Source organism: Schistocerca serialis, chromosome 6, assembly GCF_023864345.2.
Source record: "Schistocerca serialis cubense isolate TAMUIC-IGC-003099 chromosome 6, iqSchSeri2.2, whole genome shotgun sequence".
NCBI lineage: Eukaryota > Metazoa > Arthropoda > Insecta > Orthoptera > Acrididae > Schistocerca > Schistocerca serialis.
In genome coordinates, this window is record NC_064643.1 from 64,496,795 (window position 1) to 64,568,883 (window position 72,089).

Below are 72,089 nucleotides of genomic sequence, written 5' to 3' on the forward strand. Positions count from 1 at the left end.
TCAACATGTATTAATACCGTGCAGCCCTAGTAATAAACCCCAAGTTGGCAGCGTGTGATAAAACAATGAATGACATGAAATACGTCACAAACAAAACCAGAATTCCTAAATGAATAAGGAATCCTCTGTATTGAAATGAGAAAGGTTATTCACTGAAACAACCGATTTGTTGCAATATAGACGTCCATGGATTATGATGTTCCAACATAATTTGAAAAGGAACACAGATTCAGTAAAATGCCTGTAAATCGCATTTATGTCAGTAGAAGTGGTTGGTTGACAATGTTGATAAGAAGGATTGGAATCCTCTATTCGACGCCTCCCTCTGTGACTAAGAACATTAACACTATCTGAGTGACTTTGTCTTATGTGAGAGTGAGTGTGAATTGGCAAAGTGCTAGGCCGTGCTCCGTGTTTTATGTGAGCACCTGCTGCTACAAGTGGAAAGGACGCGCTGCTGGGAGTGTAAAGTGACGCGTAAACACACCTCTCTGTGGCAGAGCCGCAAGCACAGGTGCCATCGCTGCGAGTTCACGACCAGGCCTAACACCGTCACACTTGAAGACTGGGCTCCGCCTCAATCTTTACTCCTGGGCCAACTCACATAAAAAAGAAGAAAAAAAAACCACTCCACGTGGGACACCTCGAAGAAACGCAATCTGCCAGTTACATACGGCAGTATTATCTCCACGCCAGTTGCATAATCAAAAATTCGTGGGAAGCAAGCAAAACTCACGTTGCCATCTGATTTCTAATAACGGTGCTTAGTTTCAGTGCACGCGGGATATGACTTAACTTGGGATGTAAAACACCTCAAAAATACAGCGGGTGCACTGACTGCAAACTATTGGACACCGAACAGTGAGGGACTGCCTTTGACTCTGGGGATTAACGTTTTTCAACGGCAGCAATTATTGTTCGCTTGAAAGAGGTCCTCAGCCATCGGGCCCGCAAACACCTGCAGGTCCCCAAAAAGTCTTCTCTCACGCCAGGGAACCACTCGGAGGGCACCGGCCCATCATGAGAGAGCACCTGATTTTGTAAATAGCACTGTGGCTAGCACTGGGAACAATGTGCCACGCTGTGTTACACCGCTGGTCACCTGGTGGGCTCGCTCGCTGCCCCCTTGGCGCGGTCACCGGCCCCCGCACGCCGGCTGCTCCCGCCTTCCCACAGTTCTGGGCCATTCAGCCAGCCCTGCGGTAACACTCAGCGGCGTGTCTCTCCTCGCATACCGGCTGCACAAATAGATCACAACAACAGAAGGAGACACCCATCATCTCTAATCACCGAGTGCAAGTAGATGCCGAGGCACACATTACACAATTACTGTCAGTATATGTCATTGAACGTCATAACATAAATAATAATGAAAGGGCGGAACATCTTCAGCATTTAATGTTTTTTATTACCCTCCACTCACATTAAATTTTTGGACAGGGGATGCCCCACTTCTCCACATGTTATTGAAAATTTCGCTTAAAGCGGCACAAAATGTACGTTTATTAAAAATAAAAGCGTACTAGCTTCATTCATGAGAGCTGCATCAAACCAGTCTCATGACTGAAGACCACAACAACAACAACAGTTCCATAATAATTTTTTCGGGTTATTGGCAACAGGTGAATCTTACCCATCTTCCGAATCTCTACAGGAGGGTCAGTAGAAATGTGGAAGAAATACTGTTTTCATTTCTCTACAGAGATTCTCCTATTTATTTGCCAGTTACTGTAACAGAAAAACTTTTAAAACGAACAAAGGAATTTTGACCAAATTGCAGTCTGCCAGTTCTGAAGGTGCTGAAACAGAATGCCCACGAACATATGGTGCTTTCAGTCATACAGACGCTGATGTTTAGTGAGTGTTACTTCATGCGAGTGTATCATTGTAGTTTTTTTTTCAGTTAGACACAATGCAACAGCAACATGCAGTGGGCCTGCATAGCACCGCTTCCGTCGCAGCACTGCTCACCAGTGGCGCCAACCTATGAAGCTCAACTGTCCCTCCTGGGTACTCAAAACGTCCCTCTTCTGTAGAAAGTGATAAAAGTAAAGAAAAGCATGTGATGCCCAGCAAAAAGGAGAGAAAGAAAGAGAGAGAGAGAGAGAGAGAGAGAGAGAAGAATGGACTATGATTCCACGTGCACGACGATGAACTAGCTGTAGGGCTCACGGTCCACAACTACAGTATTTACTAGCGCCCCTGCCATACTGTATAATAGACACTTTTCTTTCATTTCAGATGAAAACAATCGCTTGTGTTTAAGCATAAATTAAAGAAATGTTGTATCGCAATGGGGAAGGGAAAGATTCTCTGAGTACACGCACTGCTTAAAGATTCTACACTCAATAATCACCACTGAGGTGAGGTCGGCACAAGAATGTACAGAAAATAAATAACAACTGTCGATATTTAAATAAAGAAATAAAGCATGTGGTTAAATTTAAATATTCGATAAACAATAGTTTTACTTCTCACGTAAGTCATGCATTGTTACAATTAAATACTAACATGGTTTAGTGTAATCGAGACATAGGAGGCACGTAAGGAGTAGAAGTAGGGGATGCGATAGTTGACCATGGTAGTGTACTTCAACATAAAAAAAAAATAAAAAAAAAAAAGTTGTAACACGAAAAGTAAGGCAATTTTAGCAAGTATTTTCAAACTTACAGATACAAGGATTTCAAACAACTATACGTAACTGAAATATAAATCAGCATTATTAATTTATGTCATAAAATGTATTTGCGAAATTTTAATATACGGGACATTTGTGCGTCCAGACGTGAATTACGGGAAACTCGCACGTCTGTGTTAGAAAAGCGGACTGTGTCGTTTTTTTGGGGGACGTATGATAGGCTTATTAGTACCTATAGGATAACAGTGCCTGCGTGTTACTGTTGTACAAGCACACCTATTGTACCCATGGTGAGAATGGTTCAAATGATTCAAATGGCTCTGAGCACTATGGGACTTAACTTCAGAGGTCATCAGTCCCCCAGAACTTAGAACTACTCAAACCTAAATAACCTAAGGACATCACACACATCCATGCCCGAGGCAGGATTCGAACCTGCGACCGTAGCGGTCGCGCAGTTCCAGACTGAAGCGACGAGAACCGCTCGGCTGGTGAGAATGCTGGCAGCTGGTTGTACAAATGACCGGTGGCGGGTGTCATCTCTTTAACCTCCGCGAAATGTTTAATTTCGCTGGTAGTGGTGCATGTACCATAACCATTACTACGCTATGATAGAGGCAGCAATTAAATGTCCTACACTCATCTCACTTTTTTACACATAAAAAGTCTTTGTACGTTCCTGAAAAATATTTGTCAAAATGTTCCACAATATGGAACAAATCCCACGCAGGGCTGACAACACTGCTGCTCATTGATGATTCGGCGTTAAATCCTGAGCTTTCTGTGGTCGCGTCTAGTCACGTCAGACCACCAAGTACCTTGCGCTGCCACTAGATGTCACTGCACGATTCGTGTAACTGTGACAGCACGCACGAAAGGACGATAACCGAGTGCAAACTCCGTTATTTTACCTCTGGCAGTGAGGCAAAAACGCGAGATCAAATTGCGGAAAATACACTAGTAAATGTGTTTTGAACCATTGTATATTTACTGGACCAATAATACATCTTCCTAGCGTTATTTACACTTAACAGTATATGCAGTTAAATATATAAAATGTAAAAGATGTTTATACGGGTAAACCCACATATTTCTCGTTTAAAGCTTCTTTAGGTGCAAATCAATGATCTAATAAAGATATTTAGATATTTTTTGTTTTTGAAATCAAGTAAATGTCGGGGGGGGGGGGGGGAGGTAGGGGTAAACAGTTCGCCGGGTGCAAGTCTTTCGATTTGACGCCGCTTCGGCTACTTGGGCGTCGGTGGGGATGAAATGATGATGATTAGGACAACATAACACCCAGTCCCTGAGCGGAGAAAATCTCCAACGCAGCCGGGAATCGAACCCGGGCTCTTAGAATATACATTCTCTCGTGCGGACCACTTTTTTTTTATTTCATGTTGTTCGCTTTTTTTCGTTGCATCTGCTCGGGGCGGACGTCGTAAGACATCCGTTTAAGTTCGTGACCACTCAGCCACCGGGCACGGACGACATCAAGTGCAGGAAGTTAAACACGAAACACACATGTTTGGAGATTAGCTAAAAGCGCACAATAAATGTTGTTCTAGCATTTATGCTATGTCATGACTCTACAAACTTCACAGTCTAATGTATTGTTTGGAAGATTTGTTCAGCAACATTTCTTCAAGGGAACCCTTATTTTCAGCTGCTGCAGCAGCCAAGTACAAATCAGAGAAAAAGAGAGTACGTTCTCTGCAGCGAAACCGAAGCCAAGCTTGGTAGTCTGGATCATGAAAAAACTGAGACTCTAACTTTTCGTCATCGGCAGCGACTGGGAGATACAGCCTTCACAAAGTCTGGTAGTCGTATGGACGAAATTTTATAAGAGCTGCACCCATCAAACAATCAGTATGTTCCCATAGTTGATGGAATAAATGATGTTTACACAAAAAAAACTAATGTAGTCACGTAAAACTTTGAGGAACACTGTCAGCAAAGTGTTAAAGCAAACAAACATCATGTCAGGCTTTCCTCACGTAAGTCATCTAGCAGAATCTAGTACTGTACGTAAAAATCCAAAAGGCTGGACTCTACCCAGAGAAAGAGCTGCCGGGCGACTACAAAAACATTTTTTCCTGAGTATTCTATATCTCCTCTATTTACTGCTAATGGCCACTAATTTCTTCGTTGCATGGACAAAGGAGGATACGAAACGCACCAGTATTATTGATGAAAGGTGCTGGTAGATCAATCTGGTTTTAATCTGTGAGGAAGTTTCATTTCAGAGCACACTCGCTGCAGAGTGAAAATTCATTCTGGATTAATATTCATGCATATAAGTCAATTCACATTTGTTTCACGTGAATCATAACTGAAAATAAAGTGGTGTTATTTCCATTAGAAAATTATGATTTAATATTTCTTTATTATAATTTCACATGACAAAAAATATACAATTTAAACAGAAGTAAAAAAAAAAAAAATGGTGTGAAGGGAGATTTGAACCCAAAACCAGTATAATATGAAGTTTCAACGCTATTCATTTTTACCACTTTTTTCGTTTTTTTTTTTTTTAGTTGGTTCTCAGTTAGTTTAGTTAGTTCTCAGTTAGTGCTCAGAGCCATTTGAACCATTTTTTTTTTTCGTAACTATGTGTACATACAAACTGGAATCCACTATTATGGAGTCTTACTGTTATTAGTCCTAGAATGATCGGAAGTTAATAGGCCTACTTGCAATATGTTACGCGTGTAATGGGGAATAATAAAATTAAAATCATGCCAAAATTATTATCGGTTGCATATGGCACCACTACTTGTATGAAATGAGAACTGTTAAGGAGAAGAGACTAAATGCTACACACATCAAAAAAGTTTTGCATCACCTCGGTTCCGAGAGTTCTGGAACCTGGACAGAAAATTGGAATAGAGATCAATATAAACATCATTTCCGCCCTTTTTATTGCTCATGAAAACAGCACATTGCGTATTGTACCAACACACAGCGAGACTTTCAGGGTGGTGGTCTAGATTGCTCTACACACCGCTAGCTCTAATACCCAGTAGAACGTCTTATTGCATTGATGCACGACTGTATTCGTCGTGGCATACTATCCACAAATTCATCAAAGCACTATTGGTTCAGATTGCCCCACTCATCAATGGCGATTCAGCGTAGACCCCTCAGAGTGTTTGGTGGGTCATAAACAGCCCTTTTCAATCTATCCCATGCACGTTCGACAGGGTTCATGTTTGGAGAACATGCTGGTCACTCTAGTCGATTGATATCGTTATCCTGAAGGAATTCATTCACAATATGTGCACGATGGGGGCGCGAATTGTCGTCCATGAAGACGAATGCCTCGCCAATATGCTGCCGATATGGTTGCACTATCGGTCGGAGGGTGGCATTCACGTATCGTACAGCCGTTACGGCGCCTCCCATGACCACCAGCAGCGTACGTCGGCCCTTCATAACGGCCCCCCAAAACAGCAGGGAACCTCCACCTCGCTGGAGTCGCTGGGATGTGCGTCTAAGGCGTTCAGCCTCACCGGGTTGCCTCCGAACAAGTCTCCGACGATTGTCAGGTTGAAGGCATATGCGACACTGATCAGTCAAGAGTACGTGATGCCAACACTGAGTGGTCCATTCAGCACGTTGTTGGGCCCATCTGTACCGCGCTGCATGGTGTCGTGGTTGCAAAGATGGACCTCGCCATGGACGTCGGGAGTGAAGTTGCGCATCATGCTGCCTATTGCGCACAGTTTGAGTCGTTACACGACGTCCTGTGACTGCACGAAAATCATTATTCAATATGGTGGCGTTGCTGTCAGGGTTCCTCCGAGCCATAATCCGTAGGTTGCGTTCATCCACTGAGGTAGTAGCCCTTGGGCGGCCTGAGCAATGCATGTCATCGACAGTTTCTGTCTCTCTGTATCTCCTTCATGTCCGAATAACATCGCTTCGTTTCACTCCGAGACGCCTGGACACTTACCTTGTTGAGAGCCCTTCCTATCACAAAGTAACAATTGGGACGCGAGCGAACGACGGTATTGACCGTCTAGGGACGGCTGAACTACAGAAAACACGAGCCGTGTACATCCTTGCTGGTGGAATGACTAGAACTGATCGGCTGCCGGATCTCCTTCGTCTAATAGGAGTTGCTCTTACATGGTTGTATACATCTTTTGGCGGCTTCAGTGGCATCTCTGAACAGTGAAAGGTGCTGTGCCCGTGATACAATATCCACAGTCATCTTCAGGAGTTCTGGGAACCGGGGTGATGCAAAACTTTTTTTGATGTGTGTATAAACAAGCCGTTATACCACTTAATCGAGTATTCGTCTTAAATAAAATTTTGTTGTAGTACTGTTAATCAGTAAGACTTCGTAATAGCAGATTGCAGTAGGAGATGCAATTCTCAGTAGTAAGTACACTCCCAGCTGCGAGTTAACAGGTTTAGAAACGCATTTTGCCTGCTGAACTGAACGAGCGAGCGAGTTGAGGCCTGCCTTCGGAAGGTTCGCACCGCAGTAGGTCTCCCCCGTGGGCCCCGCCGCCATCCCAGGAGGCTCCGGGCTCAGAGCCGTCGGCACACGGACCGTTCATCCGAGCGCTGAGCGTCGAGCGTGCCGAGTTTCTGACGTCGTAACGTGGAACAGCACTTGCCGGTGTCTTTCCGAACGTGCAGAGAAACAACATCTAGCATGTCAGGTATTCTGAGTGTGTGTCTAAGCGTTGACCAATGAGTTGCCGCAACGCCAACTACGTCACATGCATGTCATCTCACTTCCCCGCAGAGTTGTGAGGCGCCATATTGGAATTCATTTCAAGGCGACACCTATATATATCGTTTCTGAGCACCAGAAAATTGAGAATCAGTCGAAAACGGGTTGTTAACTGTGTGATTCGTTGCAGCAAAATAATGAGAAACATCACATTCGCGGCAAAATATTTATTGAAACACGCGTATCATGAGAGTATGCCACCTGAAGACAGCGACACACTGTGAATCCACGCATTGTTCTCGGTACAATATGCTATAATTAAATTTCAATTAGCAACATAGCTACGATTAAAGCTTTTAGCAAGTGACAACATGCTAGGAATGGCTGGCAAAATCGTGTCATCGGTTTAGCGTTGTGAGTAGCCTTACTGTTTGTCTACGAGATGCTTGATATAGCTGGTGCTTTCGCGTCTGGCCACGTCTAAATTTTATTTCCTAACATTCGCGTTTTTAATCGGTTCTGATGCTTTATTATTAGTTTAATGTAAGTATGTACTGTAGTATTTGATGTTATGTGAATATAAGTTGACCTTTTCTTGACGAGTGAATTTGTTCGAATGGCTTAATGTACAAGACAGCTTGCGCTACTTGTATAAAAATATTTTGATCCTTTTTCTTCTTCGTTTCGTAATTCACATGTTACAAAGATTCTGCTACTGTGTAGGAACAGAGATCAAGTAAGAATGACCGTGGGGTTTCACTAAAATGTGGGAATGATGAAATAATGTTTATCTTATGTGGAGAACAGTTGCAAATTTTTGTGGCACTTATAAAGGCACATTTGCATGCCGAGCGTGAGTTTCCTCGGAAACGCGAGATATTAATTAAATAAATAATCAGTGACAAATAAATAAAGCCTATGGCACACAACTGCAGCGCTGTGTCGCTGATAAAACAAAAGCACAATTACGTTACTCGTATGTTTGATTAAGAAAGGAGAGCTCTGGTTGAAGTGGTGCGAGAAGCACGTATTTTAGTTTATTGTCTGGCACACCGCCATATTTCATGTTATAGAAAATTACTGCGAGTTGCAACCATACTAGGCACTCGATTCTGAAAAGAATTTATATTTATAAAAGTAAGTAGGATTGTGAACTGTAGGCTTATTCATTGAATATATCTGATTTAACTAACTGTGTAATTTTTTTGTTTAGTAGACAATCACCTCTGTACGACGTTTTGGCATGGCTGGCAAATTATTGTAATATTGAGATTTAGTTTATGAGTCCGCACCTACCGCAGCAGTCTTTGGAAACGATTTAATTACGAAGTCCGATTATTTCAGTTTTATTTCACGGTCAACTACGAGTAACATTGCCTTTACGAAAAAGCCATTGTCAAGCGTCTGATACCGAATAATTAAAACCTGACGACTCATAGGAGAGACAATCATACACATAAAATAATTAATATTTTATTTTATTTATTTTATTTTATTTATTTTATATTGGCGACTGCGTGTCGGACTTGTTATTTTGTCATTTGTTACATTGTTCTCTTTGTTTCATGTGAAAAATCAACTTTCTGGACCTGGACTTGACTATATGAGAAATAACAAAAATCAGAAGATATTTGCCAATTATAAAATTTTTGCGGGAAGACGCAAAGAAGCTTCCAGCAAAATAAGGTAAGACGCAGCATCTTTGCATTAGCAGGCTTGACCAGACGTATAATTCAGTGTATTAGCTTTTCAGTAAAATTCTGTAGTGTTTCTTTTCCGCATAACAGTTTCAGTGATAAATTCCATTCTCAGTATTTTTCCTTAAACAATAACGTATACAACAATACCAATACACGAGTGTACAATATGGCCGACTTCTGTACGATATCATGTAACATGGCCAGCAGCCATTACCAATAATCTCAAATTCAGTTTATATTTTTAAATTAACAGACAGCCATTGTTGCTACGAGCGATTCATGCTCAACTGCATTTTATTTTAAAATCAGTGTCAAATATTTTCTTGAAACATATATCACGTGTGGCATGGTAATAACTAGAAAACAATACGCAAAAATGGAACAGCAAAGACGTACTATTCAGACGCAATCCGACTCGGACGAGAGACAAATGTTAGAAAATGACTTTACGACAGCAACCGGTAGTGACGATTCATCAAACATTGACGCAAGTGTTGACGAAAATTTTGACAATAGGCCTTCCACCACAAAAATTTCAAAGTCTCAATCAGAGCCCATGTTAATGCATGACGTCACGTCTAATGACGCGGCGGGGGCAGAGACCTTGCAAACGGCAAACATTGCCGACATGTTACAAATGCTAATGAAACAAAACGTAGAAAATATGGCAACCTTACAGACGCAAAATGAACAGTTAAAGACACAAAATGACGGAATCAAATCTGATCTCATAGCATTCAAGACAGGTAATGACACTTTATGTAAGCGTGTGGAACTTATAGACGCCACACTGACCAAACAGATGACTGAACTCAGTGCTAAATTTTCCCAGCTTAATACGAGACAAGAAAAGACTACAACTGACGTAGCACTTTTACAGACACAAGTAAAAAACCTTAATGTCACGTGTGAAGTTCTTACTGAACAAATTCAAACATATCCTTCAGTACATGACAACCTTGAAAAACGAATTACTGACGTACAGAATAAATTTGACAATGTTGAACAACACCTGACTGGCATCTTACAATCTGATGCCACAGATCATTTTCAAAATATTAATAAAGAATTTCATGATTGGGTAGTCAACAAAGACAAACATTTTGATAGATGCTTACGTGAAAATTTACCAACAGTTGTGCATGACTCCGTAGCGCAATACATTACTAATAACAAACAGCTGATCAGTGACGCAGTACAATCCGTCACTGCACCCATGAGACAATTCACCGATCGACCACAGTCTGAATGTAACGAAAATATCAGTCAAAATGCACAGTTCAGGAACCAATATACATTCGAGTATGACACACACATACCGCACACGACAAACACACAAGAACAAAACACACCACGACTACAACACATACCACGATGTGCAAACACAAACACAAGCTATTATCATGGTAAACCACAGCAACATTATCGTAATTACTCGCCAGCTGGACATAGCAGTAATTACAGTGGGACAAATCCATATCATAATGCAAAGGAAGACGAAAGCTTAATGAAACACAGGCAATTTCAGATTTTTATCCCAGAAAAACGAACCATTCATCCGGTGATTTTTCTCAAATCTTTTAGTAACGCATTTCCACGCACTTGGAGTGACCGGAAAAAGATTTCATATATTGTCGGTTACATCCAAGGCGATGCAGCTGTCTGGGCAGTATAGTCAAGCTGACGTATGTACCACGTACAGTGAGTTTGAGCGTGCTTTTCTGAACAAATTCTGGTCGCAATCCGTTCAGGAGCGACTCAGAAGACAAATTTTGGAACCTGAAACTTTTAACAGTAAAAATGGTAACTTACGCAGATATTTTGAAAAATACTTGAACATGGGACACTTTTTAGACGAACCAGTCGCAACGGGAGATATACTCCGTGCGTTGAAGGCCAAATTGCCTTTCAACATTAAAGAAAAACTCCTACATATCCCGGATGACGATTCAGATTATTTTTTAACAGCTTTAGATTCGGTTGACATGTTACTTGAAGATCAGCGCTTCGCGCGGCAAAACAGCAGCCACAATGTTTACACTAGTGGTATGCAAAACATGCAGGCTTGCCAACACAATTCTGGCGCGCCCACAGTTGGATACGCGGTACAACAAAAACAGCAAACTCACATGCCGTCTCAGTGCGGAAATCAAACTCAACACGCGTATTCCAATACAAACAATAGTTACAACAGTAATAACATTTCCTGCGGCAATCCATACAAAAGGCACCGCGGTAATAACTACAACGGTAACAACGGATACAAAGGTAATAACAAAAACACAAACAGAAATAGAAATAATAATAACTACGAGCCAAGACAGCATCAAGGTTGGACTCGTAACGATCAGTACTTTCATTCAAACTCTGCTTTACCACAGCAGCCACCAGGTCAAAATTGGAGCATACCTTACGACCGACAGGTAAGTTATAATGCGCAACAGCAACAACAACCGCAAAAGTTTGGAGATCATAATAGGCAATATCCGAATGTGAATATAATAGAAATGACACCTGATGCACAACCTCAATCTGTGTCAGTACCTAGTACAAATGCTAATCCAACAAACTAGAAACAGTCACTACTTTGCCCCAGGTCGTGGCTGAAGAATCCTTGGGGGGCGGCTTCAATGTTAATCAGTTATTTGACACCACACTTGAACAACAGAATAATGATATGCCGAGTAATTCTAAACAAAAACTACCTGTTTTATTTATAAGATACAACCACAATAACAATAGATCAGATGAACTTTTACAAGACAGTACACAATGTCGTTTAAACACAAATGAAATTGTTTTAGCATCCACTACTGGTGTAGTAGGTGGGATTCCAACTACTATTATCCTAGATACAGGTGCAGCTGTGAGCGTTTTATCTTTTAATTTTTATAAAAAGATGTGTGAATTGGAACCTGTGCCTGAGTTTCCTGCCCAAAACTGTAAATAACTACTGCACTAGGTAATAAGTCATGTAGGGTTACGAAGCAAGTTTTTGTAAACGTTAAAATAGGTAATGGAACCGTACAATGGCCATTCCTGGTTGTACAAAACCTTGTGACTAATTGCATATTAGGAATAGATATTATGAGCGAGAAGGACTGCATTATAGACTTCTCCAAAGGTAAATGTATTTTAAATGATAAAAGCAGGGTAATTATTATTGATTTGGACAGGAGAACTCTAAAGCATGACAAACACTGTACAGGGTACAAGGTTCAGTTAGTACTTGACAAAGACATTCAAGACATGCAAACACGCTCATCTGACGCAGAGCTAATGGACTTGAAAACATTGCTTGATCATAAGATAAGTGAAGCTACAGCTCTCAGTGTACATGAACGTATAAAACTACAGGAAGTGTTATCCAAATATTTACAAGTTTTTACCAAACGATTAGGTGTTATCAACACGTATGTGTACAAGATTGAAGTTAAGCCTCACAAGATCTTCTACCATAAGACATATAACGTACCGTTATCTCAACGACCTGCTGTGTGGCAAGAATTAAAACAAATGTTAGACTGGAAGGTCATTGAACCATTCACCTCACCTTACTGTAGTCCTCTACTTGTTGTCAAAAAATCAAATGGAAGCATTAGGTTAGTGTTAGACGCACGAGCTATTAATGAAATAATTTTACCGGTTCACACAAAACCTGAAAATTTAGAAGAGCAATTACAGAAATTTCTAGATGCAAAATATTTTTCCACAATAGATCTCGCTAATTCGTTTTGGCAGGTGGGTATCACTCCTGATTCTCGGAAATATACTGCATTTATGTTCGGGGGGCGAACCTATCAGTTTTGTGTTCTACCCTTCGGACTGAATGTCAGCTCTGGGGTATTCATTACAGCCCTGGATACCGTGCTTGGCGACGATTTAGTTGAGACAGTCACACACTATGTAGATGATATACTGATAGCTACACAATCTTGGAATGAACACGTTGACACACTTCAAGGAATTTTAGAAAAATGTGCACAAGCTGGAGTCACAGCCAATCTTAGAAAATCAAAGTTTGGTTGCAGTGAGATAAAGTATTTAGGACATATCATTAATTCACAGGGCATACGTCCGGATCCCAGTAAATTAGATGCTATCAGAAACTTTCCTAGCCCTCGAACTAAAAAGCAGTTAAAATCATTCCTTGGGCTATGTTCATTTTTCAGACGTTTTTTGCCACAACCACTTTTGAACAGTAAACATCTGCTAAATCTACTCAGAAAGAATCAAGTTTGGATCTGGTCGGAACAGTGCCAGAATGACTTTAATACAATTAAACATGCTTTAGTGAATGCTAACATATTGAGCCATCCAGATTTCAATTTAGATTTTTGTATGACTTGTGACGCTTCACGTACTGGCTTGGGCTGTTGCTTATTTCAAGTTGTAAAGAATAAAGAGGAGGAACAGATAAGAATTATTGGGTTTGCGAGTCGCACTCTAACTGAATGTGAGCGTACATACTCCACTACTGAGTTAGAAACACTTTCCATAGTATGGGCATTCAAGAAATTCAATTATTATTTATTTGGAAAACATACAGTAATTTACACCGATCACCAGGCCCTGACATTTTTGTTAACTTGTAAACTTGTACATCCTAGACTATCACGATGGGCAGTTACACTTCAGAACTACTCTTTTGAAATTAAGTACATAAGAGGTAAGGACAACACCATTGCAGACACTTTGTCTAGACTTCCACAAGGTATGAATGATACCAACAGTGACTTAGAAAATATAAATGACTACAGGATTCTCTTAATGCAAGACAAGCAGTATCACCAATATTATATGGATATGTGCAGAAACATGGCTGAATTACAAAAATCTGATCCTCACTGGTATAAAATAATAACATTACTGGTAGAAAAACACAATCATCCTATGACTAAGTATTACAAGTTACACAAAGATGTGTTATTTTACCGCCGACATCCAAATGCTACTAACTGGTGTGTATGCATTCCCAAAGAGTCTGAACGTAATTTAATTTGGCACACACACTTAGTATGGGGTCATTATGGGACAAAAAAGTGTTTAGCGAAGCTCAGTACATACTGTTATTTTAGCAATATGAGAAGAAAAATTTACAGGGAACTGAAAACATGTGTCATATGTCAAAAATCAAAACCCCAGAATTTATCCACAAAAACAGATTTACATTCTATTTTACCTAGTAAACCCCTGCAAATTCTGTGTACTGACATCAGTGGACCGCATCCAGCAAGCTCTGGAGGCGTCAAATATATCTTAGCTTTTTACGATATATTTTCTAAACATGTTAAACTTTATGCTTTAAAATCCGCCACTGCAAGTGCTATAATACGAAGATTCTCAAGTGATTACCTGACGCACGTGGGAAAACCTAAAGTAATTCTATCAGATAATGCAGCATACTATTCTGGGTACAAATGGAGAAATTTCTTGAAGGACAATAACATTAAAAGTATATTTATTTCGAGGTTTAGTCCACAATGTAACGCGACCGAGAGACTTTTCCGAGAATTAAACCGTTTCATGAGGACCTAAGTCTTTTCGAAGACGTACACAATAACTTAAATATTTACGATACAAATTACACACCTAACGAGATCATGTTCAATTGCAAACAGAACGATCAGTGGATAGAACCATTACCTAAGTTGTCAGACAAGGAAATCACACCTGAACAGAAAATAAAAGAAGTATTGACTACGCTGACACATCACGCACAGATACGAAACAAACATCACAGAAACATAATAAAAAGAAAACAAAAATTCGAGGTAGGAATGCTTGTACTACTTTGTACTCATCATAAATCTGTTGCACTCAAACGACGCAACGCTAAGTGGCGTCTGCTATATGAAGGACCTTATATAATTGTTAACATACCGCACCCTGGTGCGTATCTGTTACAACATCGTAGAACTAACAAAATTATTGGGCTATACGCACACCGAGATCTTAGAGCATTTCATGCTGAATAATGTCAAAGACATACCCATCAAAATATTGCTAAGCAACTCGAAAAACTCTGTTGCTACAACACAGATAATAAATAGTATAGAAATTTTCATTTCAGCGTTCCAGAGTCGCAGTTGAAGACAGAAGAACTTTTCTTTCAACGCCGCGGCTCCACCGAGAAGACTGAATATTAAAGTAAAATTTATGATTACGTAGCAGTGAATGACATGTTAATTTTTCACGGAACATTTGTTATTGTAGGTACCACTGACTTGGTATGACACCTGACGAACTGACAGACGTCATCTGTGAAGCGATCTTTTACTTTGAGAAATAGATTAGACGCACATCTCTCAACACGAAAAGCATCTATCAGTAGTCAAGGCCACACAGACACTCTACACACACGCACAAAACGCGAGGAATCGAACATTTTCTCTCTCTTACTATTTTGAATATTTATTGAGTAGTGAAAACGCCTGGTCTTGCCTACTGATGTAATGAATGTTGTGTCTAACCTATCTTAATTTCAGATGACATCAAAAAAAAAACATCGATAATATCCCAGCAAAACCGCTAAAGAGGATGTAAATATCTGCAATTCATGTAATCAAATGTGACACAATGTAATAACCTATAGCGATGTAAAGATGATGTAAACATGTTTATGTGCAACTGTATTATGTTTATACTAAGAAAATATGTGACGTGTGTATGTATAATTACTTTTTTTTTTAACTGATGTATCATGTAAAAATTTGAACAAAACGAGTGCCAAAAAGACATTGCATAGTGAACCTCTGTTCACGGACATTAACGAACATTACTAACTCTGCAACTACGCAGAAACCTATGTGAAGGAAACGGTTAATGCCATTCATTATGCATCGTACCTATGTAAACGCGATGAACGATTTCCTCGATTAATAACTACGAACATTTAGGTGAGCTATATTCAGCAAAAAACTGAAAATGTGACGTCCATAATTCGTGCATCGTCTAGTGACATTACTACAGTACCTAACTTCAAGATGTTAACTGGATTAAATGGACACAAAGTGCCTGACCAGAAAACAACACGACGGGTGGAAGAATTTTGGTTGGAACTTCAGGGAATGAAATGTTCTCGAAATGTGACGGACACTCTTACCTGGACTGTCCAAGGATCGACGCCAGCTATGTGCCGTCCGAGGTTCTGCAACCAAGCTTCCACGGAATGTAAAAAACGAACTGCACGTGGACCAATTACTCGACGGGTCACGTCTGATCTGTAATAAGCAATGCTTTTACTTACAACGAACTGCATCACAACGACTATAATGGAAATGGGAAATGGACACGCTTATGTATTAATCACGTTGTTATACAACGATGTTACTGTGATCAAAAAACTTTACCACGACGATACTAACCCGTAAAAAAAAATTATTGTGCAGCAGATGTATATGAACTGTAATAACGACACGATGTGTATAGGTCAACGCACCTGAAAAATACGGACATTTTTCTTTGAAGTATTTCAAAACAATACTATGTAACTAAGAACATTCAACAATCTAAGTTGCATTGTGTTATAACGAATATTGTAAATTTAAAACTAAGTTACCTGTCATAGAATGTAGTCTTCATATGTAATCTTGGTTGAATATTTTCTTTGTGCAACGACTGAGAAACGCGCGCACACGAACAATATGAACTGCAATACTGTGCCGCGTGATCTAACTGTACGACATAACGGCAGTCACACAGACGCTTCTGCGCATGCGCGCACTCTATCTGCCAACATAGGAACTTTTACGGCGCACCCGCGTCATTCAAAGTTTGTATATAATGTGTATAATGTGTATAATGTAGGTCATGTAAATAGTTGTAGATAACTTAGATTTTCTTGTGCCTTTAGGTGAATTGCTCGCCTGCAGGTGTGTCCTTTCGCCTCGCAATTCAGGGGGCAATATAAAGGCACATTTGCATGCCGAGCGTGAGTTTCCTCGGAAACGCGAGATATTAATTAAATAAATAATCAGTGACAAATAAATAAAGCCTATGGCACACAACTGCAGCGCTGTGTCGCTGATAAAACAAAAGCACAATTACGTTACTCGTATGTTTGATTAAGAAAGGAGAGCTCTGGTTGAAGTGGTGCGAGAAGCACGTATTTTAGTTTATTGTCTGGCACACCGCCATATTTCATGTTATAGAAAATTACTGCGAGTTGCAACCATACTAGGCACTCGATTCTGAAAAGAATTTATATTTATAAAAGTAAGTAGGATTGTGAACTGTAGGCTTATTCATTGAATATATCTGATTTAACTAACTGTGTAATTTTTTTGTTTAGTAGACAATCACCTCTGTACGACGTTTTGGCATGGCTGGCAAATTATTGTAATATTGAGATTTAGTTTATGAGTCCGCACCTACCGCAGCAGTCTTTGGAAACGATTTAATTACGAAGTCCGATTATTTCAGTTTTATTTCACGGTCAACTACGAGTAACATAGCCTTTACGAAAAAGCCATTGTCAAGCGTCTGATACCGAATAATTAAAACCTGACGACTCATAGGAGAGACAATCATACAGATAAAATAATTAATATTTTATTTATTTTATTTTATTTATTTTATACACTGTTTGCAATGGAACTTTTATAAGCCCGTGTCCTTACTAATTTGACACGGTACTTTCCTTTTCGTCTTAAAACATGTACAGGGATATTGAAGTTTTTATTTATATATATTATGTATAGAACAACGTGACTAGCATATGGACAGTGGGGGAAAAGTGCCTTTTAATAGAGTCAACGAGGGGATTTTACACGCGCCCCTTTAGTAAACAGTGTGATTTTCGAACCAGAAACATCCCGCAACTGCCGCTGGATTCCGTTGTGCTCGCGAATACCGCTCCGGGGCCCACGCACCGTACGCACAAGTCGCATCGTGCCTGAGTGTTCAGCAGCACGTTGAACTCGGCACGTTGAACGTTGACATTCAGCGGTACGGTCCGCGGGCCGACGGCTTGACGGCGAGTGGCGGCGCAGCGCAGCGGCCGCGGCCACAGCCGGAGCGACGGCGCAGGCAGGCACAGACGGGCCGCCGCTGCAGGAGCTCGCCTCGCCTCCGGAGTGGGCTCTCTCACTGCGCCACAGGCCTGAAGAGTGACTCCAGCTTCAGAAGGCAGCTACAGACACGAAGCAAACATAACGTCCATGAGCCGTGGTAAAAGTCGCTGTTTTGAAGAGCGCGCGCCGCAGCGCGTAGTGTGAAGCGGTCGCCCTCCGTTTCTGGCGGTGGCGCCGCTGTGGCAATCGCAGCTTTGGTGTCTCCCTCTGATGGGAAAGGGGAAAGGTTGCCTGTCACGTGTATTTAAGGGGCGCTATGAGTTCGCCAGTCGCTCAGTCTGGGTCAGTCTCTCGTCCTCAGCTTCCTAGTCTGTCTCTCGTCCGCATTTGTTAGGCAGTTAGTGTCTGTCTGTCGTTCGGGTCAACCTTTAAAAGCCGGCAAAATGAGAGTCTTTCCACTCCGCCAGTAAGAGAACTCAGCGAGTGGTCGCCCGGTCGGGGCTTAGTTCCTGCATCTGAGTCTGCGCGTTAGGCCGCCAGTCTGCTCGAGTTTGCTCAGCCAACGGTCATTGGCGGTTGGATCTATCGGTTGGTCGCTCGCGGACTGAGACACGAGATAACTTGTCCGTCTTGAGCGTCGGCGCATGTGAGTCCAGTAGGCCACGGCGTATAGCGAGTGGTAGCGACTTCGCGGTCGACACGAGAGCAACAGGAGTCAACCCACGACATCAGTCTGGCCGGTGCGAGCTGCGACGCCGTGAGACGGGAGATCGGCACGCCTCCCTGCGTCCGTTGAAGCAGCTGGCAGCGGACGGTTCGGGAGAGCGATTTGGGGGTACTGCGCCAGGTCTTCTCGAGAAATCGCACTTTATTAGAAGTTAAGTGATTGGTGACATCTTGTTTGATTTACTCTTGTTAAATTCTACTTGTTTTCTTGGTGAGGTCACCAGCCGTTTTGCTTTGGCGTCGTCCCACCATCCTTCTCCGTTTGCCCACCCGCAGGAAGGTGGTTGTTTATAAATTGGTTCATTCGTTTTTCCCTTGTGGAGTTGGGGCGGGTTAGAGCAACCTGCGGTTCTGGTTGTTCGTTAATCTCCCTGTCAATCTACCGTACGTTAGTAGCTGCCTGTGTCATATTTGTCAGATTTAGTGTGTTAACGAATTTATTGGTTGGACTGTAACGGCCTAATACCTGAAATATGTTTTCATCTTTGGAAACTCTGATGTTATTGCCTATGATCTTGAGAGGTTGTAGCTGTGTACTGTAGAGCATCTCAACTATTGTTTGGCCAACCTTGTAGAATTTTATATAAGACTGCATTTGATGGGCTTTTATTTAAATGATCATTTTAGTATATAAAGTTGCCACCCTTTGAATGTAAGACTTTTCCTAGAAGTAAAAATCAAGTTGCACCTTGGCAAGGTTAATACTTTAATTGTTAGTGTTTTGTACCATTTGCATCTGTCCTAACGTCGGTGCATAGTTCGAGTGCTTGTGTAAATTGTTAAAACTCTTACTTTAAAGTTGTCTGGTGTGTTGCAGATTTGCACCAGTGTAGTCTTTCAGACGCTGTTGTGAGCGGTCGTGACCACGGCCGTGTCAAAAAAGTGCGGCAAGGTTCTCTGCCCGAAAGCTCATACAGTCAAAACTTGTTTCTTTCTGCCTCTGAGTAAAATGTAACTTTGATATTTAGAGTGTGCTTTCTGATTATAATTTTAAATCTGTTTCTTTTAAAACATGCTTTTACGGGCTATTAAAGTGAATAAAATTCCCATTTGTTATAAGGAATTTGGTTATTATTTCATCAGTTACTCCCTGGCAACTACTTCCATGCTTACATAATGTGATTAAATGTCTTAACGTTCTTGATGAATCGCTAGTAAATAAAATAAATTCTTAAATTGTTTATGGACCACTTATCGCATCACAACTAAGTACGCTTCATCCACATTAGAACGTGCCCACTGCCCAAAGCCGCAGATTATCGTAGCTTCTCACCCTCAGACCTCGTTATGTCACAAAATCTTAGTTTTGTGTACGCATAACTGTATCACCGTCTGTAACTGTTATTGTTATTATTATTAGTAGTAGTAGTAGTATTAGTGGCGGCAGTAGTGCCGCTACAGCTACTGTTACTGACAGTCGTTGTTAGTCGATAATATTGTTCCAAAATGTGTCAACAGATTCTACATCTATTTTAATCTATGCAAGACACAGTGTATGGTGGATTATTAAAGTGCATCCTCCACCGTCGCCTGTTCCATTAGCGAATAGTGGACGGGGAGAATCATTGTCAGTAAATGTCGACTTGCCCGCCCGGCTAGCCGCGCCGTCTAACGAGCTGCCTGCACAGTGGGAAGGCGTTCCGGTGCCCGGCGCGATTCCGCCCGGCGGATTGGTGTGGAGGTCCGGTGTGCCGGCCAGCCTGTGGAAATATTTTAAGGCGGTTTTCCACCTGCCTCGGCGAATTCGGGCTGATTGCCCTTATTCCGCCTCAGTTACACTACACTGTTTCCACGTGCGCGTACACCATAATTACTCTACCACGCAAACATTTGGGGTTACACTCGTCTGGTATGAGACGTCGCCACGGGAGGAGGGGGTTTGGTGGGGGGGAAGGAGCTCCATTGGGAGCCGAACCGGTTAGGTGGGGGGTGGCGGTGGCGGTGAGGTGGGTGTACTGATGTGGCCTGTTGTGGGGTTGTGAACCACTCACAGCTACAGCGGGACGAAGCCTCTCTGTCGTTTCTAGGTTCCCAGTTCAATACACACTAATACGCACAAGAGCTCTAATTCTTGTTTTCATTTTCTTGTCACACTGAGTCGTATGTTGGAGGAGCAGTTCGAGGCGAGACGGAATGTGCTGCCCAACACTTCTCGGAAGGTACTCTCTCTAAATTTCAGAAGTTATTGCCCGCCTGCTACACTCTGCGTCACCCGTAACGTCTTCCACTCGTGTTTGTTGAATATCTCAATAACGTTCTTACAGTGACTCCGTGAACCTATGAAGAAACAGGTCACTCGCTGCGAGATCTTCTTCATCTTCTTTTCAAACCATTCCTGATTCTGTTATTACCATTCCATTACCACATATCATACTGAAACTGTTGTCATTCTCCTAGGAACTGTGGTGAATAAGTACTAAGTAATAAATGTGTGAAACTCTTTTGCGATATAACAGAGGGTAAACATGTTCTGACCTGACGAAGTATAAAAAGGGTGCTTAGTGCAGGGACGGAGTCCTCTTCCTCTGCTGCTCTGTATCGGGAAAGCAAAAGAAAGGTTCAGAAGTGGGATTAGAATAAACTGAGGAAGAAAACCGATGAGGAATTTCATCGGCTACATTGCATTCCTTTGTGAAAGTGAGTAGTAAGTACAAGTCCTGTCGAATGTGACGGACAGTTTATCGAGCGCAGAGTAAGGATTAAGAACAGATATGAGAGAGTCGTGTGGTGTAATTTAGCCGAAGGGTTACACTGAGAGTCCCTACTACGTCAGCAGTTGACGGCAGGGGTGGCGGTGTGACGCCTCCGCGGCAGAGCACTCTCCAAAATATCCGAGCAGAGCGTCACAGTGGGAGACAGCTGAAGGGCGTCTAGCGTGCGACGTCAGAGCGGCGACAACTCCGAGCCGGCGCTACGACCACGGCGTGACGGCGCTGGGGGAGCGATGTCAGGTCGCCGGAGGGCGCGCAGTCTCCGTCGCGGAGTGGCGGGCGGCGCTGACTCGGAATGTGGTTGGCGGTCAGCCAGCTGGGCATACGAGGAGCGTGGCCCGGCCGCTGTCAGCTGGCAGCGGAGCCGCGGAGTCTGGCAGAAGGCGAGTGGCGGCAGCCGGCGAGGGGGCACGGGGCAGCCGGCGCGCCGTCCAGTCGCTGGCGGCGGCTCGTCACCGATTCGCAGACGTCAGGCGAGTAGTCCCCGGTGTCGCGCCTCCCGTGAGGGCCGTGTGGGCTGTACACGAGTGTCGCCGAGCCCCACGGTGACGTCGCAGGACGCCACGCTGCTGCTTCACTGCCAGAGGAGGCTCGTACGCACCTTTCAACCAATTTTCAAACTTACTCATCGCAATGTCATACAGTTACGAATTTTCGAGGCAGTGATACTTTAATTTTGCTGCGCAGTGTACCTGAAGGGTTGTTGCTTTAGACGGTTCTCTCTTTTTGCTGTGGAAGCCAGATTTAACTATCAGTGTTTTTTTTATCGAGTTGATCTCAGTGCAAGATACACTCGTTGGTGTTTGTTTGTTGCCTGCCGGTGTGGTCGTGCGGTTCTAGGCGCTTCAGTCTGGAACCGCGTGATCGCTACGGTCGCAGGTTCGAATTCTGCTTCGGGCGTGGATGTGTGTGATGTCCTTAGGTTAGTTAGGTTTAAGTAGTTCTAAGTTCTAGGGGACTGATGACCTCAGAAGTTAAGTCCCATAGTGCTCAGACCCATTTGTTTGTTGCAGCTGAGTGTAAGTAATATTTACGTATTGTGTTATTTCAGATGATTAGCTGGGCTGTATCAAAAATAAATATATTGAAGTTGACAAGTATTTATACCCCAACAGCCTTCAGTCAGTTAACGCTCCCAGTGTGTCAAGTGCCACAGAAAAAAGTGTTGAAGAGAAGGGCAAATCAAATTAGAGATGTCTTTCACATCAAAATTTGCGACCACGTATTAGATGAAAGTAATGGCTGACGAACGAAAGAAGAATCGTATCAGACCCAGACTGGAACTTGTGAAAGGAGAGTTCTTCGTGAAAAAAAAAATCTAGTAGTATTAACCAAACACCGCAACTTGAGGAAGAAATTTGTGAGGGTGCATATGTCGAACATAGCACAGCATGGGAGTGAATCGTGAAGGCGCGCGGAGTGACTGAGTAGGCGAAACGAAGACGCGTTTGGATGTTAGCGAACAATTTCTTTGGTCCAGACGTAACCGCAAGGGCAGAAAATTTTAGGTGAAGCCAGATGTTGGAATATATACAAGAAGTAACAGTGGTAGCGCTATTTAGACATTCTCAGGAGACGCAGCGCTGGTGGGCCACACGAAACGATTCAGAAGAGGGATATGTAATAAAGCATCGTTAGCAGTGGAGTAATGGCAAAGTTTACCGGATGTGGACGTTTTAGACAGCACATATTGGCCCCTTAGCGCCTGAGGTGAGATTAGCCACGTGTGGGCAGAGTTGGCGCTCCGATGTGAGTGCTGGCCAACAGCGCGTTGTGGCGTAGAAAGCGCGGCCCCGCAGATAGCACGGGTGAAAGCGGGCCGGCCCTGTCTGATAGGGGGATGCAGGGAGGCCAGGCCAGGCGAGGGCAAGGCAGGGGCGGCGCCCTATCTACCTGCGCCCTATCTGCCTGCCTGGAGGCGCGGCCGCGTCGCGTGCCCAGCATACGAGGCAGCCCGGGGCGCCACCGCCGCGACCGCGTGGGGCCCGCACTGGCCATCTCCGTAGGGCCTCCGATTGAAGTTCTGCATCAACACCAGCACAAAAAAAAAAAAAAAAAAAAAAAAAAAAAAAAAAAAAAAAAAAGTGCTTACGGAATGTAGAAACTGGTCTGGTTTCGGAAACGTCCTTCTCGGTTGGGAGACGTCACCATGTTTGTGTGTGTGCGTGCAGACGATCTAGTAGAAGTTGTTTTCAAGTGTCTGTGGCTGTTCGGAGATAAAGTACATGTGTGCCAGGAGGGCGTTAATACATAAATTCTACATGTGAGTGGTCAACGCAAAGTGAAACGAGTCTTAGCCACCTCTAAACATTTTGTTATTACGACTGTTATTAGTATTACTATATTTTTCTTTTTTTTTTACTGCGAATAGGGCATCTGAGGACCACGTTCCAATTTCAGCCTTCATCTGTTTACTACATTTCTTCAAAAATGGTTTAAATGGCTCTGAGCATTATGGGACTTAACATCTGAGGTCATCAGTCCTCTAGAACTTAGAACTCCTTAAAACTAAGTAACCTAAGGACATCACACACATCCATGCCCGAGGCAATATTCGAAACTGTGACCGTAGCGGTCGCGCGGTTCCAGACTGAAACGCCTATAACCGCTCGGCCACAGCGGCCGTCTACATTTCTCCTTTCTGTCTTCATATCATTCCCAACCAGTCTTTTTGGCTACCCTCTCTTGAAAGCCTTCCATTTTCAATACTTTTTCTCGAAATTCTTCGCTCTTGTTTATATCAACGATTCTACATTGTTTCTTTCTAAATCCTGTTTTACTTCATGACCCAACTTGTTGCGGAATTCTTCCTCCACAAATATTGGAAAATGTTATTAGTTAATCCAGTGTCCTGCATTCCGATTAGATGTCAAAAAAAAAAAAAAAAAACGAATCTCCTTTTTCTCATTACGTTTGTAATGTTTTCTACATTTTCATATATTTCAGCATTACTTCGTAATTTCCAACCTTCTGCTGTGTTTTGTGTACCTAATATTTTCCTTATAATTCGCCTTTGTAGTACTACTAATTCATCCAAATTATAATTTAATGCCAGGCATTCGCTTGCATATAGGCATTCTGACTTCACTACTGTGTTGTAATGCCTTATTTTTGCGTTTTTGCATAGGCACTTTTAATTGTAGACATCTTTGGTGATATCATATGCTCTTCCCATTTTATGCAACCTTTCCTCCACCGCAGATTTTTCCAAAGCATTTTCTTGGGCTATCTCCCCTACAAATTTGAATTTTCTTAACCTCTCTATTTGATCTATATATGTTTTCGGACGTTTTGGAGCATCCTTAACGCTTGTTACAATTTATTTTCTTTTTTTCTGCAGAAATTCTAAAGCCAGCTCTGCTGGCTATTTCTTCCAAGAGATTTATTTGTGTTATAGCAGATGCCACATTTTCGGGAAGTACAGCAAAATCATCTGCAAATGCAAGACAGTTGATCTCTATCTTTTTGTTTCCTCTTCCTAACCTTATAGGTGAGACGTTGAGTTCAATAAGTTTTTCAGTCTAAATTCTTGCTATTTTCTTTAACACACTATTAAAAAGAATTGGGAATAAGACGTCACCTTATTTTATTTTAAAAATTATGAAATTTCTTCCATAAATTTTAGTGTATCTGTACGCGTTTCACGGATTAGCTTTCCCAGTTTGGACTTTACGCCAAATTCTTGAATTATTTTATCTTTAGTTTCTCTATAAATAAAATCAAAAACCGTTTGGAAATCCAAAAACTACAATATCCTTTGAATTAAGTAATCTGTGGTGGATTACTGACTTGAGATTAAATATTTGTCCTGAGCATGACCTCCCTTTCCTAAAACTACCTTGATATTCACCGTGTGGGAACTTGGGAGTAGCCAGTGATGCGTGCTTCGTTTGCAGTGGATATTAGATATAAATTTTTACTCTTTGACTGTTAGTTCAGTTAGTTTTCTTTTCCGAGTTTGAAAAATAAAGTATTTTCTGCAATGCTGTGTGCGGGTTTAATTTGTTGCCTACATAATTCGTGACCCCGGGAAAAATAATAGCAGATCTCGCAATATAATACTGTACAGCAGTTTCGCCAAAGATAGAAGACGCTAACAAAATTCTACAAGCTACAAACGACGATATACGACGGCTAAAGCAAGAGATCGGGCTTTTGGAGCTTACAACGCCGAAGAATGATAGCAAAACGGAATCCATGAATTTTCAAACACCGGCAGTAGCAGCCACACCACGAGCATGCCCACATGCCGGAGATCTCTCACGCGCGAACCCGCCGTTATCAAGCGCGCCACGGCTGCAGTTACGAGCGCCTCCATTCACGCCTACACAAACCAAACGTATGGTTTGCGATAGTAGAGAATATTTTCGAGTAACAACGCATAACCGAAGACCACAAAAAATTCGCTCTCGCAATCAGCAACCTGGACCAGAGGGCAACATCGATAGTCTCCGATATGATCATATATCCGCCGCTCCAACAATCATACACCCCACTTAAAACGGCGTTGATCGCTCGCCGCGTGGAATTACCTGAACAGCGACTTGATCAGGTGATGTATCAGGAGAAACGCGGGGACAGAAGTCCATCTGAATTTTGGAGACATTTACGCACTATGGTGGACGCAAGCATGATGTCCTGAGAGCTGTTACTGCACTTCTGGCGGCAGCAGCTTCCACATCAAGTTCAGGTGACGCTGACTGCGTACGAAGGACAGTCTCTCGAAAAGCAACTGCAAATACCTGACAGAGCTTTCGCTACTTTACAATCGACGCTCGTAGCGTCTGTAGCAACGTCATCTGCCACCTCTGCAACGGGAGCCAAGAGAATCTAAGTTAAGCTCTGCAGCCAGAGGTTATAGACAAAAACCAGACATCGCTGTAGGCATCAGGAAACTGCAAGACGCGATGAAAAATATGACTACTCAGCTACATAACTGGGAGCTGCAGACGTCCACCAAGTGCACCAGTAACAGGAAGATGTCACACTCCAAACTCAAGCTCACACCTACAATTTTTGCTGGTATCACAGACGATTCACGTCACAAGCTATGAGATGAACAAAACGTTGTGGATGCCCAAATGGCGACGGCAGCTCGATAGTAATGGGATAAAGAGAGAGCGAGCACAGTTGTTAGTGTGGGTCGCCTACATCAGGGGCGGGTATGCAACCACGGGCAAACCTATTGTTCTCCTTCGATTGACAGTTCCCTAACCTATTGTTCTCCTAAAAGAATCCTCTCTTTTGATTTATAGGTCCTTAACCTATTGTTCCCCAGCCCCCTCCCCTCCCCCCAACAATCAGGAAACCTTGTAATGTTGTTGCATTAATTCATTCTCAAAGCGTGTAATGTCCCCACAGAAAATACCCTCTACCACGCACCAATTAATCATTGTCAATCAAACCATCCACATTCGTTCACTTTGGAAAAGTATGTGATCTGATTTTCTCGTAACATATGCGGCGACAGCTAGACGACGCCAAAGTATTTTCTAGTGCGTTTGTTCTTTGAAATAACAGAGATGCATATATGCATTCTCCATGGTTGTTAGAGTGGTAACTAGGACAGCTTCTGGAGTAGGGATTGAGGGATTGACGTATTTCTGAGAATTACATATTCTGATTTTCTTCTCGCTAAATTGAGCGAATTAACTTTTGTGCCACTAGCGGTTTGTTTGAATAGAAAGAGAGTGTAAACGGAAAATAATTAAGACGTGGAATCACCGGAGATCTGGACATGTAACGGAGATGGATTAAATACACAATTTACTTCATAAATAAGGTTTGTGACTTTTTGTTCCGGAGTGAATGAACGAATGAGTTTTTTTCTGAACCATTTGATGATCACGTTGGCCCTGTAATTAGTGGGGAAGTTTCAGCTGTGTCGAAGAGAGCCTGCAATCACTGAGTCTGTGTTAAATCGTCCAAAAAGGCTTCGTACACATCTGGAATTCGCAATCTTTCGTAAAAGGAACAAATTGTCCACACGATTGATTCTCCCGACTGAATACAGTGTTTAACAGTAATAAAAAATGTAAAGATCTCTTACAGCAAACCAGCCGCTGATTACCAAGACGAAGGACTCCACCAGAGATCCTATTTGGCTGATTTCACGTAATGAAATATTATATTAAAAACTGTACATAGATAAAGGAGAGAAAGAGAGAGAGCGAATGAAAATAGAGATAATACTAATAATCCTCCATTAGTCTAACCTTTCGCCTGTCTTATCACGGATCAGCCAAGACACGGGAGGCCCTTACATTACTGTATAGATTTATGTGTGAAGGTGAAAGGGTCTTAAAGGCAACAGATACACGTCTATACAGACAAGACATTACACAAAGTTAGCGGCTAGCTGCATTCATCATCTATTCATAGAGAAAGAGACGACAACTTATTATTATTTTGTTAAAAGCGGTGCTGATATTCAAGACCATAAAAGTGGGTTAAAAGCTGTGAGCTATGTGAGGAAGTTAACCTTGCATTACTGCGCAACTGTTTAACCAGGTATCCAGTCTACCTTACCAAATTTCCAACCAGACTAACATTAATTATAATCTTTTAGTACTCGTCTTACGATAACCGGTGATATATATATATATATATATATATATATATATATATATATATATATATATATATATATAGAAATAAATCAGTTTATATTTGGACCTTCATTTTAACATTGATCATTGTTCTGTTAAAATTTCAGCATATCAAACTTGATTCATAACTAAAGTGGTGCCTTATTTAGGATTGTGTAAATGTGAGTTTGTAATCTTACAGAACACATCAAATAGGGAGCCAAGATTGGGAGACTGCATACAACACTGCATTCATAAAATAACACATGGAGAACGTTGAAACATATGCAAGAGGAAATTAACCACAACCAACCGATTCAATTTTCACCCAAAGAAGTTACGTTCGTAGCGCAATCCTGTCCATCACGAAATTACCACACACTGGTATACTAAATTCATACTAACTCTCTGTGAAATCTTCCCGAAAAGAATAGCTGAGGACTACTTTGTTGTTTACACCACATGCTTCACGTGGTCAACTTGGTTTACACAGAGAGTGTAACTCCACAATAATTTTGATAATTAAAATAAATTACATCGAAACGCAATTTACAAAAGAAAAACTTCGAACTGGTTACTATCGTCTTACTGTTAACCTGATGGGTCAAACAATTGCATAAGCACGTGGTACAGGTCTCACAAAGTACACCCCACGTGGGTTGAACATAAAGAAAAGTTGCTATATTGAAAAATATTGTCAAGACGAGACATTATAATCTCAAGCACATTCGCATTTAAGATTGATGATCTTAGAGCTACTGATCAACACGTGGTTCCACTTTACTCACAAAGTAGTGACAAAGCAACTACCGGAAGATATTCTGATCTTCACACTCGAATTACACTGCGTTGCAGTTTAAGATAACATTAGATATTTTAGAGCTAAACCTGAAATAAAGGTGATTAAATTTTTAGTTAGGCTGAACTTAAGAAATCCATCGTCCTACGGACTTAGCAGACACACACTTAGCTGGAGATCTTACCACTTCAGACGCTCACCGCAGACACACTGACCTGGGCCCCCGCCGAGCGTGCTTAACAGATACAAACGGAAGTGACCAGAGAGGCAGCTGCCTATACCAACATGACAAGGGACGGACAGGACCATACTAAGAATAGAAACCTCTCTGCTTTTAGAAACCGTAGCTACCTGTTCCGTCGTTGGTCCTACTGTTCTCTAGCAGACAGACTTGTCTGTTACCATCAAGCATGCAACTAGAAATACATTTGCTCATTCATCCTCACACACAGAAGGGAAGGGGGATGACGGTATCTTATCATATACAGTATATAAAAAAAGTGGATGTAGGTTCCGTATGAGACTGTGTGACATGAATTACATAAAAACTGCGTTTTAAAGTGTAGTAGTGTGACAGATCGTTCTTGTTTATGTTTAAAAGTAACACATTCCACAGCTCAGTCTCCTCCCAGATAGTCAGAAACACCATAGTAAATTTAGAAGAGGAATTTATGCCGTAAATGACAACATATTTTATAAATTAACATGAAAGGAATCCACCAGAGACCTTTCAGCCTCCCCCCTCACTGCTACAGGTACATTTTCATGTCTGAGTTACTACAATAGCTCTTCTCACTCTTGTAATTTGATTGACTGCTTAATTAAATTGATCAATTAATGAAGCTCTCCCCCTCTGCTAAATCCTTCCCTTCCCTCCCCCCCTCCTTGAAGTTGATGGGAAAAAGACTTACTTGATAGGTCATTTGGAGAGAATTCGATTGTGGTGTACGAAATTTAGCTTAAACAATTTAGTTAATGCATGGAATATTGTTTATTTAAACAATTTAGGGGATTCAACGTACTGTATGGAATATAGTTTATTTATTTATTTGCAGAATTTTTCAGGAAATCGATCACCAGCCCCACCACCCCATCTTCAACCCCCTGCCCACCTCTACCTGGAAATTGGCGGCTCTGCAGTGGAAAGGAAGGACCTCTCGAAGGAAAATTCAAGGACAAATTGTATTTTTATAAAAAAAAGAATCAGTGTGTGGGGGTTGGATTTATCTTGCTGCCGGCCGTTGTGGCCGAGCGGTTCTAGGCGCTCCAGTCTGGAACTGTGCGACCGCTAGGGTCGCAGGTTCGAATCCTGCCTCGGGCATGGATGTGTGTGTGATGTCCTCAGGTTAGTTAGGTTTAAGTAGTTCTAAGTTCTACGGGACTGATGACCACAGAAGTTATGTCCCATAGTATCAGAGCCATTTTTTTCTCTTGCTCATCATCTCTGTTGTTTGGAAAGATGCAGATCTTGTGAGAAATAATTACATCAATCGCATTTCTTTTCTTTTTCCGACTGCACAAGGAACACGCTCATGTACGCACATCACACGTAATTACACATAGTTAAAAATCTTTAGATCGTGAAGCACGCACCACCTGCCATCCCCTGTCCACTGGATCGCACAGGACCCTACTGCACACACTCCCACTAGATAGGGTGCATCGGTGGCCCCCGCTAAGTGACGACACGGCCTTCAGCTGCCAAAGTATGTGCAGGTGTTAGCTCGGGTCCCGCAAGGATGAGGCAGTGGCATCCCTTTGATACATGACATCTGAGAAATACCTGTCGAAATACGTGTTCACCTAGGCACCACTTCTGGCGTGATACCTCTCTACCTGTGGATACTGACGACACAGGTCGTGCTTTGGAAATCTGTTCCAATGCTTCCCAGAATAGCACAGGGTGCATTGTTCCTAAGAATCCTAACAGGACATTACATATCAGTCCCTTCCCAGAAATCGTAAAGTGTCATAGAAATAGTTAACGTTCGCTTTTGTAGGAGCCTTCATGATGTCTCAGCTTGTCTGAATGGAAATTCTTGTCCTAAGAGGACCTGTTTACGAAAACACCCACAAATAACACCGACTGCATTCATCCTGATGCTCCTAATGGGACAGCTCTTCACTGAATATACCCGCGAAACTGCTGCTGCTGCTGCCAGTGTGGGAGCACTGTCTGCCCTTGTTTTCTGCAGACGTGACTCTTAGCTACTACACTATTTTGTATGGATCGTCATATTGCACTGACAGTTAAACCCTGAAAAAATGGTCTACAGATCACCAAATACATCCCTCATACTCACTGTGCCACAGTTCAGAGCTGACGGAGGAAATTGCCACCATAAATGCAGCCCATAACCGCAGCTGAGGAAGCGTGTGTTAGCCAGAGAGAGGCCAGCCGGCTGTGGACGACCCCTCACCTCAGGAGGACTTGAGTAGTAAGAATTCGAATGCTATCAATATGCAAACACTCGTCATAGTGAATCTTCTCAAATTTCTGCAGAGTATACACATGAGACACGCGGCTCAATGCAAACTGGGTATTAGTTCACTATTTACCTGTCCAGGAGGAACTGCGAGCCAAATTGTCATAAGCTTTCTCGGACTCTCTGAATTGGTGTAAGACCCAGCTCGGAACAAAGGCGTCTGCAGAGACGCTGTTTCCAGCCTCTGCCTGCTTGCTTGCTGCTACGCTTTCCACGACTACCTCCAGACCCACAAGGATATTGGGAACGAATAACATATTTATCAGTGTAACTACAATTAAATATGTTTGCTGCTGCACTCTGAGACTGAGGGATGTACTGGAAATGTCTCCCCTTGCTGGCCATTGTTCTGGGACGAATTTCAATCTCTATAGTGCACGTAATTTTCTACGTAAAAAAAAGATTTCTTTCCCCTTACGGGTATTGATGTGCTGAATCTATACCTCCATCACGATAGGACACACAGTCATTTACTCTGGACATGCTGGAACATAATGCACAGTAGCTTTACACTACGACATACATACATTTCAGACAAACAGTGCAGTTATCACTTATATATGTACAGCGCCCAAAAATAATTATGGTATGCCAACACTCACACCAGCTGCATGTCTAAATTCTCTTCAGTCCTAGGGAAGTATATGACATCTAAGTTGTCCAGCCAGTCTTTCTGGCAACGCTGCATTGGGCTCTCTCTCAAAGAAGTGTTACAAGGCACAGGCGTCCGGCCCTAAGTGATAATCACGGACGAAAGGGTTGGAAAGACATCACCGATACAGGTTGGTGTACTGTAATCAACGTCACATTGCAACAAGGAAAACGCGAGGATACGCTTAGGGCTGCTGATGAGGAGCCGTACTGCGTGTCCTGTATGTACGCTATAGCAGGTCCAGTTGAGCCCCCGCATTGTTATATTGTGGAGTTGTTTACGAAATGAATCAAAAATGGTTCATATGGCTCTGAACACTACGGGAATTAACTGCTGTGGTCCCCTAATTAACCTAAGGACATCACACACATGCATGCCCGAGGTAGGATTCGAACCTGCGACCGTAGCGGTCGCGCGGTTCCAGACTGTAGCACCTAGAACCGCTCGGCCACATACGGCCGGCGAAATGAAGCTATCAGAACTTACTTAACCATGTCAAATCTATCCTTTCCCTATGAGTAGACATACGTATTTTTTTTTATGTGATCAGTAGTTTGATTAGTTCCCACAAACGTCTGGTGATATGTCAGAACATAAGCCACAGTACCTTTACGTTCAGGCAGCAGCATAAAACTTCTATCAGTTTTAGGTATGTAAAAAAATTATGATACGTCCACACTCGCACCAGCTAGGTGTCGTTCTCCCACTGCAAAAAAAAAAAAAAAAAAAAAAAAAAAAACATTAAAATTCTTAGCATCTTTTCGTTTTATCGATATTACCAGTTTCACGAAACCTTGTCGTATTCACCATACTTGTAATTCAAGCCAACACACAGTTGTGTCCTTTACATATTCAGATCGCCAAGTCGGGGTTTGTGTCACCACCCCCCAGATCCGAGCAGATGGGTGGAGAAACCGCAAAACTGTTGTGGTCTAAGAACGTAAGTTCCTGTTGCTAAGTACCATACCAGTCTAACACTGTGGAACAGGAGAAGGATCACCGCAAGATGAATCTTTTGTTTCAGGTGGCAAAATTGAGTTCGTTACACAAAAAAAAAGAAATAAAAAAATAAAATGATAAAAAAAAAGTTACATGTGCGAGAAATGATGACTTATTGATACAGACCTGTTTAGATGTAATACTTCCACTCGCAAATACCTTTGTCGGTGATGTAACAGATTCGAAATCATCCCTATAGTTTACAAACTTAACTAAGGTGTTTCTCATGCCTACAGAACGTGCAATCGTGTCTTTCGCCTGTCTTTCACCTGCTAGATGTACACACTACAATCGATGTTCCCTCAACTAAATAAAAGCGCGCAATGTGCAGAAGCAGTCACATGGACAATTTACACGGCAGGGAAGAATGGTCTAGGGCAAGTCCGCTACATTCCTGCATCCCAGCTGGCCTCTCCATTTGGACAGCTCCTACAGTCAGCCAGAAACGTGGATCATTCCCGCCACAGGCCACCGCTGGCGCGCCGCGGACCCCTACACAGAATTATCCTAGGAAACCAGTCACATATGTGATCACTATACTTACAATTAAATGTTACGATCGCGGTCTCAATTGGATGACATGCGACAATGAGCGAAGTATCAGAAATACACCCCACTGACGGCTGTGGCTCTAGAAATAGAAATGTCTATACAATTCTAATTACTTGACATACGTCCCCGTTTGCTATCATAGTATTCCACATCAATACCATACCTTCCTTACGACTGGACATAGTCATTTCCTTTGCACATGTCAGAACACGCAAAGATACTTTATAAGCCTGATGTTCAAGACGAACCTATCACGCGCCACCGACTACTAAGTATAATACTCTGCCAGGAACGAAATAATACTGAGAGAAAATCGGCGATGGGTGAACTTGTCTCATAAGTTTTTCGAGTGAGTGCGGTGTCTCGAAACGAGTTACCTTTTTCGAACCTATCAGCTACAGTAAAATTTAAGATAGTCCCTATGCCACCTAGAACTGCTGCCATTTCTGTAGCTTTGCCCATGTCATCGTTCCAATTTAAGTCAGATCTGAGCGGAAGTCAGAGAGACTATATCCACCAGCTTCTGTAACCTGTGTAGAAACACAGTCACCTGAGTTAGTGTGACGGGACCATGTTTTGACCATTTGGTGGGAACGGGAACAAGTTGTCGTCCCTCCGCCAACACGTATGATGTGTCAGGTCAGCGCGAAATGAAGGCTGCTCCTGCATCATGAGGTGGTATAAAAGACAGTACGGGAGGAACTGGGCGAAGAACGAGGATTTTGCTACTGCATTGCGGTGCGCCCCCAAACTACATACCAGTACTGCTATCCGAAGCAGATAGGCATGCCTCAAGGGTCATTCACGTCTATCAGCTCAAGATACTATCTTAGTTATTCCGTACAATCAAACAGAGAAAAATTACGAACTATAAAAGCTCCACTGATTTCATCAAATAGAGAAATCGATAAGATTTTTACTGCATCTCTTTCCCCCCATATATCGAAAACAAATACTGTCTCCATGTCAGCATCGAGAACATGTAACGATCGTATTAAATATATTGCATGGTCCAGTGTAAAGTTGCATCGCCTGTACTGTAAGTGGATGGCCGTATCCCACAAACTATACTATAAGTCAAAGAGACCTTCCTTGTGACCCAATGTTGTTGTTTCAAATATTGTTTCCTTTCAGCTGTAACATACTTTGTACACTGCATACATTTTGTTTTTTCCACCACGACATCAAGGTCTGTGTCAGGTTTTATACTGACATTAACACATTCTGATCCATTGCTTTTCATAGAAAACTAGATGCCATATGGTATAAGTCATGTTGTTACTACTGCTACCATAACACACCACACACACTGGATGATTTTAAATAAAAGACTGTTAAAACGCAAGGAAACTGGAAGGGTTGGCTGTGTTGTGGAGAGTTTCCAAACTGCTGTCTGAAGGTAATTGACGACCTCTACACTTAAACTCATCTGCATAGTAATGGAATAGCTGATGGCTCTGCATTCCTAGGACTGAAGAGAATTGAAACATGCAGCTGGTGTGTGTTGGCATACCATAATTCTTTATGGGCGCTGTCCACGTATAAACGATAACTGCAGTGTTTGTCTGAAATGAGTATATGTCCAATCCGAAGTTACTGTGGCTTATGTTCCAGCATGTCCAGAGGAAATGACTGTGTCCTATCGTGAGGGAGGTGTAGATGCAGCACATCGATTGCCGTAAGAGGAAAGAAATATTTTTTATGTAGAAAATTATATGCGCTGTAGATATTGAGATTAGTTCCAGAATCATGGCTGTCAAGATGAGACATTTCCAGTACATTGCTCGGTGTCAGACTGCAGCAGCAATCCTATTTAATTGTAGTTACACTGATAAATATAGTCCCGGTTCCAAATATTCTTGTGAGTCTGGAGGTAGTTGTAGAAAGCATAGCAGCAAGCAAGCAGGTCAGGGCCGGAAACAGAATCTCAGCAGACACTTTGTTCCGAGATGGGTCTTACACCAATTGAGAGAGTTTGAGAAAGCTTCTAACTTATGAAGATTTGGCTTGCAGCTCATCCTGGACAGGTAAATAGTGAATTAACACCCAGTTTGCGTTGAGTCGCCTTTGGGACCTCGTGTGTTACGTGTATACTCTGCAGAAACGTGAGAAGATGCACTGTGACTTTTGTATGTGAATTGATAGCGTTCGAACTCAGTGATGGATGGGCTATCCCATTTGGATCATCAGGAAGAATGCATTCAGCCTTATTTGGGACTATTTTCGTAAACAGGTACTGGTAGGACAAGAATTTCCATTCAGACAAGCTGAGACATCACGAAAGCTCCTACAGAAACGACCGTCAACTATTTCTACGACACTTTACGATTTCCAGGAAGGGACTGATATGTAATGGACCGGCTGTCCCGTTAGGATCGCTAGGAACAATGCACCCTGTGTTATTCTGGGAAGCACCGGAACAGATTTCAACAGCCCAACCTGTGACGTCAGTATCCACAGGTAGAGAGGTATCGCGCCAGCAACGGTACCTAGGTGAACACATATTTCGACAGGTATCTCTCAGGTGTCATGTATCAATGGGATGCCGCGACCTCATCCTTGCAGGACCCAAACTGACACCTGCACATGGTTCCAGCTGACGGCTGCATCGTCACTTCGCGGGGCCCGCCGATGCATCCTGACTCCTGGGAGTGTGTGCGGTAGCTTCCTGTGCGGTCCAGTGGACAGGGGACGCCGGGTGGTGCGTGCTTCGCAATCGAAAGGTTTTTAACTGAGCGATGCTTCTTAATGAGAGTATTCCTTGTGCAATCGGAATAAAAAAAGAAATGCGATCGATGTAATTACTTCTCACGAGACTTGCATCTTTCCAAACAACAGTGATGATGAGCAAGAGAAATCCAAGCCCAGCACACAGAATTTTTTATAAAAAAACAATTTGCCCTTGAATTTCCCTTCGTGAGGTCCTTCCTTTCCACCGCAGAGCCGATAATTTCCAGGTAGAGGAGGGTCGGGGGAGAGGGGAGGGAGCGAGGGGGGCCAGGATGGGGTGGCAGGTATGGTGATCGATTTCCTGGAAAATTCTTTAAATAAATAAATAAACTATATTCCATGTACAGCCATGTATCCCCTAAATGTCTTAAATAAACAATATTTCACACATCGTTTAAACAATCTTCCATACACTACAATCGAATTCCCTCCAAATGAACGATGAAATCAGTCTTTTTCCCACCAATTTCTGGGAGGATGGGTGGGAGGGGAGGGGGTTTACCAGAGGGGGAGAGATCAATTAATTGATCAATTTAATTAAGTAGTCCACAAATTAATGAGAGTGAGAGGGGCTATTCCAATAACTTAGGCCTGAAAGTGTACCTGGAGCAGCAGGGGGTGGGGGTTCCTGAGGTTGGGGGAAGGGGAAGGGGACTGGGGAGCAATAAGTTAAGGACCTGTTAACCAAAAGGAAGGATCCTTTTAGCAGAAGAATAGGTTAGGGACCTGTCCATCAAAGTAGAACAGTAGGTTTGCCCCTGAGTGCATACCTGCACCTGATGTAGGCAACCTGCACTAACAAAATGTTTTCACTCTCTATTTGTCCCACTACTCCCACTCTAGGCCCCATGTGCTACGGCGCTCACGAATGGCACTGTATACAAACGAGGAACCAGGTGACAGTTACAGGCTGCAACACACACAGTCAAGGTAAGGCACTTGAAGGTTTCTTGTATGCTGTACCTTTATTCTACTCTGTGTCACCCTATGCATATAGGTGAACATAGCACGGATGACAAGTGGTTGATAGGCTCTGAGGCCTGATCTTTCTGATTGACACAGGCTTGGAAGTGAGTACCTTGCTGGCTCAAGCTTTGTTAAGAAGGAGACGTGGGAACCTTTGAAATTGATAGCAGTTAACAATTCATGTATACACACGATAGATATTGGTTTATCTATCCATTAGAAGTGGAATTTTGTAGTGGCAGATATTTTACAGCCGATCTTAGGCGCAGATTTCTAGTCTCATTTTGCATTCACTATGGACTTGGCAAATGGATCTCCTACGATCGGATCAAATAGGGGCTTGATAAAAGGCTTTCGGTGCAGTGTGGCAGAGGCTGCCTTAGGAGTAGTCAGTTGGTCAGGTATACAGTCTCCCCAACAAAAGGCCATAAAGACTCCAGTGGTTTAACAAAATACAGCGCATAATATATGCACCACCCCATGTCCTCCAGTATCAAGATGCATCTGCAGATAAGTCCCAGAGCGATTAGCGGAGACCAAAGCGACATTTGAGGAGATGCTCCAGGCTGGAGTAATTAGGTCTGACAGCTCTCTCCACTAGTACACAAGAAAGACGGCAGATGGCGTCCCTGTGGAGACTACCGCCGATTGAACATGAGAACAACCCTGAAAAAGTACCCCATACCAAACATTCAAGAGTTTACCTACTCTCTAGCGGATGCCAGAGTATTTCCAGTACTGGATTGTCGTACGGCATACAATCAGATTCCTGTGGCTCCGGCTGACGTGGCAATGACGGCGGTAATCACACCCTTTGGGCTATTGGTATTTCTGTTTATGCCATTCGGACTCAAAAAAATGCAGCTCAATCCTGTTAAAGATTCATTGATGAAGTGCTCTAGGGATTATCTTTCTGCTATGCATATCTGGACGATATTTTGGTATTTTCAGAGGATATGCAATCACATGATAGACATATTCAGGAGGTACGACACAGGTTCGATACATATGAAGTTGCTTTAAATGAACGCAAATGCGTCATGGGCAAGAGTCAAGTAACTTTTCTCGGCTACATAGTCTCAGCTGACGGTATGCAGCCATTGCAAGAGAAGATCGACATGAAGCGCAACCTACCCAAACCTACAGACTACAATCAACTTAGGCGTTTTCTCGGCATGGTAAATTTTTACCGGTGTCATTTACCAATTACCGCCGAAACACAGGCACCGCTTACGAATGCACTGATTGGCAAGAATACCTAAGAGAAGCGAAAGCTGCAATGGATACCAGAAATGACCAAAGCTTTTGGCGACTTACAAAGAAGCTTAGAGGAGGCAGTGTTACTCGCACTCCCCATACCTGCAGCACCGTTGCGTGTTATAGTAGGTGCCAGCCAGGTCGCAGTTGGTGTAGCCTTGCAACAACAGGTCAATTGACCTTGGCAACTTCTTAGTTTCTTCTCAAAGAAGCTGCAACTCTGACAGACAAAATGGAGTGCATATGACAGAGAGTTGTTGACAATATACGATAGCGTCAAACATTTCCGCCCATATGTTGAATCCAGACCAGTAACTGATCATAAACCTATAGTGTCACCTTTTAGCAACAACATCGATAAGTGGTCGCCAAGGCAGTTCCAGCACATGAGAGTTCGTCGGTCAATTCACCATGGATATAAGGCACATCAAAAGAGCGGAGAATCTGGTTGCAGATAACTTTTCTCGTGTTTGCGGTGTGACCAGCACAATAAACTATGAAAAACTCGCGACATCGCAAGAAGCGGATCTGGATCTACAGAAGTTATTGGCGGACCACACAACAGCGTTACACTTACAGTCGGCCGCGGTGGCCGAGCGGTTCTAGGCGCTTCAGTCCGGAACCGCGCGACTGCTACGGTCGCAGGTTCGAATACTGCCTCGGGCATGGATGTGTGTGATGTCCTTAGGTTAGTTAGGTTTAAGTAGTTATGCGTTATAGGGGACTGATGGCCTCAGATGTTAAGTCCCATAGTGCTCAGAGCCATTTGACCCCATTTTTACACTTACAACCGATACTCATGCCAGGAAGAAGGCTTAAGTTATACTGCGGTATATCACGGCAGCAGCTGCGCCCCTACATTCCACAACACTTTTGTATGGTGGCATTTGACAGTGTTCAAGGCCTGACACACCCAGGGGCAAAGCCACGGTCGAGTTACTGACAGCACGATTTGTCTGTTCATCAATTAAAAAGGACGCAAGGGAATGGAATCGTACATGCCTACAATGTCAGCGCTGCAAAGTAGGACGACACGTTCACACGGAAATTGGGAATTTCACAGGGTCACCAGCAAGATTTGCCCATTAGAGTCCTGCATGACCAAGTAAGCGAGCACTAACTGGTTAGGCTGCCCGCACTACTTCTAGTGACCGAGCGTAGAAGCCGTGACCGAGCACGTAGCACGTAACTTCAAACACACTACACGTGTGAGACTAAGCCAGTGTGTGTCTCTCTCTGTAATTATGAACCGTGAGGAAGCCCGTGCAATAAGACATAAGATTGAAACCAATGTTTACACGATGGAGAAACGGGAAGGTATAAAAAACCAAGTATGGAGTACATTTCAGTTGGTTGTAGACGAATACAGTGCGTCTACTGGGTACGTATCGTTCATAAACTGGTCCACATTATTGTGTTTTCACAAAGATACAGCTCCGTCAGGGATACCGGCAGTAATAAAAAATAGTATTACAGCAAAGTGTGTTGCAATGTGTGCTAAAGATATGAGACCTTTTAATGCTGTTTCCACTGAAGGATTCAGAGAACTAGGCCAAGAAGTAATATATCTAGGTGCGCATTATGGAGGAGTTAACGTGGCAGACGTCAGGCAGATGTCACGCCACATCCCTCTACTATAAGCAGACATGTCAAAGAACAAGCTGATGCAATACGAAACAGCATAATGCCTTTTTTTATTGCGGAAGTTATTAATAAAACATGTGCTGCGACAGTTGAGACGCTTACAACACATTACATTTACACAGATTAGTCTCTTGTGAACAATGTTTTATTTGCAACAAAATTCCCGGACGTTAAGAGGACGGGAGTAAATATTATGAAAGAAATTGAAGAGATATGGCTGATTGGAACACTTCGCCGGACATGTTGCACAGTTTTGGTTTTGTTACCGATTAGGGTCCCAGTGTAATAAAGGCTTTGGAAAATCACGAAAGGATTCCTTGTGCTGCTCATTGTATAAACACAGCACTTAGCCATACTTTCGATGAAGATAACTTCTTGTTAGATCATGCCCGATCATCGCATCAACAATAAATACTGCAAAATACATTGTAAGGTACATTAAGAAAAGTGGACTTTAGGACATCGTTGAAACACGAGGTCTGCACACGCTGGAAGAGCTTGTACACTATGCTGGAATCTCTACGCATTCAGTGTAATGAAGTTGCTGCTTTGCTGACGGAAAAGTTCTCCGCTTACAGATTGCAAGGATATGATAATGAGTTTTGTGTTAGCAGAAGAGCCAACACCGTGTTACTAGTGGAGGCCGAAATGTACGCGTTTTAGCTCATGCAGGCTGGCGTGAGGAGGGAAGAACTATACTGGCGTGAGGTCTGGAACACGACAAGGAATGAAAATTCAGAAAGTGGACGTAATTAGTTTGATACTTCACTTTAATCCATTAATGATGAACGTCGCTCTTGACGGTACATGATTCACAACATTATCTGTTCAGAATACGTTCTTGAAGATAGTACTTATAGTAACTGAATCTGACGCCTTGCTAGGTCGTAGCAAATGACGTAGCTGAAGGCTATGCTAAACTGTTGTCTCTGCAAATGAGAGCGTATGTAGACAGTGAGCCATCGCTAGCAAAGTCGGCTGTACAACTGGGGCGAGTGCTAGGGAGTCTCTCTAGACTAGACCTGCCGTGTGGCGGCGCTCGGTCTGCAATCACTGATAGTGGCGACACGCGGGTCCGACGTATAGTAACGGACCACGGCCGATTTAAAGGCTACCACCTAGCAAGTGTGGTGTCTGGCGGTGACACCACAGTGAGCTTGCAGGAAGAATTGCGCATTTTCTGAGACCATTAAAGAGGCCACAGATGAATTAGAAGGCGAAAAAGAACCGATAATCCAGTTAGTTCTTCTTTGGTTTCACAAACTGCAACAAATTTGCTGTGTCAATGACACTGACTGTCAGGTGGGTAATTACTGTAGTTAAAAGCCCTGTTTCATTATGATACGCGATAGATATATAATTAACTAGCGTAATTGATGTGTACTAACTAATATGCATTATTTAACAGGATGTACAAAGGATTAAAAATCGAGCATTGACTTTCATTTGTGAGAAGATTGTGATCACTTCCAGACATAAAACTGCTACGTTTCTTTGGCCGTCTTTCCGTGATCTTAATGTGCTTGAAATAAATGAAAAGCAGGAAATACTTAGCAATGTGTCACAAATGTGTGCTACTTACGTAGGTACAACATGCAACCATTAACATAATCGGTTTTCATAGTTAGTGGATGGTGTATTATAGAGAAACGGGAATGTTATAATTCGTATAATATTTCATTAACGTAAAACACCTCTTTCTTACGGGAACGTTTTGATGATTTCCAAATCAGTTCTGTATTACTTGTCTCTTTTGTTTATTATCATAGATCCTTCAAGTACTGTGTTATCACCACTCAGAAAGAGAGATCGTTTCAAGGAACGGAGGAACAACAGATCATCCGCAGCAGATCAAGTAGATCTCTACATTTTAATGCACCCCGGAGATGATGATGACATCTTAAAGTGGTGGAACACACATGAAACAGATCTGCCAGGCCTGGCTGCAGTTGCACGACGTATTTTATGTATCCCAGCAACAAGCGCACTTAATGATAGATGCTTAAGTAAAGCCGGCATGTTACTAACAAATCGACGCAGCCAATTAAATGCGGAACGCGTTATTGTTGATCAGCAGTGAATCACTAACTATAATTTTGTTTCTGTTGCAAGCAAGTGAAAAGTATGACAAGTTACGTCTGTAAATGTTTAATATTCTTTCTTCATGAACATGGTTGTCTTCTAGGTTACAGGGACTCCGCTTACTTAACGTTTCCTTTTAATGAAAGAAAAAACATATCCTCTGTTTGGAAATGAGACTCGTCTTCTATCCGCGATTGAGTTGAAATATAATTTTACTTTCGAAATACTTTATGAATTTAGGTGTATCACGTTACTTTTGTATTAAAAGAGAGAGAGACAGAGATAAATACATTGTGTGTGTGTGTGTGTGTGTGTGTGTGTGTGTGTGTGAGAGAGAGAGAGAGAGAGAGAGACAGAGAGGCGTTGGATTTGCACAGCAAGCCGGGGCGAGGCGAGGTGAGACGTCAGTGGTGACCGGTCATGCTCGGTTATCCGCGTGTCCGGAATCCCGACAACAGACACAGGGCCGAGCCAAGTCGTGTGGGGCCGGACACGAGCGGCTCGGTCCCCCCGTCAACAGGCGAGCAGTGACCGGTGAAATATTGGGCGCAGCAGCACTCTATTGCCCGTGTCCATTGACTTAGTAGGTCCACTCCCAGTTTCGGATGATTACAAATACTTATTAACAGTGGTAAACAGATGCACGAGATGGGCGGAGACCATTCCGATCACTGACATAACGGCAGAAACGGTTGAAAAGGCGTTTCTCTCTCAATGGCTAACGTGATTTGGGTGCCCCCTTCATATCACAACAGATCAAGGCCGCCAGTTCGAGTCTAATCCGTTCAAAGAGCTGGATAATTTATGTGGGTTCCAGCACCATCATACAATAAGCTACCATCCAGTGACAATGGTATGGTGGAGAGATGGCACAGGACGTTGAAGGCAAAGAAGCTGGTGGACAGAAGCATTACCATTGGTTCTCCTTGGATTACAGACCGCATACAAGACGGCCATCCGTGCCTCAGTGGGGGAATTGGTGTATGGGGAATCACTGAGAATTCTGGAAGATTACCTAAACGCCGCTGCATCACCAATGCCAACAAAAATCTCACCACTGATACGTGAAATCCGTGAGCACGTGGAAACAATAAGAAGGCCTACGGTATCTAGACATGGTGAGCGACCAGTTCTCGTGCATAGCCGCACGGGATTAGACGAGCGGTCTAAGTCGCTGCAGTCATCGACTGTGCAGCTGGTCCCGGTGGAGGTTCGAGTCCCCCCTCGGGCGTGGGTGTGTGTGTTTGTCCTTAGGATAATTTAGGTTAAGTAGTGTGTAAGCTTAGGGGCTCATGACCTTAGCAGTTAAGTCCCATAAGATTTCACACACATTTCATCTTTTTTTTTTTCTCGTGCCTAAGGCGTCGGCAGACTGTACACATGTCATGCTCCGCACAGGTTCATTCAGAAAGCCACGACAACCCCCATATACTGGACCTTATCGAATAGTACGACACATCACCCATACTATGGACGTCTCATAGAACGACAAAACTATCACAGTGTCCATAGAGAGGGTAAAACCAGCATGGCTTTTTTCCAGAATTGGAGTACCATGACACTCAACAGAACTGGAGCTCACTACGCATGATATGGCTGAAGAACCCATGGCAAGAGGACATGGAACCACTACGCAACAGCCCACACCGGCTCCCTCGTCATCGCAAGAACAGGTCGTCCATACGAGAGCAGGGAGACAAGTCAAGTTTAAGTACCCATTTAGCCCGGGTGCTCCGCACTTTAAGGGGGGGGGGGCTGTGTGGGAACGTGGGAGTGGCCAGTGATGTGTGCTTCGTTCACTCCATGGAAGTGCAGTGGACATTAGATATAGGATTTTACTCTTTGATTGTTAGTTCAGTTAGTTTCGTTTTCCGAGTAGCAAAAATAAAGTATTTTGTGCAAAGCTGTATGTGGGTTTAATTTGTTGCCTACAATCTAAACGACTGTCTAGTGTTCTTTCTACTCTCCATAATAAAGTATTGGAAAATAGTTTGTATGCTACTGGCAGTAAAGAGATTCCTCTGTAGTTGTTTGCATCCTGTTTATTACCTTTTCTGTGCAGTGGGAGCATCTAGGCAACTTTCACTCCCTTTGGGATTTTTTCTGTTTTCTAGATTTCTTCAAAGAGTATATTTAACTCCTTTGCTTTATTTGGCAAGAATCATTCCAGAAGTTTAGCTGTAATACAATCTGCTCCACTACCTTTCTTGTTTTTGAGGTCTTTAGTTATTCCTTGAATTTCTTCTATTGTTGGTGGTAAATCTTCTTCCAAATTTTCCTTAGTATCTGAGAATTCCAATTTATGACACGGTTCTGGACAGTTAAGAAGCTAATGAAAATATCGTGTTAGAATTTCAGAATTTTCGGTATTGCTTAACCCAATTTTGCCGTTTTCACTATGAAACAGACATTTTGAATTTGGTAACCCTTTAATTTGTTCTTAAAAGTTAAAAGCCACAAGTATTATTTTTTACAAAATTTTTGTCTATTTCTAAAAGTATCTTCTTTTCAAAGGCTCGTTTGGTATTTCTGATTAACCTGGCTGTTTCCTTTCTTTCTTGTTTAAATGTATTATAATCTTCAATTTTCTTTAAGTGTTTCCATTTTTCCCACTTTTTAGTCCTCTCCGCAGTGACTTCTTCCCATATTTCATTCCACCATATTTTCCTTTTATTTTTTATTAATCCAAATATTTTCTGTGCAGTATTATTAACTGTTGTGGATATTTCTTGCCTGTTGCCATGTTTAGCCACTTTAATTTCGTCTTGATAGTTTTCAATTGATTCTTTTGTTATAGTAAGCTTGTCTGTATTGCATTTTATTAACCTTGTGACTTTCTTTGTTCTTTATTAGGTAGGAGTTTGACTTTAATTTTAAAGAGGTATTGATCAGACTCTAATTCCCCATTCCTTGCAACGTATGCACTCTTAATTTCCATTGTACTTCTTTGTGAAATAGCCACATAATATAACTGAAATTCTTCTAGCATTCGGTTGGGAGCTATCCATGTTTAGCTTTCCTTGGGAGTCTCCTAAAGAAGACTGACATTAGTTTCAGGTGTGAGCTTTGACACAAGCTGATTAGCCTCATACCGTTTGCGTTTGTTCTTCTGTGATTTGGGTAGTGTCCTGCCACATTTCTAAATATCTTTTCTTTGCCTATTTGTGCACTGAATTCGCCTAATACTAATATGGTTTTCATCATTGGAATTTTAGATATTTCAGTTTGTAAAATATCCCAGAATTCCTCAATTTTTTGTGTATTTTTCCTGTTGTCTTCATTTACTGGTGGATGGCAATTAACAAGTGTGTGCATGTTGTTTTTGCATTTAACTGATAGGAAAGATGCTCTCTCTGAGGTGGATTTAAATTCTGTAACATTTACTATTACACTTTTATGAACATAGAAAGCTGTACCCAATTATGACATCTGATTCATAAATTTTATTGTTGGTTTGCCTTTGAAGATTCTGCAGTTACGTGTACCTACTTCATTTTCATCAAGGAACCTTGATTCTAGAACTGCTAACATTTGAATTTTGTTTTTCTCTAAAAGCAATTCTAGTTCTTTTTGTTTACCAGTCTTGATTAGAAAATTTACTTCTAAAGTGCTTAGAAAGAATTTCTTTTTTAAATTTTATTTTAGAAGGATTCCAAGGTTGCTTCGATTTCAACATCCTGATTGCAGCTGTTGGGACTCACACGAACCCTTGGTTACAATGCACTGCGTGACGCAGTGGTGGATTTCTCTCTCGAGTTACCACCTGGTGTAGTGTATTCATTCTGTCGACTTCCCATACTGCAATTGAAATTGTATTACATTCATGTAAGGAATTGAACTGCGAGATAAGATCGGATTGTTAGTCCGAAATTTGATTTTTTGTTCGTTGTTCACCCAACTAACCTGTTCCGTTCTCTTCAACGTTGGGAATTAGGTCAGACTTCCTCTCCCGCCTTCGAGACCGTTTGCCGCGTTTATTACTACTATTACTATTACTTTAAGGTCTTCTGACTGGTTCGGTGCGATCGCCACCAATTCATATCCTCTGCCAACTTCTTTATCTTAGAGTAACGCTTGCGCTCTACGTTATCAGTTGTTTTTTGGATGTATTTCCACTCTGTCTTCCCACACTGTTCTACTCTCTACAACTCCCTCTAATACCATGGAAGTTCTTCCGTGACTTCTTAAAACATATGCTATCACAATATCTCTTCTTATTGTCAGTATTTTCCGTATTTTCTTTTCTTTCTACCTATAGGAAAACATCATGTGTGGACAAAAATTGTGATTCACAATAGAACAATAGAAAAGGTCAAATATTTTAACTATTTAGGTTTTGACGGTACATGTGAGAATGACGAAGACATTGAGAAGAAATTACCACGCCTATTCAGCGTATGTGGAACAACAAACATAATGACTAAGAAAGAAGAAGAAACGATTGAAATTTTATAAGGCAATGGCAGTTCTAAAGCTTGTCTACGGAAGTGAATTGTTGGTTACAAGTAAAAATCAATAAATTCGCGTACCGGGAACAGAGATGATTCTAAGAGCAGTAAAGTTATGCACAGGAGCTATCATACGTAGAAATTCGGAAATTAGGGAAGAACTGAATGTATTTAACATCCTCCATAAAACACAAGAAAATAGGAGAAAATGGAATGAACATCTCGAAAGAATGAGCGCAAGAAGATAACCTCTCCAGATAAGAGAATTTAAGCTACTTGGGAGAGGAAGTCCAGGAAAAGCGAGGAAGTGACAGTGGACTGTAACATGTAAAGCTTGAAATGAAGACCATGAAACTTTTGTTCATAAATTCTGCGGAGAACCTCCTCATTGCTTATCTTATCAGTCCGCCTAACTTTCGGCCTCCTTCGAAGCTTCACATCACACACTCCTATTCTCTTCTTTGTTCCCACTGTCCATTTTTCATCACCGTACCATGCTGCGTTCCAAACGTACGTTCTCGTCAATTTGTTCGTCAAATTAAGACCGTCTTTCATACTAACAGAATTCTCTTGGACAGTAATGTCCTCTTTATTCTCGCTAATCTGCTTTTCATGTCCTCCTCGCTTCCTCTCTCACGCAGGTTTTCCTTCCAAGGTCGCGAAGTTCCTTCACTTCGTCTACTTTGTGGTCCCGAATTTTTATGCTAAGTTTACGGCTAGTTTCATTTTTGCTACTCTTCATTACTTCGATCTTCCTTCGGTTTACTCTCAATCCACATTCCGTACTCATTAGACTGTTCATTCAGTTCAAAACGTTCTGTAATCCTTCTTCATTTTCACTCATCATAGCAATGTCATCAGCAAATCGTTTTGATATCCTTTTTCCCTGAGTTTTAATCCTGCTCTTCAACCTTTTTTTTATTTCCGTCATTGCTTCTTCAATGTATAGACTGAACAATAGGACCAAAAAATTAGATCTCTGTGTTAGACATGTTTTAATCCTATCAGTTCGTTGTTAATCTTTCATTCTGCTTTGTGTCTCGTTTTAGACATGTTTTAATCCTAATAGTTCGTTGTCACTCTTTCATTCTGCTTTTTGTCTCTTTTTTCTTGTAGATATTGTGTATTATCCGCCTGTTCCTAAAAATTATCCTTATTTTCCTCATAATTTCGAACAGCGTGCCCCATTTTACATTGTCCAACGCTTTTTCTACAAATCCTGTTAACGTATCTCGATTTTTCTTCTGCCATTTTCTTCTTCTTCCATTATCAAATGACGCATCATTATTGTCTGTCTGGTGCTGTTACCTTACGGAAAGCCAAACTGATCTAAAAGATTCTCAATATTCTCTTCCATTTTTCTGTCCGTTTCTTCTTCTCAGCAGCTTGAATGCGTGACCTGTAAAACTGAATATCCGGCATTTCTCGCTCTACACCTGACCTTGCTACCTTCGTGCTGATCACGTTTGTTCCGAAAGTCTGATAGACTCTACACACCAACTTTAATAGTCTTTTCGTCGTCACCTCCAGAAATGATATCAGAAATTTTCAGGAAGTGTTATTTATCCATTCTCGCTTATTTGGTAGCAAGTCTTCCAGAGCTCTGTCAAACATTAATTCAAACACTGTATGCTTTATGTCTTCCATATCGACTTCTACGTCTTCCGCAATCACATCATCGGCATTTCTTTCTCCTCGTAGAGGTTTAAAATACACTTTTTCTGTTCGTCCCTTTGTGCATAGTTGAGGTATTTCCACTACTCACTTAATGTTGATACTGTAGCTTTCAATTTCACCGAAGGTTATTTTAACTTTTCTATAATCTGACTTAGTCCTTGCGAAGACGAATGCTTTTGCGATGTTTTCATATTTTTGCTGTAACTATTTCGCCTTGGCTCCCCTAAACTTCCTGTTTATTTAGTACGTATTTTTCTCTCAACATTTTTGTAGTTTCTTATTTCGTCGTTCAAATGAATTATTTACTCTGCTACCCATGATTCTCCACAATTACCTTCGCCGTACCTATGATCATCTCCTCAATTTCGATGAGTGCCATCATTAGAGATGCACGTTCCTCTTCAACTGTGCTATTCGTTATTGCAGTATCTGTAGCTTCAAAGAACTTGAAATGAATCGCATCTTTACTCAGAACTAAGTATCCCGCTTCTTCTCACGTAATTGCTTACGGACGAATTTCTTAAACTTCATCATATTTTTCATCGTTCCTGAATTGTGACTGGCGTCTATATCTGCTCCTGGGTACGCTTTACAATCCAACACCTGCCTTCGGAATCCATGTCTGTATAAGATGCCGACTCGAGCTAACTAACCTGACAGTAGTTTTTGTAATCTGTTCCCCCTGGATTCACTGAGAGACAAATCGCTGTCTCTCTGCTACTTGGTTGCTTGGTTGATAGGAGGGAGGGGCCCAGCCAGCGAGGTCATCGGTTCCGTCGGATTATGGAAGTATGGGGAAGGAAGTCGGCCGTGCCCTTTCGAAGGAACTATCCCAGCATTTGCCTAAAGCGATTTAGGGAAATCACAGGAAACCTAAACAAGGATGGCCTGATGCGGGCTTGAACCGTTGTCCTCCCGAATGCGAGTCTATTGTGCTAACCACTGCATCACCTAGCTCAGTGTCTCTGATGCATAACTGCACTTGTCATGCCATGGATCACACAATAAGAAAAGAGAACTCATCGTAAGTGAGTTATGGTTGTCGGTTATTACGAAATTAGTAATTATAAATGACTGTCGCGGTTATCTACCTACTGAGTTGATTGTCTTGGCCCACACTAGCCCCAATTATGTTTACTCTTTTTGTGGACACACACAAAAGAGGGAGCACACAGAAATATGATTAATCAACTACAAGTAAAGGAAAAGATAGTAGAAGTGGCAGGCATCGAGATAATTTAACTGAATCTTAGACCTGGTGAAGGAAAGAGTGATGATCATCTCAACAGGTGACCCGTCCTGAAATGCATAATCACTGGTGGGTGCGTAATGATTGCTGCGATCATACCGGGAGGCAGGGCGTGGGTTCGACGCGTCTGTCCGTCTGGACGGCGCAGTTCCTCCCACCCCTCCCCCTCACCCGCCACCCCTCCGCCAGCCATCACAGAGTGACGCAGACAGCTCGCAGTTCTCAAACGCCTGGCCAGCCGACCACAATGATGCCGATGAGGTGAGGACGCTGCCCCCTCCTGGGGTGGACCCTCGTTAAGCCTCCCTCACACGGGACGCGTCTCTCATCGCAGAGCGCGCCAGACGTGGTGTCTGTCGTGGTTGCTGAACGCTCTCCAAAGACCTGCTGCACCTCACGGAACGTGACCCTCATCATTATTTGCGACCTTTGCGCTCTCTAGTGGCAGTTCCCGTATGCATTTGTCACGTAAACCACACAGTATCTCTACGAATGTAAGATACGCGTAAATGAGCTGCATTAACTCCGTTAGCGACTGTTGATGAATAGCGTAGAAAATCGTGAAGAACATTCTGGACCCTTCAATGGCTTGAACAGCTACACAAACACTACATAATGCTTTACGACGATCTGAGATAAATGCTTCTGTGGGTGAGTGCTGTAAAGTTAATAGATTTTTGCACCACCGAAATATAGTTGAGTATATATAAAATTTTTAAGAAAATTTGAACTGTATAGTAATATAAGCATTATTTGTATTAGGTTAAGTGACAGACATAAGTTTCTCGAGATAACGGAGGAGAGCAGTAGAAGCGCAACTCCTGATCCTACCTTGCAGTAAATAACTGTGTCTTGGTATACCAGAGCACACTACAAACAAGTACGGGCAATGACCCATTGGAGAAATCTGCAGAAACATTTTTGAGTATAATGATATACAGGGTATCCTATTTATCTTGACCACCATAAATCACCCTTCAGGTAGTGAAGGGAGACGAAAATTTAATAGTCATGGGTGACTGGTATTCGAGAGTAGGAAAAGGGAGAGAAGGAAACATAGTGGGTGAATATGGATTGTGGGAGAGAAATGAAAGAGGAAGCCGTCTGGTAGAATTTTCCACAGAGCATAACTTAATCATAGCTAACACTTGGTTCAAGAATCATAAAAGAAGGTTGTATACATGGAAGAATCCTGGAGATACTAGAAGGTATCAGATACATTATATAATGGTAAGACAGAGATTTAGGAACCAGGTTTTAAATTGTAAGACATTTCCAGGGGCAGATGTGGACTCTGACCACAATCTATTCGATATGAACTGTAGATTAAAACTGAAGAAACTGCAAAAAGGTGGGAATTTAAGGAGATGGGACCTGGATAAACTGACGAAACCAGAGGTTCTACAGAGTTTCAGGGAGAGCATAAGGGAACAATTGAAAGGAATGGGGGAAATAAATACATTAGAAGAAGATTGGGTAGTTTTGAGGGATGAAGTAGTGAAGGCGGCAGAGGATGAAGTAGGCAAAAAGACAAGGACTAGTAGAAATCCTTGGGTAACAGAAGAAATATTGAATTTAATTGATGAAAGGAGAAAATACAAAAATGCAGTAAATGAAGCAGGCAAAAAGGAATACAAACGTCTCAAAAATGAGATCGACAGGAAGTGCAAAATGGCTAAGCAGGGATGGCTAGAGGACAAATGTAAGGATGTAGAGGCTTATCTCACTAGGGGTAAGATAGATACTGCCTACAGGAAAATTAAAGAGACCTTTGGAGAAAAGAGAGCCACTTGTATGAATATCAAGAGCTCAGATGCAAACCCAGTTCGAACCAAAGAAGGGAAAGCAGAAAGGTGAAAGGAGTATATAGAGGGTCTACACAAGGGCGATGTACTTGAGGACAATATTATGGAAATGGAAGAGGATGTAGATGAAGATGAAGTGGGAGACATGATACTGCGTGAAGAGTTAGACAGAGCACTGAAAGACTTGAGTCGAAACAAGGCCCCGGGAGTAGACAACATTCCATTGGAACTACTGACGGGCTTGGGAGAGCTAGTCCTGACAAAACTCTACCATCTGGTGAGCAAGATGTATGAGACAGGTGAAATACCCTCAGACTTCAAGAAGAATATAATAATTCCAGTCCCAAAGAAAGCAAGTGTTGACAGATGTGAGAATTACCGAACTATCAGTTTAATAAGTCACTGCGGCAAAATACTAACGCGAATTCTTTACAGACGAATGGAAAAACTGGTGGAAGCCGAGCTCGGGGAGGATCAGTTTAGATTCCGCAGAAATGTTGGAACACGTGAGGCAATACTGGCCCTACGACTTATCTTAGAAAATAGATTAAGGAAAGGCAAACCTACGTTTCTAGCATTTGTAGACTTAGTGAAAGCTTTCGACAATGTTGACTGGAATACTCTCTTTCAAATTCTAAAGATGGCAGGGGTAAAATACAGGGAGCGAAATGCTATTTACAATTTGTACAAAAACCAGATGGCAGTTATAAGAGTTGAGGGGCATGAAAGGGAAGCAGCGGTTGGGAAGGGAGTGAGACTGGGTTGTAGCCTCTCCCCGATGTTACTGAATCTGTATATTGAGCAAGCAGTAAAGGAAACAAAAGAAAAATGCGGAGTAGGTATTAAAAGCCATGGAGAAGAAATAAAAATGTTGAGGTTCACCGATGACATTGTATTTCTGTCAGGGACAGCAAAGGACATGGAAGAGCAGTTGAACGGAATGGACAGTGTCTTGAAAGGAGGATATAAGATGAACATCAACAAAAGCAAAACGAGGATAATGGAATGTAGTCGAATTAAGTCGGGTGATTCTGAGGGAATTAGATTAGGAAATGAGACACTTAAAGTAGTAAAGGAGTTTTGCTATTTGGGGAGCAAAATAACTGATGATGGTCGAAGTAGAGGAGATATATAAATGTAGACTGGCAATGGCAAGGAAAGCGTTTCTGAAGAAGAGAAATTTGTTAACATCGAGTATAGATTTAAGTGTCAGGAAGTTGCTTCTGAAAGTATTTGTATGGAGTGTAGCCATGTATGGAAGTGAAACATGGACGATAAATAGTTTGGACAAGAAGAGAATAGAAGCTTTCGAAATGTGGTGCTACAGAAGAATGCTGAAGATTAGATGGGTTGATCACATAACTAATGAGGAGGTATTGAATAGAATTGGGGAGAAGAGGAGCTTGTGGCACAACTTGACAAGAAGAAGGGAGCGGTTGGCAGGACATGTTCTGAGGCATCAAGGGATCACCAATTTAGCATTGGAAGGCAGCGTGGAGGGTAAGAATCGTAGAGGGAGACCAAGAGATGAATACACTAAGCAGATTCAGAAGGATGTAGGTTGCAGTAAGTACTGGGAGATGAAGAAGCTTGCACAGGATGGAGTAGCATGGAGAGCTGCATCAAACCAGTCTCAGGACTGAAGACAACAACAACAACCATGAATAACTGTTTGTCCAGATGCAATTACACAATCTTTCAAGTAAATGTTCTTTAGCAGTCACAGAGACATCAATCAGCATGATGGCCTTCGTTGTAGCTTTTTTTGCTACACAGACATGAACAGCGGTATGACTTTTTTAAATGGCACCCTGTATTTTTTATTCGGTAATTCATTTCCTCTCCGAAAGACCTATTCAAAAATGTATCACAGTGTACCATTCACTGAAACACAGCGTCATTAATTACGTAACACAACATTGACGTTGACACTCCCCAGCGCTTAGTGCAGGCACTCGGCGTAATGCAACACATGCACGTGCTGACGTTGACAGAGGACATAAGTAGCAGGCACACCCGTCATTCCGTCAAGCATCGTCAGCTGAAGACTTGTGTGAGTAGAATGTACACCAACGAAGAGAAGGTAGGAATGCTACCCATCTATGGGGAATGTAAGTTAGCAGAACAGTAATTGCAATACTATTTTCTTATGTACAGGTACATATAGTACAGTAGTTTAGTCCTTTTAAATACTGTTGTCTAGAGTAGGCATACAGTAAAGGCTGTCCTTGCTACAAACTGCATCGGCATAACGTTGCTTTTATTGTCGTTGTTGTTGCAGGTAAGCAGCGGAACTGTACCAGAGAGCGATATCCTGACAAGAGCCCACCTTCCCGACAGACGTTTCCTCGTCTTATTGCGGCGCTTCAGGAAACGGGAAGTTTCAGTCCACGACAACGCAATCGTCGTAGCAGTCGAACAGACGAAGCTACCAAAGTTAATGTGTTCGCTTCCGTAGCTATGAATCCACATGTGAGCACACGACAGCTCGAACACGAGATTGGAATTCCTAAATACAGTGTACGTCGTATTCTTACACGTCACCGGTTCCATCCTTACCATGTACTGTCAAGCGCAAAATTATCCGAACGACCTGAATTGCAACCAGCATAACGTAGCTGTCTAGCGGGTACAGTCGTTCGAATATACAAAATGGATACCACGAGAGACCACTAGAGAACACTGTTCTTTAAGGCAATCAGTGCGATGTAACATCCCACCATGATACTGCAAAAACTAGAAAAAACATGTAATTAGAGATGAGTTAGTCCCTAACGCTTGTACAGCTTGCAATGATTTTCAAAAGCATTACCATCTCATTACAATCTGAAACAACTAACTATGGGACATAAACTATTTAGTAGTCCTTAAACAAAGTAAATGTTTGCATGAACAAGATATTCTGAGACACTGTCTGGACTAATAAAGATCTATGACAGTTCGAAGTATTTTTCCTCTGTATAAGGTTTTCCCGCCCCTGCTAAATGTCCCAGTGACGATTGGTTTTTCCATAAATTGGTCGTTACAGGAACTAGTTAAAGAAAACGCGATAAACAGCGGTAAACGCTCTATAGAAACCGCAATATTAGTGGAGTATAATCAGTAACGTTACTGTACTAATTATTCATGAAGAATTATTTGCCCTCATGTTTGAACTATAAATGACATGACGAAATTTTTTGTTCTGGATCTGGACAGAAACCCAGCAGACTTAGCCACTACTAAATAACTAAAATACACTTTCGCACCTGCCCGGGACTTGATCAAGGCAACGATCATCAATGCTGACTAGCCGTAAAGAGACGTGAATATAAAGGTTTTCACCAGTGTTAGTTAACACATCTGAACTTGAAACGAAATGACGAAATTATTTGTACTACATCAAAATCATTATCGTCCTGTTAACTAACCACGAAAGACGTTTAATATACTCTCCTTCACAAGTAACCAAGTATGCATGTGCTGAAAATTGGAATGCTAATCTTGTGACGGGATTTTCTACCCAGCACGTTATCGGATTGTTAACTAAGTAAAATCAGATGTTAGAAATCGAATTAACAGCAGCGAGCTGTATCAATATGAGATGAGGGTACAATTTGTTTTGGTTGCCCGGGAATCGAACCCGGCGCGTAGTGTCTCTGTTTCCCATCCATAAATAGACGTTAAGTATCAACTGCTTGTTCACCAATAGTGAAATGCTCGCATTTTTCACTAGAAATAGCGGTACCTACCGTTATTGTTGACTATTCAAGAACAGACATTAAATATGCAAATTATTTTTCGGTGCACATGCTAGGGCGTAAAATGAAATTATAAATCTGTCTGTGCTGGACCAGGATTGCAACCCAGATACTTTCCATTCCTAGAGATCCGAATTCGAATTCCAGTCTAGGACCAAAAATTGTAACGTCAAGTTCAAATGAAATATGAACACTGTGAACGATATAACCATTCCTAAATTAAATGAAATAAACTTTTTAGTGCTAGTTTACTGGCGACAGAGTTTGTGCCTTCGGCGGCTGCCGCCTTTGTTATGGCGCCATTTAAACAGGCTCTGATGCTGTTGGTAGTGAAGGAATATTGTGTTCAATGCGGATTCTGAACCACTGTGCGACCTAACATTCTAGACTTGGCGTTACAGTAGGTGAATTAGATCTTTTCCTGAATGTTAGAAATGGACGCCATGAGTGAGAATCCAGCCTATACCCCGCAATTGTCAAATTACGATCAACCCAGCAGACCACTGCAACTCACTCTTGTTAATGTCCTTATTGTGTTGTTGTGGCCGACGATGCGCCTAGAAGCTGTGAAAAAATCCAGTTCTCTCGATTAATTGGTTAATTACCTGCTAGTTTCTAATGCGGGTATTATTGTAATCTCATGACTGCGTGATATAAGGATCATTCTAGTCTTGATAGCTCCGATTTGATGCCAATATGAAATTATTCTATGACATCTAATGTTTTAGTTCGAGAAATACAACTGCAGCGTGTGAGGTTACCAGATAATTCGACGATTACTGTCATGATTGCTACTATTATCTTCATTACGCTACTTCTACACATGTCATTGAAGGAAAGGTATATGCTCTTTGATTATTTTTAGAACCATCTGCCAAATATAGTAAATATGTAGTTCCTTCCATGTATAGGAAATACTTCTCGATTTAATATCGGAAATCTCCAATTCTTCGTTAATCACATTAAAACTAACTTAACTGCTGAAACCTTCATTTGAGAGCAGAAATCGTGTAGCTTTACTTTATTTATTTGCGCTTAGCAACGATAATTGTAAAATGCGAAATCTGGAGGTAAAACACTATTCGAATTGCAGGGATGTTAATGTCTGCCGTTAAATGTCAAGTGCATGCTTTACATATGACTTCGTCAGACTGTTGTGAATCATATGGGAGTTACATTGCTACTGATTAATATCTCCCTCTTTTTTGTGTGTCGTGTTTAATAAACTTCCGAAAAGTCCATATGCAGTATGCAGTATTGTAATAAAAATTGATTACAACTTATCTACATCTACATCTACATCCATACTCCGCAAGCCACCTAACGGTGTGTGGCGGAGGGTACCTTGAGTACCTCTATCGGTTCCTTCTATTACAGTCTCGTATTGTTCGTGGAAAGAAGGATTGTCGATATGCCTCTGTGTGGGCTCTAATCTCTCTGATTTTATCCTCATGGTCTCTTCGCGAAATATACGTAGGAGGGAGCGATATACTGCTTGACTCCTCGGTGAAGGTAAGTTCTCGAAACTTCAACAAAAGCCCGTACCGAGCTACTGAGCGTCTCTCCTGCAGAGTCTTCCTCTCGAGTTTATCTATCATATCCGCGATTACTAAATGATCCTGTAACGAAGCGCGCTGCTCTCCGTTGGATCTTCCCTATCTCTTCTATCAACCCTATCTGGTACGGATCCCACGCTGGTGAGCAGTTTTCAAGCAGTGGTCGAACAAGTGTACTGTAACCTACTTCCTTTGTTTTCGGATTGCGTTTGCTTAGGATTCTTCCAATGAATCTCAGTCTGGCATCTGCTTTACCGACGATCAACTTCATATGATCATTCCATTTTAAATCACTCCTAATGCCTACTCCCAGATAATTTATGGAATTAACTGCTTCCAGTTGCTGACCTGCTACATTGTAGCTAAATGATAAGGGATCTTTCGTTCTATGTATTCGCAGCACATTACACTTGTCTACATTGAGATTCAATTGCCGTTCCCTGAACCACGCGTCAATTCGCTGCAGATCCTCCTGCATTTCAGTACATTTTTCCATTGTTACAACCTCTCGATATACCACAGCATCATCCGCAAAAAGCCTCAGTGAACTTCCGGTGTTATCCACAAGGTCATTTATGTACATTGTGAATAACAACGGTCCTACGACACTCCCCTGCGGCACACCTGAAATCACTCTTACTTCCCAAGACTTCTCTCCATTGAGAATGACATGCTGCGTCCTATTATCTAGGAACTCTTCAATCCAATCACACAATTGGTCTGATAGTCCATATGCTCTTACTTTGTTCATTAAACGACTGTGGGGAACTGTATCGAACGCCTTGCGGAAGTCAAGAAACACGGCATCTACCTGGGAACCCGTGTCTATGGCCCTCTGAGTCATGTGGACGAATAGCGCGAGCTGGGTTTCACACGACCGTCCTTTTCGAAACCCATGCTGATTCCTACAGAGTAGTTTTTTAGACTCCAGAAAAGTCATTATACTCGAACATAATACGATTTCCAAAATTCTACAACTGATCGAAGTTAGAGATCTGCACATCTGTTCGACGTTCCTTCTTGAAAACGGGGATGACCTATGTCCTTTTCCAATCATTTGGAACGCTACGCCCTTCTAGAGACCTACGGTACACCGCTGCAAGAAGGGCGGCAAGTTCCTTCGCGTACTCTGTGTAAAATCGAACTGGCATCCCATCAGGTCCAGCGGCCTTTCCTCTTTTGAGCGATTTTAATTGTTTCTCTATCCCTCTGTCATCTATTTCGATATCTACCATTTTGTCATCTGTGCGACAATCTAGAGAAGGAACTACAGTGCAGTCTTCCTCTGTGAAACAGCTTTCGAAAAAGACATTTAGTATTTCGGCCTTTAGTCTGTCATCCTCTGTTTCAGTACCATTTTGGTCACAGAGTGTCTGGACATTTTGTTTTGATCCACCTACCGCTTTGACATAAGACCAAAATTTCTTAGGATTTTCTGCCAAGTCAGTACATAGAACTTTAATTTCGAATTCATTGAACGCCTCTCGCATAGCCCTCCTCACACTACATTTCGCTTCGCGTAATTTTTGTTTTTCTGAAAGGCTTTGGCTGTGTTTATGTTTGCTGTGAAGTTCCCTTTGCTTCCGCACAGTTTTCTAACTCGGTTGTTGTACCACGGTGGCTCTTTTCCATCTCTTACGATCTTGTTTGGCACATACTCATCTAACGCATATTGTACGATGGTTTTGAACTTTGTCCACTGATCCTCAACACTATCTGAACTCGAGACAGAACTTTTGTGTTGAGCCGTCAGGTACTCTGAAATCTGCTTTTTGTCACTTTTGCTAAACAGAAAAATCTTCCTACCTTTTTTAATATTTCTATTTACGGCTGAAATCATCGATGCAGTAACCGCTTTATGATCGCTGATTCCCTGTTCTGCGTTAACTGTTCCAAATAGTTCGTGTCTGTTTCTCACCAGCAGTTCTGCCACCCGTTATGAATGTTTCAGTCTCCCAGTCTATATCCAGCAAATTAAAATCTCCACCCAGAACTATAACATGGTGGGGAAATCTACTCGAAATATTTTCCAAATTATCCTTCAGATGCTCAACCACAACAGCTGCTGAGCCAGGGGGCCTATAGAGACATCAAATTACCATGTCTGAGCCTGCTTTAACCGTGACATTCACCCAAATTATTTCACAATTTGGATCTCCGTTAATTTCCTTCGATACTATTGCACTTCTTATCGCTATAAACACGCCTCCACCTTCGCTGTCCAGCCTGTCTCTGCGGTATACATTCCAATCTGAGTTTAGAATTTCATTACTGTTTACATCTGGTTTCAGCCAACTTTCTGTCCCTAGTACTATGTGGGCATTGTGACCGTTTATTAGTGAGAGCAGTTCTAGGACCTTTCTATAGACGCATCTGCAGTTTACTATTACCACATTAATATTGTTATTCCCTGTTGCATTTGCTACTCCTACCTTGCCGCGTCTCAGGAGGCGTCTTGTCGGGCCTAGGGAGGGAATTCTCTAACCTAAAAAACCCACATGTGCACTCGGCATGAGGCGGAGGGTCAATGTGGAGGCTGGCCGTGTGGCATCGCCCGCTCTGCCTGTGAGTGGAGATGTGGCCGCTCCTTCAGCAGGCACACGGGGGGAGGGGTTTACTAGTGATTGGGAGCTCCAACGTTACCCTTGTAGCCGCTTCCGGCGTGTAGTGCACGCCTTACCTATTCAGGGGGACCCTACATTTCTCCACCTGGTAGCGGAGGTAGAGAAATTTGCACCCCAGACCTCCGCAGAATCGTCTGTGCCTCTGGTTTAAGCCTTCCACTCGGCTCCAAACCACAGGACCGCGATTGGTTCTGGGAACGACACTACAAATAGTTAGCTTAGATTCCACCCCGCGAGAGAGGCTTTCCGCTTTCACCAACTCCGCCAACCGCCTGTATGAACTGAGGATGACCTCTGAACCCAGACGGCAGGAGTCATTGGTGCCGACATGAGCAACAATTTGCAGTCGGGTGCACCCAGTGCTCTCTATCGCCGCCGGCAGGGCCTCCTCCACATCTCGGATGAGACCCCCCGGCAAGCAGACAGAGTGAACACTGGCCTTCTTCCCCGACCTTTCCGCTATTTCCCTAAGGGACTCCATCACCCGCCTAACATTGGAGCTCCCAATCACTAGTAAACCCCTCCCCCCGTGTGCCTGCTGAAGAAGCGGCCACATCTCCACTCACAGGCAGAGCGGGCGATGCCACACGGCCAGCCTCCACATTGACCCTCCGCCTCATGCGCCGCGAACGCCGCTGAACCCGCCACTCCCCTTGGGGAGAAGGTGGCCAAACCGCGCCCGGTACCCGCGAAGATGTCTCCACAGCAGGGACAGTGGGTGAACCATGCAACACCTGGGGTGTACCATGCGACGCACCAGACTCCCCACTGCCGCTAGACTCCGAGGCAGCAGCCTGAAGACGGCTGACCGCAGCCATCAACACGTTCAGCTGTTCGCGAACAGTGGCCAGCTCCTCCTGCGTCCGTACACAGCAGTCACACATCCTATCCATTCTGAGAAATGAATTTACTGTAGAGAGTTAATCAACTTTTAACTAGACTGCTAATTCACTAAAGGCGGCTGATAGTTGACTAAACTGTGGGTACTAGACACTTCTTGTAGAAAACAATGAAAATAGCATACCTGTCTCTGGACTGTATTCAAAACAAACACTAGCACTATTGGCACTATGGCTGACTAAAGGGACTCTCTCTGACTGTATTCAAAACAAACAGGAGATCTATGGGACACTATTACTAGCACTCGACAATTAAAGCTTCCTAAAAGCAAAAACACACGGAAGAAGAAGTGACAAGTAAGAAAAATATAGTTAATACTTAAATTAGCGTAGCTCGCTGCAGAGCAGACGTGACGCAGACGGCAGTTAATACGACACTGACACTATAATGTTAACGGTACAAAAAAGTCTGCCTTCGTAAGGCAAAATACCCCAAATCATTACGAATTATTTGGAGAACGTTAAAAAATGATTAAGTCAATATTATTGACGGAAGCAGAAAAAAGGGGTTAACATATGTGCAATTCTTTAAGTGTTGTGTCTATACATCCACAGGCTAGAGAATACAGGTCACGATATAGTGGCAGAGAGGTTTTCATTCGATGTCTTTACTGATTCTTGATCTGTCTTGGAGATTCTACTTTACAGACGTGGAAAAGATATTGTCGCCATGGACAGCAGGTCCAGCTTGTAATTTCCTGTCCAAACATTTTACTCCTACGCTAGCAGGCATCTGCAACAAACCTCGCCTCCTTGTCGCCTCAATCGTAGATTCGTCAGCTAAGCAGCGACGTAAATACCTAAACCAGGTGCAGTTTCTGTTGAAACGAGCTTCCTGGAATCAAAATTATTCATTTGATACCTTCTATATTATCCTCTAAGGGAGAATCATTCAAGATATTTAATGAGAATGATAAGATATTAGTGAGTAATTTAGAAGGAAACTTTTGCATCAGTCCAGGAAGTAATTCGAAGGCCACATTGCTGCCAAATGTATGCTGCAATGTTGCCAACTCTCCATTACACTGGTGACAGGCAGAAGATGCCTGCTAACGCGAAAATTCTCTTCAGCTTCTAACCATAGGACAAACTGGCGCAACACAGACATGGCAGGGCCGGCGTTGGCGCTAGCACCGGTGGCTACCACTTTGATGGGGACCTGAATTAACAAACGTAAAGGCCAATTAGCTACCGATTGCAACTTGAAGGTCAGATATAAACATCGAGGGAATAATTTACGGGGCCCTCCTTTTAAGTAGCTGTCATAGCAATTTTTGTTATTATGTCTTATAAGAACTGCAAACTATTCTCGAATTCTAATACATATCTAATTTTCTTCGTGTAAAATACTTGTTTTACGGCTTTAACTACTGGCTCTGTCCCTTCCTGCAGATCTTCTAGGAGAGAGCATTTCGGGATTTTAATTTTTCCTCGTATCTCCTCCATGACGCTACTGTTAAAGAGCTCCACATCTTCCTGTATGTATGTCAGCAACTCTCTCTCGCTTGTGGGACTTCTGTATAGAACTTCAAGTTTACAACTTTTGCAAACTCTTTAGCAGTGGGTAGTAGTACTCGTTTGATCAGCTAACGTCATGGTTGCCATCTTGGATTATGTCATGGAATGGACAACAGCACCCTCTGGTGGTGGTACTGTGTACTAGGTCAGTTGGAGTCTGGACCTCGTGGTGAACACACTGGATGGTGTTGCTGCCTCTGATTGTTTAAATAAAGACTGGTGGATGATTTTGACAGTTGACAATTAGCAAGCGTGTTTGCAGAGTATTTTAGAAGGATTATTATTTTAACAATTTACGAGTTGTTCGGCTCTCTGGGCGTAAATATATTGCATTATTTACGAGTGGTTTTAATGTTTATAGACTGTGAAATGCGTTATTTTGACAGTTTACAATTAGCTAGTGCGTGTGTAGAGCATTATACATGAGTTATTTAGGAGTAGTTTGCAGGTCTGTATGCTGTGTGGCATGTCAGAGTGTGTGTTCTGTATCACTGTGATAAATATACTCCATCCCTAAATAAACTGTTCCAAAATAAATAAAGTACACTCCTTCCTCTCTCCAGCTGCCCAGCACTGGTCGAGTCCTTTCCCCACAAATCTCTAGGAGGAGGTGGTGGTCGGGTGACTTAGGTTAGTGGGATTAGCCCTAGTGACCTATCTTCCTGCGATTTTCTTAGGTTAGTAGAGGTAACTGTGGTGTTATGCATTATCCTGTTGAAATTTGAGCTTCCTGCCATTTTTCTAGAGGAGGGGAGGGGAGGGGGGTAGGTTAGTGGAGGTTACTCAATTGATGTATCTTCCTGTCAAAATCCACCATCTTGGATGACGTCACAGTCACCATATTGGATGACATCATGCACTGTTGCCTAGTCTACACACTGCCATCTTGGATGACTTCATCGCCACTATCTTGGATACATCTGGCAACAATGCAGAGTGTGCCAGAAAGTAGGTTGCCCAATACTCTAGTTGTGTTTCATAAGAGCGATGTTTTCTAAAACCATATTGACTGTGTGTCAATAGAACGTTCTTTTCGAGGTAATTCTTAAAATCCTGCTGCATACGGACGTTAATGATATGTACCTATAATTTAATGGATTACTCCTATCACTCTTGAATATTGGCGTGATCTGTGCAAATTTACAGTCTTTGGGTACGGATCTTTCGTCGAACGAGCGGTTGGTTGTATGTGATTGTTAAGTATGGAGCTATTGCGCCAGCATACTCTGAAAGGAACCTAGTTGGTATAGAGTCTGGACTGGAAGACTTACTGTTATTAACTGATTAAGGTGCTTCACTACTCCAAGGATATCTACTTTCAAATTACTCATGTCAGCTGTTCTTGATTCGAATTCTGGAATATTTACTTCGTCTTCTTTGGTGAAAGAATTTCGGAGGGCTGTGTTTAGTGACTCTGCTTTGGCAGCTCTGTCGTCGACACTATTTCCATTGCTGTCGCGCAGATAAGGCACTGATTGTGTCTTGCCGTTATTATACGTCACATACGACTGGAATCTCGTTGGATTTTCTGCCATGTTTCGAGACAAAGTTTTGTTGTGGAAACTGTTATAAGCATTATACCTTCAAGTCCGGGCTAAATCTCGAGCTTCTGTAAAATATCGCGAATCTTGGAGATTTTGCATTCGTTTGAATTTGGTATGCTTTTGTCGTTGCTTCTGCAACAGTGTCATGACCCGTTTTGTGTACCAAGGGAGATCAGTTCCGTCATTTCTTAATTTATTTGGTATAAATATTTCGTTTGTCGTCGATATTATTTCTTTGAAGTCAAGTCACATTTCGCCTCCACTTACATTGTTAATTTGGAAGGAATGGAGATTGTCTCTCAAGAAGGCGTCAAACGAATTTTCATCTGTTTTTGTGAATAGATATATTTTTGGGTTCTTTTTGAGGATTCGGGGGTTACAGTATTCAATCTTCTTACAAGAACCCTACGTTCACTAATCCCTGTATCTGTTTTGAGGCTCGTTATTTGCTCAGAATTATTGGTTGCCAAGAAGTAAAGTGTGTTTTGAGAACCGTTCACTGTTCGAGTGGGATCATGAACTAACTGCTCGAAATAATTATCAGAGAATGCATTTAGCTGATTCTGACAGAAAAGTCAGGATTCCGTGTGGTGGTCCAGAACCTAATACTGCGCAGGTCTCGATCGTGTCATCGCTTTCGGATATTTCCATGACTCTGGAATTTTCCGTTCTTCGAGACATTTCTTTAATAGAATTAGGAGAGCTTCTTCGTCTCTCCCCCAATATTAAGCATCGCGCACTTGATTTGATATTCTCCTGGCGCCTTATAAAAATTCTTGAGTTGTTTCAGAGCTATTTCCATTTGATTTTTTTTATAGGCCCCAGTTCTTCTAGTCCTTCATTCATAACAATCTTCGTGATTCGTCATGAAAGCTGTGGCTTGACAGTTATTGTAGGATTTCCTAGGAAAGTCCTCGACAGGTTTTCTTATTTTATCTCTTTCAGTAACATCTTCTTTTTGCCTTTCCGAATGTTGTGGATGATAAGCTTACCTTTTGGTTGATTGGAGGGAAGGACTCATGTTCACACTGACTTGGATGGTCGCCTCGATAAGTCTTGTGTTTTGTATTCACTGACCTCTTGTGATCGCCTTCTTTACCTTTGTGTTGAGCTCTCTGTATTTGGGTGTTGCACCTTTCTTCTGTTCTGTTTCGAGGCTGAATCTCAGATTTTTCTGTTTTTGAAGTGCACTATCTTTCTTTACTGGTGTTGATAACTGCTGTCGAATGTTTGTTTTGAGTTCGATTCCTATTTATTTTTCTGTTTGTTATGAAAAAAATTCACCATTTGTCCTCTCTGGTTTCGCGTTGAAATTCCAAATTTTCCGATGAAGGAATGATTTCCTGTGGTTCACACTCCTACCTTTGCATTAAGATCGCCAAGTGTTAAGAAAAATGAGGTAGTTTCTGAATTTTTTGCTGTTGTCAGTTATTCTTTGAGCTGTTATATTTCCTCATAAGTCGAGTGCCAATGGGTGCGTAGGGGCAAATCCTTTGAAGGCTAATATTAGCATTCAACTCAAGGATCACGTAGATCACTCTGTCTGAAATGAACACGGTGTTTACTCCTGTTTAAGTTAGCAGAGCTACGCCCCCGATTCTGAAATAGCTGTCGCCCAGACTCGAGGACAGGAGTCGCTCCACCTCTGAGCCTCGTCTATCTGATTCTGAGCATTTCCTATTCGATGTTCTGCAGTTCATTTTCCAAACAGCCGAGATGTTCTCCCCGTGTGTTTATTTTTTAGTTTAATTAATATCTTTTTGGTCCTGACTCCCAACATCTCCCCCGGAATACGTGTGGCGGACTGACATTTTTGTGCGGGATTCCGAGGCAGCAGCTCTATTTTTCTTGGGTGTGTTGAGGTTCGAGACTATCCTTCAGGGAAGGTTTGAAACATGTCTTCTCATGTTGGTCCAATGTAGACTGAGAAGAGGTGGACAGTTGTATGGAGATTAATAGAGATTTCGATGGATAAGTGTTTTAGGACATGTTACCCTCACGATAAGCAGGTGAGAAAGAACAAGTGCTTGTAAAAGGCAGAGTTGCCACTCCTTGAGACTATCCTGGACCCTCAGATCCGTGAGAGGGAACCACCTACTACTACAGCTTTCGCATTACCCCTCGATAACTTTCATACAAATATTACGGTGTCCTAGAGGAATCGTTCGGATGAAGCCACCAGGGACTAAATTTATAGCGCTCAGCACAGAAGCTTTTTGCTTTTTTGACTAAGCATCAGAAGTGGCAGTACTGTAATTATTATGAATAGGTGATTCTTGTCGTGTTTTCATTATCTGTAGCCTGAATGATAGCATGACTTATTCCACACAATATTGACAGCGATCTGTCTTGTTCCACGTTCTGGTGACAAATGCTTCTCCTTCATGGTAGGTGGTTTGACTTTTTCTGCCTCTTTTTAGGCTCACATTTTTGGTCATCGCGTGTGTTTCCATTTATAGTAAACTTTCTCAGTCTGGAACTTGTATGTTATTTGTAGCTACAAAGAATCTCCGTGGTGTGGAGTCTATTTGTGTTGTTGGAGTCAATGCTGTATTGTTATCTATTCGTTTGTGTTCATTTGTTAAGGGATAGTGTCAATGTAGCGTTCTTAAGTAAAGTTTTTTCGAAGTCTTATAATTATCAAAAGACATATTACCCATGCGTAATATTTACAATATAACAACTGAAACTCTACAAAAATGTAAATCTCATCTGGTGAATGAGCTTTTTAGTTTCCAGTGCGCTTAAGACAAAATAACGTAAATATTTGCGTCAGTTTTGGTTCATGATGTTTATTTTCCAGTTAGTATTTCTGAGTATTATTAGTAACAACGCCCTAGTCCTGAAACATAGTTACTGAAATGTAAGCAAATCTCACTGACATATACTCAGGGTATTCCGGTCCATAACAAATGTATATTTGAGACTTAATGTGTAGTCAGTTCCTAGGCTGTTCAAGGGACTCATCGGGTGGTATTGTTCCTGCTAGTAGCGTAACTGAATCTTGGTAACAACGCAGAACATGTTCGACAACTCTGTGACCGAAGATCTAGTTCCTGGTTTGGACATTGCCATGAATAATGAGACTAAATTTCACTTATGGTGTGACATAAAGTTATATTTTTGAGTCCAAGAAAGTCGTTCCAAGCGGAAACTGCAAGTTATCTCTTCTTTTTCATTGCGATTTATCTATTCCAGCAACCATTGGGACATGTCAGCTCTTGCCTAGCTCTGAAACAATGTGACCGCCTGTAGAGTGAATGCCTCGTGGTTCCAAACTGGGCTGAAGCTAAATTTTTAGACTTCCTATGGCAGAGTTACAAGTATCCACATCCTAAATCATTAAGGAAACGTTAAGAAGTCTTTTCCATTAAAATTCACCTCAGCACGTCCAGCACCCGTAGTGTAAGGGTGAAAAACTTTTGATACTGCACAACTGATAACACCTCTTTCCACTTCTGCCTATATTATTTCATTTATGGGATGTCATACTTCCATTCTGCTTGCGTGTGGAGCTGTGGTGCATGACACCAAGCAAACACAGGCACTATCCAAGTCCAGAGTGTCTAATATCTTAGTACGTCGAGCTGATCAAATATACATGGGCTGTTAAGTACATACCTTAAGAGCTACAAGAACCCAACCATCTTCTTTACTTTGGAACACGTGTCTTCTACTGAACAAGTGCTCATAGCTGTTCATGTACGCATTTTAGATCCTACGGTTCCTTGATATATTTTCTTGTTTTCATCCATACTACCTCCTCCCAAAATATGGAAAGGAAACAATGTGCAATAGAAAACGTTTATTTTACAGTATCAAAGATGACAAAGACATTACAGCGCTGCAGATATGCAATTTAGAGCCCACTATAACTAGATTTTTTTGCTTCGGATGATCATTCCCATAATATCGCTGAATATAATTCCTCATGGGACATACTGTGTTTTCTTTCTCATTATTTAAAACAGACATACAGTGTTAAGATAGTTTACCAGTTCCACCCCTGTAGGAACCTACTGCTTCTAACTTAAAGGTATTGTAAAAGCAGATTAAAACTGTATTTTAATTCCAAAAGGAATTTTATTGATGACTGTTCGATAAGAAACGGGAGAGGTGGATATTATAGGGCATAAGACCAGTAGAATAGTTGCACGAGCGATGACTTCTCAAAAAAACTCCTGGATAATTTTGATTGTCACAGCAGGAGAGTGTGCTATCGTGTACCAGTGACACACGATGCAGTTTTGTCGGTAGTTTTCCTTACACTGTGATCGAAAGATGTGTCAGCTATTGGTAACTAATATCAGCTGCGATGGACACACCCCTGGTGAGGTGATTGTACACTGTGACTGAGATCGTGGCAACAACAAGCGCACCCGATCTGGCGTTCGAATCTGCGGCCCTCACCTCGGGATGCCTCCGGCACGTGTGGGAAGCCGGGACGCCTGCACGCAGTAGCGAGCCGTGGACTGGTCCGCCGCTGGCTGGCTACAGACCCTGCGTCGACCTCAGAGGGTCGAACCAGCGACCTGCCGTGGACTGGAATGAGGGCGCCACATCTGCTGCTGCATATAGCTGGAGGTGTGACACGCCCCGCCATCCAGGAGAGCTGCCACACTTGAATGAATCTCGTTAGAAACCCGCACCTATTTGTACGCAGCTGTGTGCCTCTGTATTGCCGTATGTGCCACTTCGCATCACATACTCATAACACACTAGGTTGGCCAGTGGGCCCCTTCTGCCTGTGATTTGCGACATGCAAAACCGCTACATATACTCTTTAAGCAATTTGACTGCCCTGTGGTCTCTATTCTACCTCGCAACTTTTGGTATGTGTAACTCACTGCAATCTGGCTCGCACCTGGCTGTAACTTGTGATCAGAACATTACACAAAACTAACTTTCCTTGTCCCAAACGGTGGTGCCGCTGCACTATTCCGGCCCCGGGTCGACCCCTAACTAGCTCTTAACTTCTTTGGGTCGGCACCTATGGCATATTTCCCTACTATTAGAAAACTTAAATGTGGTCTAGTGCCCCTTGAAACCATGACATGAAATAAAACGTAAAAATTCCTTACTGGACGACCACTGCTGGATCAACCCCTTACCCACTTGTCTCACGCCCTCGGTATCCAATCCACTGGGACTTTGACTACCCTTGGTTCTCTCTTGGAATTATTTCTCCGCCTGATCAGAAAGAAAACAACACATAACAAAGTTAAGGCTGCAGTGACACTTGGCACAGAGGTACTCAGAATGATCGTTATTTACCGTCGCCTTTCCCTATACTGACGCGTTCAGCTGATATGGTCCCCTCTTCCTCTAAAATAAGCTGGTTTAGAGATTTCATCATACCTGGATCCAGAGTTCGATTTAACAAGGTCAGCTTCTACCTTGACAAAAACTCTGAAGTGGGTTCTGGTCAGTACAGCCTTGGCTGCGTAATATTCAATTGCGTGACTCCTGAAATTGATGCTAGCAGATGGAAGGTTGGTCCTAAAACGCAGTTCCATTGATTAAAATTCCGCTTCCTTCGAGCTCTACCCGATTTGCTTCCGTAAACACTCCTTGCTCATATCAACTTGCTACTCTACCAAATTCTCATAGGTGGAGAAGATCCAATGCATCCCGACCCATTGCAAGATCAATTTTGGCACCACGATGTCCCATGGACAGTCTATTCCTTTTCCCTTGGCTAGAAACAACTGTACCATGCATGTGTCCCTTATTTGTAGCTTCAAAAGATTTTCCCCCAACATTCACTATTTTTGATCCAAACTCAACACCGATTGTGTGACTACTTTCATCCTCAAATTTAAATTATATGAACGGGTGCAATAAACAATCGATAACTAAATATTTAAAGAGGGAATCGTACGACTCTGACATCTTTCAACACCTATTTATTACGGCTTTGCCGCAAATTTAACCCGACGCCTTTATTACACCAGAACTGCGTTCGATTTCTCCTCCAACAACACTCCACTTACATCAGACGCTACACTTCCATTTGCAGTGACGTGAGGATAGGGATCACCATCACCCTTCCTCCCTCTTTAAAATGACTGCTGTCCGCAGCAGGCTACATTCAAAAATACATACAACATATGAAAATACAATGCCTAATTACTCTACACAAACCCAATGATACATGACAAGAAAACATAAAAACTACAAATACTCTACTACTTTCTGGGTCGCAAAGCATACAGCACTTCATGCTGTACTCTATCTTCCCGGTTTTCTCTGTTCTGAGCACCTCTCTTCACTCTCTCTTTCTTCCTCTTTCCTTCCTGTGACACGCCTGGAATCACATCCGGGCAGCCCTTAAGTGGCCGAAACCACCCAATGTGTACTATCGTTGTTCTAGTTGGCAGCTGAAGCTTAACATTAACGGGGGATGTGGTTTCAACAACTTGGTATGGCCCTTGAAATCAGGGGAGGAACTTGTTCGTTTTCCCTTTTTGCATATAGGGGCTGGACAGCATTACCCACTGCCCCACTCTATACTGCGCTAAACTTCCTCTCTGCTTCATTGCGCCTTCCTGCCTTTCCAAAGTGTTTGTATTCGCCTTTTGTACCAGTTTCCAAACACCCCGAATTGTTCTCGCGAACTGACGTATCGATTCGCCAGTCCTTCCTCTCTGTAGCTTCACTAAATCAAACGATGACGGCATTTTTCGCTCGTACACTACCTCATATGGAGACAAACCGGTATTTATATGGACTTTTGCATTGTATGCGAACACAATATGCTTCAAATTTTCGTCCCACTGACGGTGATGAGAAGCCACATAAAAAGTCAGCATCTTCCCGATTGTTCTGTGTACCCGTTCTGTCCTTCCGTTCGCCTGTGGATGTAACGCGCTCGTCCTCAACTTCTTTACGTTCAACAATTTACACAATTCCTTCATTAAATCCGACATGAAGTTGGTCCCTTAGTCAATAATTATTGTCTCTGGTATACCAACCTTCAGAATCCAGTTGTTTACTAACGCTTGCGCCACCATTACTGCCTTTTGATTTGGCATAGCCACCATCTACACATACCTCGAAAAGTGGTCTATTATTGTCAGGACGAATCTGTTCCCCGATGGTGTTTGCCTAAATGGGCCTAAGACATCAATCCCTAGCATAGAAACAGATATGTCGCTTCCGGTAATCGTAGACGCTCTATCTGTTTCCGACTCAAATCTGCTCTCTGCGCACATGGTATGCAATTCTTGACAAACTGCTCCACATCTCCTTACCTACCTCTCCACCAATAACTCTCCGCCACTCTCCTGTTCGTCGCTCTACACCCTCCGCGACGCCGGCCGCGGTGGTCTTGCGGTTAAGGCGCTCAGTCCGGAACCGCGCGACTGCTACGGTCGCAGGTTCGAATCCTGCCTCGGGCATGGATGTGTGTGATGTCCTTAGGTTAGTTAGGTTTAAGTAGTTCTAAGTTCTAGGGGACTGATGACCCCAGATGTTAAGTGCCATAGTGCTCAGAGCCAACCCTCCGCGACCAGAGAACACGTGATGATGTGCTTCCTTTAAAACCTCATCCCCCAGCTCCGATGGCCCTACTACCCTCGGTTGTAACTTCGTTTCCCTGCCCAGAGGACCGTCGTACATATTAAAACGTGGCTGTGTCCGATGAAATTTAAAATTGTTGTCTGCATCCTGTGATTTTTGCCTTACTGCTAGGCCATAACCTATGACTTCTACTTTTGCCACCTTTCTACTTAGTGCATCTGCATTACCGTGTTTCTTCCCAGGCTTGTGCACCACCTTTTAGTAGAATTCACTAAGCCTTACAGCCCACCTAGAGAGTCTAGTAGACCCCAACAATCACTTCAATGCAACGTGATCTGTCACTATCCGATATCTTCACCCATTTAAATAACATTTAAAATATGTGATTCCATAGATTACGCTAAGCCTCTCCCAGTCAGTTGTTGAGGAATTCCTCTCTGCTGCATTCAACTGCCTAGACGCAAAGGCTAGGGGGTGTTCTTCCCCATAAATTTCCTGACACCCCAATGCTTGATCCGATGCTTTTCATGCTAGTATAAACTCCTTTTCAAAATCTGGAAACACAAGAACCGGACTTGATGTTAACACTTCTTTCAGTTTGTCAAACGCTTTCTGACACTCTTCTGTCCACTCAAATTTCGCACCCTTCCGTAACAATCCCGTCAACGGCCGTGCTAAATCTTCAAAACCCTTCACGAACTTTTGATAGAAATTGCAAATTCCGATGTATGACTGCACTTCCTTAACTATTTTCGATTCCCGAAAATCCGTTACAGCCTGTACCAACCTCAGATCTGTTCGCACTCCGTTCTTACTGATGTTATGACCCAAATACTTTACTTCTTTTAATGCAAAATGACACTTCTCCAGGCTCAACGTCAAACGAGGCGCTCTTAACCTCATAAAGATTTGCCTTAACTGTCTATATTGCTCCATACTACTTGAAAACACTATAATGTCATCCACGTAGACCAGACACTGCCGTGGTTTCAAACCCCTCAAGAAACTGTCTAGCAACCTCTGAAACGTAGCCGGAGCGTTTTTCAAACCGAATGGCATTCTAATGTACTGTTAGTGGCCTCTAGGAGTAGAGAAATCAGTTTTTGGACGATCCTCTGGAGCCACCTCTAACTGACGATAACCACTTGTAAAATCCATCGAAGAAAAGTACTGGCACTGTCCTAAGTGATCCAATGATTAGAATGGGGTATGCGTCCGCTACTGTCTTATTATTGAGGTATCGGTAGTTACAACAGAACCTGCGTTTCTTAGTTCCAT